Here is a 71,084-nt window from a genome sequence, read left to right on the forward strand (position 1 = left end):
TCTTCCCCTGTACTCTGTCTCCCTGGTTCGTGCGTCTACCTGTCATGAGTCATGTCTGCGTGGTTATGTTTAGTTCATGTCATGTCTAATCTCCATGTTTCCTGTTTTACTTTGAAAGTCTGTATTCAATGTCAGTGTATTTAGTTTCACCTCTCCTGTCCTGTCGTTAGGTTCATGTGTGTCAGCTGTCCTCCCATGTGTGGCCACTTCCCCTGATCATCCTTCATGTGTATTTAGTCTCGGTGTTTCATGCAGTCTGTGTCGCGTCGTCTGTGTTCCCACCCTCCATGTTTCCATGCCCAGTCTTTGGTATCCCCAGCCATAGCATAGTTTGTTCCCAGTTTAGGTTTGTTTAGTTACTGCTCTTGTGCTGCCCTCATTCTTGTTTGTTTCTTTCCTGATCATCAGCCACAATAAAAGGCTCGCTTTTGTTTAAGTGCACTCCCGTATCCTCACTTGTGTTCGCACCTGGGTCCTCAACACACTCTCCACACCGTCTGCCACTGCGACCGTGACACCGGATAGGTTACAAGGAAGTCTGGCGCTGAACAGAAATTGTTGCGCTATGCTCCTTTATTTATTGTGCATAAATAGTGAATTGTCCTGACACAATATTACGTTTCGCTTCTGTTATTACCATGGTACATTGACAAAAACATATACTTTTATTCACAGGAGAAAACAGTTGTTTTGTATCACTAATTGTCCAGTGCGATTACAACAACATACAATATTATTGTCACTGCTACATTTCTGTAATGAACCAGAAATTATTTCCACTACTAATTAATTACCGTTGAGCGCAAAGGTCCTATTAATAAACGGTTAACGAATGTGTATTTATGACGACGATTTGTGAGACTGGTAAACTTACCTTTCGTACGATGGTCTTTCGTTCTACACGGTGCATTTCAAGGTGCATTTCAAGGTCCTGTACCCATCCGTCGGTAAACTGTACCTGGGCTTGTTGCAGTGACCTGAAGTTACTAAACTTCATGAGTGTATGCACTCACTCCAAGAACCTTATAATTATAAATCTGAGCGTGGTGAAAGTTGGGCAGCACGCTAACGTCTTTTGTCCACTCTGTGTGCTCGTAAGGGTCTGACCCTTTCACTCCTTTGATTTTTTCCTCGTATCTTTTCTTTGTCTTTTCGTCGAGTCTGTCTTTGTACGGACCGGCATTGTTCTCCTTTTGTTTTGTACATTCCTTTTTTGTGCGGCAAAGAAAAAACAAGAAGGTATTGGAACCGGAGAATGAACGTTTTGCGGTGCTGCAAATGCTTGCATTTGATGCGGTACTTGGATTGTTTTGCCACTAGTTCCCGGCATGCAATGCGCGAAAATCACGTGATTGCTAAACAAGGGGGAGGGTGCATCCGGCCTCCTCGGCTGTAATTGGTCCAGCCCAGAGTCGATCATGACCAATTGGCCAATCCAACACCTTTCATTATATATACCCTTCCTAAAAAAAAAAAAAAAAAATCCATCGGCCCATAAAAACAAAAAATCGCCAGCGGCCCACCGGGCAAATGCCCGGTATGCCCGATGGCCAGTCCAGCTATGTCTGTGGATTATAATGTTGCAGATGACATGGTGATCTGTAGTGAGAGTAGGGAACAGGGTGAAGAGAGTGTTAACAGCACTCTGATCATTTTAACTGCAAACTCCTGAAGTTTGGCTGTTAGTGAGCCGAAACGCTCATGTTTTCTGTGTACCGCACGAAGACAACAATTAACCTTTGGTAAACGGTAACATGAGCAGCTCTGTGGTCACTACGTTTCCTGTTTTGAGAACTAAACTCAGCAGAGGTGTAAAAGTCGCTCTAAGTTAATGTGCTGTGGCCTCATGTTTGAATGCTTGCAGTTCTTTTCTCATGTTTACGTCCTGACAGCTAAACTTCTTTATTCTGTGTTTGTGTTCAGATGTTTCATTAGAGACAACAGTCATCTACTCCTCACTGAAGCTGACCCACACACCTTCACCACAGCTCAGATTCAGAAAGTAAGATTGTTTCCTCACTTGAAGAAGACGAAGAAGAAGAAGAAGACGTCTTTGAAACCAGCTGCAGTCGCAGTCTTACACATATTAATAGAGAAATGGCAATGGCTGCATTTTATTTATATTTTAATATTTTATGCTGAGGGTATAATCTGAAAGAGATTGCAAGGTGGTGTCAGGGGGAAGGTAGCTAGGCAACAATTGGAGGAAGTGAGTGAGAGCAAAGGCAAGGGTTAAATGGTGGAAGCTGAAGGTTTGATGTAAATTTGGTGTAAAATTTTGTGACAAATAAAAAAAAACATACACACCTTGAAGGGAACCACCACTGAATTTAATGTTTCCCTGATACAGACACAGAATGTCTGTTACAGTTAAGTGAAAGTTTACTTGTTCTTTTTTGTAATGTTAAATGTGACATATAATTGAATAAACAATGTTAAAGTGTTTGTCATTCATTCTGATGCCTGCAGCTCTGTCACATGCATGAGAGACACACATTATAAATAATTACAAAAGGCAAAGTAATATTTATATTTGCTGTTGCATCACTCATGTTATGCACTGTTACAGGCACAAAGCAATTTCAGCTTCACATATACATTATAAATTATTACAGTCCAGTGATCTTCATGCATATGTGGCCCAAATAACCCATTCATGTAAGTATTTAAATATTTAGATGATAATATATTCAGATAATAACATTTTCTCATTAATTACAAGCCCTTAAAGATTATAAACAAAAATCTAAATGCTCAATAAATGAATAAATTAACATTGACTTATGAAAAATAAATCTCACAAACGTAGTGAAACAGTCAATGATGGAGAGGATTGAAGAACTGGAACATATAAATAAAAAGGATGAGTTATTTAAAGAGTCGTCCTCCCTCCATGATTTATATGTTCCAGCTGTGGCCACGCCTCCTTCACATTTTGTAATATACACCTATATACATATACCGAAATATACACATTTGTGTGGAAAAACCAAGCAACAACAGTTTGGGTGGGGAAGGCACATGATCAGACCAACAGACCATAGAGGTCCGCCACCTACTTGACTCTAAATTGTGCTACTGAGAGGAAGGAGGCGGTTTTAACTGAAAGATCTCACACCTCTGTGTGGTACGATGGGAAAAGCACCTCATCTGTGGCTGCTCCGTAAGTACCTCATGCTCTTTTAAAATCTTAATATGTGCATTTAGCTTTACCGTTTACCATTTCAGCTGGTTCTGTCATTAGCAGAAGGTTTTAACAGGTTCAGAGTTTTCTTTCACTAAATTCATTCAAAATTCTGAGTAAACCACCTCAGTCTTAAACTGCATCTTCACATCCTGTTCAAAGGAATTGTTTTGTGTTCATCAGTCTGAGACTCAGTTTGTGGTCACTGCTCCTGTAAGCAAAAACTCACTAAAAGACACTGAATACTTATGATCTTGTGCTTTCTTTTCAGTTCTAATGTTTCTATTCTGCTACACAACAAATCAAGGTTAGTGAACCTGTTTATTACAGAATAACACAAAGAACAATTAAGCAGACCCAAAGAGCATCTCTGACCAATAAAATACAGATTAGTCCCAGATGTGTGTGTTAGGGGAAGCTCAGAATTAAAAACAACAAAAATTAAAAATCCAGTAAAACTTCAATCATTAAAAAAATGTGGTTCAGTTTAATATTTGAGTGAAAATAGTGCAATCAGTGGTTTAGATCGGTTAAACATAACAGCAGTAAAATACAGTCATTTCCTTATGTTATGTTTGCGTACAGAGAACCAACACCAGAAGGTTCAAACCAAAGAAACGTTCATGCTGCTGTTCATACTGTCTGTCTGTTTCAGAAGGGCAGCCAATCAGAAGAAGAGTGCGGAGGAGATAGTTTTAAACAAATAATGAACTTAGCAGCTACGTAAAGGCAGCAAAATCAACCAACCAGCTTTATTTTATGCAGTGTTCTGGCATGATCTGTTGAATAAACTTCAGGTCACCTCAAACAATAATTTTATTTTTACTTTTTTGTTCAAGTTACAATAAATTCTCCCACAGCTCGTCTGACTGTGAGTCCCAGCAGCTCTCAGTTCTTTGAAGGAGACTTTGTGTCTCTGAGCTGTGAGGAGGACGACAGCTCTGCTGGATGGACTCTGAGGAGAAACACAAGCAGAGACACCAGAGCTGAGTGTGAGGAGTGGGGAACACCAGCTGGTTCTTCTTGTAACATCAGTGGCATCCTCCCATGGGACAGTGGAGTTTACTGGTGTGAGTCCAGAGAGGGTCCCATCAGTAACATGGTTAACCTGACAGTCACTGGTAAGCTGAGTGTGTGGAGTTAGTGTTGATGAAGCTGTGTGTAAATGGATGAAATGCTGTAGTTTGTCTCTGTGTTGAGGTGGATCAGTGATCCTGCAGAGTCCTGTCCTCCCTGTGATGGAGGGAGATGACGTCACTCTGCTCTGTAAAACAAAGACCACTCCCTCCAACCTCCCAGCTGCTTTCTATAAAGATGGCTCCCTCATCAGGAAGCAGCCTACGGGTCACATGACCATCCAGCATGTTTCCAGGTCTGATGAAGGCCTCTACAAGTGTGACATCAGCGGTCATGGAGAGTCTCCATCCAGCTGGATCACTGTCACATGTGAGGCTTCTGTTTCTTTTACAGACCTTAGATCCAAAGCGACACAAATTGACCACAAAGATTCATTTTTCTCTTTAATTCCAGGGTCTTCCACCTCTCCTCCTCCATCAGCTTCCACTGCCTCCCTCTCCTCCTCATTTTCCTTTCCTCCTCCTCCTTCTCAGCACTCCTCTCCTCCTCTCTCTGTGATGGTGTCTGTTCTCTCCATATTTGGGCTGCTGCTGCTCGTACTGGTTGTACTGGTGAAAAGATGTGTCCGAAGGAAACCTGAAGGTGAGACACACATTCTGCTCAAACTTAATGTGAACATATTGAAGACTTAAAGGGACAGTTCACCTGAAAAATGAATCAGATATCTTCAACTGTGACCAGTTCACATTAATCTAAGCGGACAAACAGCACTACAGACCAAACACATGTAGGTGTGATTATGGGGTGAACTGTTCCTTTAAAAACAGTCACATGACACACACGACTTTGTGGTCAAATAATGTTGATGTGAACAGAAGCTTTCTGTTTTATGACTCACAATCTTTATTTCATTTATGTTGATAGAAAATCATACATGGATATTCTTAGAAAGATTAATAACACAAATCATGAAACAGCAACAGTTCTGTTATATTTAGGAAACATTTACATTTGATTTTGCAGACAGAGATCCTGCAGCAGCTGCCACCTCCTCATCAGTGAGAAGAACATCAGCAGACGGCCGAGACGGATCAATCAGGAGAAGAGGTACGACAAGTTTCCTGTTAGAAAGTCTCTAAAGTTCTTAAAGCTCCTCTGCTGTTTCCACTGATAAGTTTTACCATGAAGCTAAGGCAAAGAGTCACTGAAGCAAGGTTACAAAGAGAAGTGACGATCAGTGAGCAGCAGTGTGGCTTCTTGCAGAGAAAGAGCTCTTCAGATGTGATGTTTTCTTTAAGAGTGTTGATGGAGAAGTGCAACCAAGTGCAGAGAACTTCAGCAGCAGCTTCACTGTGTCTTTGTGTATCTGGAGAAAACAGATGATAGTCCTGAGAGAGGAACTGTGGTGCAGTGCAGTGGTGATGGACAGGTTGACAAATGAGCTCAGGCAGCAGTCTCTGTGGATTATAATGTTGCAGATGACATGGTGATCTGTAGTGAGAGTAGGGAACAGGGTGAAGAGAGTGTTAACAGCACTCTGATCATTTTAACTGCAAACTCCTGAAGTTTGGCTGTTAGTGAGCCGAAACGTTCATGTTTTCTGTGTACCGCACGAAGACAACAATTAACCTTTGGTAAACGGTAACATGAGCAGCTCTGTGGTCACTACGTTTCCTGTTTTGAGAACTAAACTCAGCAGAGGTGTAAAAGTCGCTCCAAGTTAATGTGCTGTGGCCTCATGTTTGAATGCTTGCAGTTCTTTTCTCATGTTTACGTCCTGACAGCTAAACTTCTTTATTCTGTGTTTGTGTTCAGATGTTTCATTAGAGACAACAGTCATCTACTCCTCACTGAAGCTGACCCACACACCTTCACCACAGCTCAGATTCAGAAAGTAAGATTGTTTCCTCACTTGAAGAAGACAAAGAAGAAGAAGACGTCTTTGAAACCAGCTGCAGTCGCAGTCTTACACATGTTAATAGAGAAATGGCAATGGCTGCATTTTATTTTATATTTTAATATTTTATGCTGAGGGTATAATCTGAAAGAGATTGCAAGGTGGTGTCAGGGGGAAGTAGCTAGGCAACAACTGGAGGAAGTGAGTGAGAGCAAAGGCAAGGGTTAAATGGTGGAAGCTGAAGGTTTGATGTAAATTTGGTGTAAAATTTTGTGATTAATAAAAAGAGATGCAGAGCTTTGAAGGGAACCACCACTGAATTTAATGTTTCCCTGATACAGACACAGAATGTCTGTTACAGTTAAGTGAAAGTTTACTCATAGTTTACTTGTTCTTTTTTGTAATGTTAAATGTGACATATAATTGAATAAACAATGTTAAAGTGTTTGTCATTCATTCTGATGCCTGCAGCTCTGTCACATGCATGAGAGACACACATTATAAATAATTACAAAAGGCAAAGTAATATTTATATTTGCTGCTGCATCACTCATGTTATGCACTGTTACAGGCACAAAGCAATTTCAGCTTCACATATACATTATAAATTATTACAGTCCAGTGATCTTCATGCATATGTGGCCCAAATAACCCATTCATGTAAGTATTTAAATATTTAGATGATAATATATTCAGATAATAACATTTTCTCATTAATTACAAGCCCTTAAAGATTATAAACAAAAATCTAAATGCTCAATAAATGAATAAATTAACATTGACTTATGAAAAATAAATCTCACAAACATAGTGAAACAGTCAATGATGGAGAGGATTGAAGAACTGGAACATATAAATAAAAAGGATGAGTTATTTAATGCTAATCCAGTTTGGCGTCACACAGGAGATTCCTTCTAGAAGCAGATCCGATCACTCTGCAGCCATCATGAAATGCTGCACTGGTAAATATTTATGAAGCATTATCTGCTCTGTCTTTTATTTGAATGGTCACCAGGACATAAACACTGCATGTACAGGATCAGCAGTCAAATCTGACATCAAGCATTTTTTAACGTTTGCTGACTTAATAAAAAAATCAGAAACCTCTGGACTGTTTTAGGTGCAGCTGCTGTTTTTAGACCTGCCACCAGTCTTTGAATGTCTTCATCAGAAAACTGCTCAGGAATGAAATTCAAGTCAGTTTTAAACACAAATTGTAGGAGGTGTCTGACCCGCTCTGTACATTAAAGTCTACTGAGTGAAATCTTTGATCACCACCCTATTCACCACACTAGCCTCCCCGTGACGTTGTCCACTTCCCAAAAGTGAAAATGATTTGAAAGGTCCGAGTTCTGACTCTGACGATTGATCACAGAGACACAAGTACAAGAGGACATAACAGGATGTCTGCTGAGATCTTAAAACTGCAGCTGTGCTGAAAACAGTCCAGGGATGCCTGAGCCAGTGATCTTAAATGTGAGGTCATCTGAATGGAAACCACTGATACGGTCTCAGCAAAAAGGAGGAAAGTGCCTGCAGTTGGTTAAAAAACAAATATTTTTTTAAAGTGCAAAATAAAGTGCTTAAAGAAGGTAATAAGGAGCTTATTCAGCAGTATACTTTGGATTTAACATGTTCCAAGTCTTGCTACAATAGATGCACTGCATGCCTCCACCTCTGCCCACATGCGCTGGGATATATAGCTTATATTACATGTTAATGCTGATTCTGTTGGTCTTTCTCAAAACAGCCCCCCCACCCAAACAAAAACAACACCTACTCGTTTCCTTTTTTCCACTGAGAGGAGGCTCCAGGACAACATGGAGGAAGTGGCTGGTGAGAAGGAGGTCTAGCCTTCTCTGCTCAGGCTGGGGCTCCCATAACCCACTCCAGATAAGCTAAAGAAAAAGGATAGATTGATTTTTTCTTTTGGAAAGACTCAACCAGCATACCAGCTGCTCCTCCACCTGCTGCCTGTTCCCAGAGAAAAGCCAAGCTCTGCTGTAGACTTCAAACAATAAAGCTACAAGTACATAAAACCCAGGGTTAAACTCAAAGCTTTTTACAGCCACAATGGGACAGCACTGATCTAACATTAACTGATTTAACTGTAATGATTGGTGAGGTTGTCAATGCGCTGCATGAAGCTCTAACAGAATCAGATCCTATTGAAAGATTCGTCTTTGTTGAAGAGCAGAACTCACTGTCAGTAAAGAGATCGGACACATTTTTCAGGTTCTGTGGGCAATTACATAATATCAGTGTAATAAGCAAAAACTGACAGGACAGGGATGATGACAGACAGACACGTATCCCTCTCTCCTCCATCCTTGGACTCAGCCTGGGACTCCTTGGTGTGTTTATCTGTAAAACCAGCAGAGCAGAAACAGGTGTGAGAACTGAGCTACCAGGAAAACCATTCCTGTTTTCAGCAGAAGTGATGTCACACCTTTCAGCAGTCACCCGGATGTCAGAAAAGCAGTAATGACATTGTGTGCAGGCATTTGGTTAAGAACTAGAATCTCAGCGTTTCACACCATTTTCACCCATAAACACATCCAGCAGAAGAAGAAGAGAAATAAAGAATTAATTAGGGTTAGAGCGCACTCACTGCAGAGGTTATCATTTCTATTTTCTCTCTCAGACTCCTGCATCGGCATTAATTAATGACTGACGCCACTTTTCATCTCATACATTCGTTTTTGGTAACAAAGACAAACATGAGCCTAAAGACAAACAAACCAACGGACTTTGCCCTGAATGAAAGAACCTTTGATGCTCAGACATCCCACAGTGAGAAGACTTATAAACACCAAGTTCCACCTCTACAAACTTACCTGAGGTTGTGACTTTGAGGCTGATGGAGCACTCATGGACGACACTTTCTGTTTCCTTGGTTGTAATCTGACCCTTGTACGTTCCTGTATCGGTGAGCTTGACGTTCCTCAGCGTCACTGAAACATTTCCATCCTTCATGGACGGATCCATCAGGTTCACTCGGCCTTTGAAGGACTCATGTTGGTAGTTTTCATATGGGCGCTGGTTTCTGTACAAGAAGACATAATCATCTGATTTGAGGTCAGCTCTGTTCCACTCCAACAGGGTGATCTCTGCATCTCTGGGACCCTGACACTGAAGAGGGGCATCTTGTCCAGGATTCACAATGAGCTCTGTGTGATAGAAACACAAAGATAAAAGACAACAAAATTAGTCATGTTTAAGACTGCACATCTGTCAGACATGCTATGCTGAAGAACTGGTTGGACTTCCTCTCTATAGTTTGCTCTTCCAGAAGACGAGCCCATCCAGAGACTTCTGACAGGAACCGTTTGGACTGCAGGGAGTACTGAAATGAAGAAATCTAAAAGAGCATCAGTGTGTTTTAGTATTAATGTAATGATCACCTGCTCCTCTGCAAGTCTCAAAATTTTTGCGACTTGTGCCAGCATGTTGTTTGAATGTCCACAGAGTACATCAAAGAACATGGGACAGAATTTGTTTTTGTCTGTTAAACTCTGAATTTTACTCCAGTTGTTATAAAACATTGTGAAACAATGATAGACACAGCTCATGTATAGATTTAGCTTTTTTCCCCCCCACTGTAAACATAGAAATCACCGCCAATTCCGACTTATTCAGGAAAGCACCCCACACGGAGCAGGGCCCACAATGTGCCTGGCAGATGTCAGAGCGCAGGTGTTTACCAGAACAGACTAACCCTCTATTGTTAAATAAAACTAGAGATAGATAAGATAAGCTAAGCTAAGCTAAAGCATCGATGCCAGATCAGTACCACCCCCAACCAAAAACCCGATGATTGTCTGACTGGGTTGTACGTGTCGTCATGTTAAATAGCGCAAAATAACCCTATGTTGTGCAACACTCCCAAATGAAACTGTAACTACGACATCTGCATCACATGTCCTCTAGGCCGCTGCAAAGACAGGGGAGTAACTGTTTAGCTTCCCGTTTTCACAACGGACTTACTTCCTCTAATAACTCGCTGAAAAGTTTCCCGTTTAGACCAAAACACACCAGCAGTTCGTTTTAACTTGTAAACACACGATGACGCTAATGTTTACATTTTTTTCCTCTTCCTGTCTCCAAGAACCGTGACTCACCTTTTAATCCGGAAACCAGGATGACCAGCAAACACAGGAAAACCGCAACGGACAGCATTTGTGAGGAAAAACTGAACAGCTGATGTTTATTTTGGAAACGAATAAGTGTTTTTGTTTTCCTTTTTTGGGTGGGGGTGGGTGACGTGTTCGACACGTGACAGATTATGAGCCATTAAATGCGCTGCTTGATCGGCGCTGTCGTTTTTGCGGCTGAGCACTACAGGGCCCTGTTTCAGGAAGCCGGTTTAGTGCAAACTCTGAGTAAGTATACCCTGAGTTAACGAAAACTCTGGGTTTTCAGTTTCACAAAGCGAGTTTAGATTAATCCTGAGTGAGTTACTATGACGACACACTCCGTGAAGCTAACCTGCCCCCTAGCAGGTTTACTCCAACTAACCCTGACGTTCTCCGCCTCTTTGTCGGAAACCTGACTGTAGGAAGTGTCGGACATGGCGTGCCCCTTCCTTGAAGAGCCAGTAGATGTTGAAGCCCAAATTCTCCGCAGAGCTCTCCGCCGGGAGAGAGTGATTAGAGCGCGTTCGGACATTTTATCATTTCCTGATGATTTCCTGTGTGAACGTTACAGTTTTTCAGCACAATCTATAATTCATTTGAATAACATCCTCAGGCCTAATATTGCTCATGTGACACATCGCGGACATCCTCTCAGTCCATTACATATTATTTGTATTGCACTTCGGTTTTTTGCAAACGGGAGCTTTCTGTATAATATTGGTGATGCTGAGCACGTTTCCAAGGCTACCGTCTGTCGGGCAGTCAGGAATGTTACAGTTGCACTGAAACGTCTCCTGTACTCGTCTGTGGTGTTCCCCGGTCATAGACCCACAAGATTTATCAAAGAGGGATTCCACAAAATTGCAGGTATCAGGATGAACGAAACTTAATTCATGATGTGGTGATACTTGAACTACTACTTAAATTTTACATTTATTTTCAGGGTTCCCAGGCGTGATTGGCTGTATAGATGGCACTCACATTCCAATCATTGCTCCTTCAGTAAATGAAGGAGACTATGTGAACAGGAAGTCTTTCCACAGCATTAATGTACAGGTACATAGTTCCCTGTAGCATTTCAAACTAACATATTATTTCATTATAGTAATGGATGCTACTTTGGGTTCTCTGCACTGTGAAGATCATATGTGATGCTGCCAACATTATCACAAATGTGGAAGCCAACTGCTCAGCCTCTGTGAGTGGTGGTGGTGGAGGACCCCCACCTGTTTTTCGGGCCTCCGCTTTTTTTCTGTTGGCTATAACGGGTCACATTTGAGCATACAGAGTAAGCAAATATGTACTTGTAATGTGCTCAGATAATTTCAATAAGTGCTTACAGAGGGGAAATTAATGTAGCCTCTAACTGCAATTGATTTACATCGGACAAACAGACCAAGCACTATGGCTCATAATACAATTACACCTTACCTGTTTGGACTATATTTTTATATTTCATTTTTACTTGCTGCCAGGAACGTTTGGGGCCTGTTGGGTTGCACCTGCGCTCACATCACATCACAAAATAAAATGTACAAATTAAAAAATAAAATAAAATATAATAAAATAACGTGTTAAATGGGTGGAAATCTCTAGATCAATGTTTAAATTAACACTCACGCATTGACTCTGTCGGCTATGTTTTGCCATGCATGCTTCCTTTCTTTCGCAGCTGAGGCTGTGTTACTTTTTTTTCCGCGGAATTTGCATGTTATCGGCATATGCTGCCATCAGAATTTCGGCCTCAAGCGCTGCAAAATACATTGACCGCGCCTTCTTTCCCTCCGTCTCCATGGTGACTCGCTTAATCTGTGCTCCACTAATCAGGGCTTTATGTATCCTCGTGCACGGCTTAACTTGGGGTTAAAGCAACTCAGCATTGACTGAACTAACTGTTATCAGCCTTTCTGAAACGGAATATTCCGAGTTGGACAGTTCGGGGTTACTCAACCCTGAGTATCGTTTTTCACTCTGAGTTTTCTAAACCGGCTTCCTGAAATAGGGCCCTGCACTGAAACTGCAAACATCAAGGTTACTCGCTGCCCCACAGTCCGAATTACGCGAAGATCAGACAGGAGGAATGGACTTCGGTCACAACCCGAGCTGTGAGGGTCAAACAAAATGAGAACCAAACTTAAAACATGTTTCAGATGTTCTGACATCGGGAAGTTCCTGCAGACATTTTGGCCACTGGAACTCTGCGTCTGCGGTTTCAGTCAACAAGACAAATAACGGATGTAACGGCGACTCTCCCAGATTCGTGTTAACCCGAAACTCTTGAACACACCACATAAACAGAACCTCCCACTCTGAATAGACTCTCTGACAGTCCTGATCATCAGTCGTTACAGCAGGCTTTACCTACAGTGAACAACGCGTTGGCTCACAGTAGAAAAGCTACAGCTGTTTTAAACTGGAAACAGAGCGAAATAACAAACACGCAACATGCTGCTGCCATGATGTGGTGCTGCATACAGGTGCACGTAAAAAAAGGAAATTTTGATTCTGGAAGCAGCTGAAAGTAGCCCGTGTCTGAAGCATTAAACTAAGTTACACTCATCCAGTCACTTTCTTTGGGGGATCCGCTCCTTTCAGGTCATGTTTTCGGGATTTCCCTCGAGCAGCAGCTCAGCTCTTCCTCTCAAGTCGCCAGAATAGAAACTCCACAGAGAAAAAACCCCTCAAAGCTCATCTTCAGCGGAAAAACAAACAAACAAGAAGCTGTGAGCCAAGACCGACAGCATCAGACTCCTCCAGGACTCCAGTCCAGTCGCCAGCTGTATGAATGAAATGCAGCCTCTTCTGCTTTTGGCAGCTTAGAGGTGGATTACCGCCACCTAATGGACTGGAGCATAGATCGGACATGCGTATGCTCACTCATTTCAATTAAACTTTATTAACACAATAACGTTCTCAGGGGGTTAAAACTATATTTTATTTGTGATATGGAACTAAAAAGGGAGGCATATACCCAAGAAAGTACGGGTATAACTAAAAATAAATGTTACAAAGAAAAAATAATTAAATTTAAAAGTGTTTTATAACTCTGATTATTTGTGTTTGTGTCTCAGAAATCCAAAGAAACAGGAGATTTCCTCCATAAGAAACATTTTAAGATTAAAACGTGATTTTAATTGGAAGGATCCTTTGTGTGACCCTTAGTTTAAATAATCTTATTTAATCATTGTCTGTGAAGGTTCTCGGTCATCCAGGTCATCGTAGTCTAAGGAGCTTGCAAAGAAAAGCGTCTGGACTTCTTTGAGTTGCTTGAAGACGTTTCACCTCTCATCCGAGAAGCTTCTTCAGTTCTAAGGTCAAATGGTGGAGAGTCCCAGATGTAAACTCAGTGGGCGTTTCCCCCCAAAGAGGGACAAAGGACCTGTAGTGGCAATTCCTTTACTTTTGAAAGATCAAACGTCCCACAACTTAAAGTCCACAAGCCACTGCTGCACTGAGGTAATATTTCGTACGCAGGCAAAAGAAGTCCACTGTCCAAACCTTTTAGTTGAAAGTTTTGGTTTATTTATCCATCTTGGCAAGCAATAACAAGATCCTTCCTGCTGCTTCTCCTGCTCTGGTAAAAAACTATAGGCCCACCCCAATGCATGCTGGTCCTATACCAGTCTCTTTATTTATAGAAACAAAATGGCCCTACAGCTCTTACTGACTAATTTAACAAAATAACAACAAACAAAACAAATCATTTAAAACAAAATATTTACCGACAAATAAACCCCAAAATATAAGCAAGCTAACAACAAACTTTAACTAATTTCACAAAAAAAAGAAAAAAAAAAGAACAAATGGCTCCAACAGGACCCCCTGATGATCCTCTACCTAATCACATGAGCCAAGGTGTGAAAATGGATGTGGGTCACAATTAGCCAGGGTTTCATGAAAACTGGATTATAGATGGCAGAGAGTTGGTGTCGTAAACCCCCGCCTCTGTTCAAAGATGGTCGCTCACAGTGGACATAGATGGCTTCTTTCACTCCTCTTTCAAACCATCTGTCCTCTCTGTCCAAAATGTGAACATTGGCATCCTCGAAAGAGTGTCCTTTATCCTTAAGATGCAGATGGACTGCTGAGTCTTGTCCTGTGGAGGTGGCTCTTCTGTGTTGTGCCATGCGCTTGTGAAGTGGCTGTTTGGTCTCTCCAATGTAGAGGTCTGGGCATTCCTCTGTACAGTGTCGCGAGGAATGCCCAGACCTCTACATCTGTATTTGAAATCCCTTCCCAGATGCCTTAACGCCTACTCACATCCTGGGCCATCTGACCTCAGGAAATCACATGATAGGGTGGGGCCAGGTTTCACAATGAGCTCACCGGAAACCCTGGCTGATTGGGACCCACACCCGTTTTCACACCTTGGCTCATGTGATTAGGTAGAAGATCATCAGGGGGTCCTTTTGTCCCTCTGTGGGGGGAAACTCCCACTGGGTTTAAATCTGGGACTCCCCACCAATTGGACCCTTACAACTGAAGAAGCTTCTCGGATGAGAGGTGAAACATCTTCAAGCAACTTAAAGAAGTCCAGACGCTTTTCTTTCCAAGCTCCTTAGAATATTTAATCATTATTTAAATATAACAGACGGACCCTCAACATCACTTTTCTATGATTAAAAAATAATCAGGTTACCAACCCTACTGATGTTTTTCATTGTTTCTTGTTCGTAGCTTTATTAAATTTCACAATTCACGTCTCATTTATAAAAAAAAAGATTATAACCCCTTGTTTTTTTCTGACCTGCTACAAATAAACCACAGACTCTAAATTGTGCTGCTAAGAGGAAGGAGGCGGGTTTAACTGCCTGGGGGGAAACAGAAAGATCTCACACCTCTGTGTGGTACGATGGGAAAAGTACCTCTTCTGTGGCTGCTCCGTAAGTACCTCATGCTTTTTAAAAAAAAATTAAAAATCTTAATATGTGCATTGAAGGGATTCTGGATGGGAACAGCAGTGAGATAAAGCAGATATATTTGCATTTACTTAAGTATAGAAGTTAATGACCATGAGGGAAAGAGTGACAAAACTCTTAAAAAGAAAATGAAACTTTAAGTACAATGAAAAAAGAAATACTAGTGACTATCTGAGGTGTTTTAATTCAGCTGGTTCTGTCATTAGCAGGAGGTTTTAACAGGTTCAGAGGTTTCTTTCCTTAAATTCATTGAAATTCTGAGTAATATCGAATGCCAGGACTGCCATAATGAATTAATTAAATACACCATTAAATAATTAATTAAATGTGTCAATAATTAATTAAAATTGGAATTAATTAATTAAATAAATAGTTATGACACATGTAATTAATTAATTATTGACACATTTAATTAATTATTTATGTATTTCACATTTTAATTAATTGTTGACACATTTAATTAATTATTGACACATTTAATTAATTATTTAATGATATATTTATTTATTTCATTTTGGCAGACATGACGCCTGGCTCTCATCATGAAATAATTTTATCTGTCAGTCTCACCCATCAAACCCAGGGGGCGGGGTTAACACTGCCCATGCAGCTTCTCTAACATTTGATTGGTTACCGTGCAAAGTAAGTCAAAACAGGTCGATCCTAGATAATCGATTGCTTGTGTAGTCTTGGGGCAGCCAGGTATCCCAGAATGCAGATCAAATCACAGGCAGCAATGGTGGTGGTGTAGTTTTAAAATACCCCCGTTTTTCTGTCACCAGCTACACTTTTAACAGTGTTTTAGCCGCGAATGTCGCGCCGTATGTCTGGTCAGGTTGTCAACATAGAACATGTTTGCAAAAGTGCTCAGATGTTTTCAGAGATTTCACTAGCTCTGCTAACAGTTAGCATGCAGAGTGCACCGAGGGGGTTACGTTAACCGGTTTGTTTACATATTCCACTCTCCGTGTTCACATGTTGCATTCACAGATTCTCATTTTCACCGAACGATCGTCTCTTTCCGCCTGGTCTTGTGTCTCTGTGCTTCTGTAACATAAATAACGAGCTGACATTTTTCTCACGAAACCAGCGATCAGCTCAACAGACCCTCAGTTTACCTGCATGCATCCTCCTCCTCATCTGTCAGCTGTTTAACACCTGCTGCTAATTCAAGAAACACGCCTACGTTACCTGGTGATAGTCACAGTTTAACCGGGCAGCCGGTGCTCGATATAAAGCAATGTCAGCGCATTTTTCTGCACAAGATAAGTAAATATAGTGTTTTCCCCGAGCGCAGAGCTGCTGGAGCTTGTTTCCTTACAGAGCACTTTATAGGCGAAGCAGCTTCATCAGCGGCTGATGTCCAATCACCGGCACACAGCTTTGAAACCTCAGCTGAGTTTTAGCTCTCAGTGGTTAAACGCTGGACTTCATTCACTCAGGTTCTGTCTGTCGGGTCACGTTTACTTCGCTGTTTTATTTACAACTGAGCAAATCGGTTTGGCTGAGGTTAAAGTTACGTTTCATAACTGCATAGTTTCACAGACGTTTAATGGTTCACTGGCACATGTGTTAGACTGAACTATCATCTAAATATCATCTGTTTTTTAATAGTTATTCAACTGTATTCTAAGCACCAGCTGTCTGTTAGAATGTGATTTTTTTCTCTCTCTGTTGGCAGAGGTATAAAAATGCGCAGGAAAATCTGACGTGCATGGCAAACTTCACCGACGATATTTAGGGAGGAATAAACACACATCAGACATAAATGAACCATTTGCCTGTCTCCATAATTGAGAGCATTTTCTCTTCTTATGTCAACACTCTCTCTCTCTTTTTTTTTTTTTTTTTTTTTTTTTTGTCTTTTTCGGTCATGTTATGTTTAGCTGTCAAAGGCTTGTTACAAACTATGAAACACATGGTGCAGACTTCTGGATGTTAGAAGAAAACTAATACTGCTCATGAATGAGACTAAAGGCAGGAAGGTGTCCTTTAAAACTAAACATGTTAATAGGACCTCCCTATTTATATCATAGTTTATGATATAGCACGTGTATTTCAGTAATAGCCTGCTGATTTCAGGTGAACAGTCGCACAGCTCACGTAGGCGTTATCTGTGAAACTCCTTAACTATAATTTATCCAAGTTAACTTCAGTTAACCATTCAGACAGTTCTTTTGCAATGACAAACATAAACACCCATGCTGCCGGGAGGTTTCCTCAGTGCCAGCTGTTAACATTATAGCTGCTTATGCAGTAACCATGGTAACCACGGACTGAGCGGCTGGATCGACGGAGGTCAGACAACAATTTTACATGTATGATCTTAAAACAGGACACAGCCACTATACGTGCTGGCCTCATATCAAATGTGAAGGCAGACTGAGTCTGTGTTTGACGTTTTTTATATCTAATCTTCCTTTTCAAACATTTAAACAGCAGCGAGTCTGCAGCTGAGGGAATACAAACTCAAATTGTCGGAACAGGTTTGCTCGTTTCTTGGATTCATTTGGTGATTTATTAAATGTATAACTGTTATTCTAATCTGCTGCTGAGTCTCTTACACTTTTCTTTATGCTGTATATTTTCACGTCTCTGGAATAGTTGGCAGTTAGATAGTCAGCTGGGAAACTTTGTGTTAACTCATGGAGCTGAGGATATCGTGGATATGCTGACCTCGCTGCGTGGTGTACAGAGCGAGGTCAGCATGATTAATATTCACAATAAAAATATTAGCCGAACATCATGAAGTCTGTATGTGTTTCATAGTGTCGAACAACCTTTGTACAGTTAAAGCCAGCAGTTACTACATGACGGAAACACCAACGTTATCTCTTTTATGCGTCTATACACAGGTCACGCTGATTACTGAACAAAAACCCAAAGATCAGATGTTAAACAGATTTATTTGCTCTCTCTCCTCCTTAAACATGTTTTTAATGTTAGTTATAATTCAGAATTGGCGACTGAAACACGTAGGACACATAAGAACATCAGGAAATAAAACCCCGATAAATATAACCTCAGTAAAAGAAGTCAGCGGGGGTTACTACAGCTGTGTACCGGGGCCTGCGCTTTGTCGGTGGAATTGCTTGCGAGGCGAGCGGGTCTATCCCACGCTTTGCCGTGAGACTGGGCAGACATCTCCGAAATCATCGAAGCACTTTTGCAAAGAGGCTGTATCTTGCAAACCGACCAGACACATGAAGATTAAACCACTACATTCTCGGCTAAAAAAATATTAAAACGGTATTTGGTGACACACAAACAGGGTTTTTCAAAGCTCAGTTCTGTTAGCTTCCACATGCCAGTTGTTGTGTGCTAGAAACAATGGCCACCAGGCCAAAGCAATGGTTTTGACTCGATCAGCGTTAACCCCGCCCCCTGAGTTTGATGGGTGAGACTGACAGATAAAATTATTTCATGATGAGAGCCAGGTGCCATGACTGCCAAAATGAAATAAATAAATATATCATTAAATAATTAATTAAATATGTCAATAATTAATTAAATGTGTCAATAATTAATTAAATGTGTCAATAATTAATTAAAATGTGAAATACATAAATAATTAATTAAATGTGTCAATAATTAATTAATTACATGTGTCAATAATTAATTAAAATGTGAAATACATAAATAATTAATTAAATGTGTCAATAATTAATTAATTACATGTGTCATAAATATTTATTTAATTAATTAATTCCAATTTTAATTAATTATTGACACATTTAATTAATTATTTAATGGTGTATTTAATTAATTCATTATGGCCGTCCTGGCACTCCATAGAGTAAACCACCACGGTGTTAAATGGTAAAATGGTAAATGGCCTGTATTTGTATAGCGCTTTACTAGTCCCTAAGGACCCCAAAGCACATCCAGTTCACGCACACATTCACACACTGGTGATGGCAAGCTACATTGTAGCCACAGCCACCCTGGGGCGCACTGACAGAGGTGAGGCTGCCGGACACTGGCGCCACCGAGCCCTCTGACCACCACCAGTAGGCAATGGGTGAAGTGTCTTGAGGCACGACTAAAGTAGATGATGACAGAATTATTTCAATTGTTTTTAAAAAAGAAAAAAAAAGCCTTGGCACGTCTCTCAAGGGGAGACAGCAATCTCAATGTCAAGTTCTGCAATGAAGGCACACTGGGGCGCACTGACAGAGGTGTTAAACTGCATCTTCACATCCTGTTCAAAGGAATTGTTTTGTGTTCATCAGTCTGAGACTCAGTTTGTGGTCACTGCTCCTGTAAGCAAAAACTCACTAAAATACACTGCATGATCTTGTGCTTTCTTTTCAGTTCTAATGTCATTGCTCTGCCACACAACAAATCAAGGTTAGTGAACCTGTTTTTATGACAGAATAACACAAAGAACAATTAAGCAGACCCAAAGAGCCTCTCTGACCAATAAAATACAGATTAGTCCCAGATGTGTGTGTTAGGGGAAGCTCAGAATTAAAAACAACAAAAATTTAAAAATCCAGTAAAACTCCAATCATTAAAAAAATGTGGTTCAGTTTAATATTTGAGTGAAAATCAGTGGTTTAGACCAGTTAAAGATAACATCACTAAAATACAGTCAGTTCCTTATTTTGTGTGTGTGTACGTAGAGAACCATCACCAGAAGGTTCAAGCCAAAGAAAGGTCCATGCTGCTGTTCATACTGTCTGTTTAGGACAGGCAGCCAATCAGAAAAAAGAGCAGAGGAGATCATTTGTGATATTTCAAACAGATGATGAACTAGGAGCTACATCAAGGCAGCAAAATCAACCAACCAGCTTTAGTTTATGACATGCGTGCAGTGTTCTGGCACGATCTGTTGAATAAACTTCAGTTCACCTCAAACACTAATTTTTTTGTAACTTTTTTGTTCAAGATACAATAAATTCTCCCACAGCTCGTCTGACTGTGAGGCCCAGCAGCTCTCAGTTCTTTGAAGGAGCCTTTTTGTCTCTGAGCTGTGAGGAGGACGACAGCTCTGCTGGATGGACTCTGAGGAGAAACACAAGCAGAGACACCAGAGCTGAGTGTGAGGAGTGGGGACAACCAGCTGGTTCTTCCTGTAACATCACTGGCATCCTCCCATTGGACAGTGGAGTTTACTGGTGTGAGTCCAGAGAGGGTCCCATCAATAACATGGTTAACCTGACAGTCACTGGTAAGCTGAGTGTGTGGAGTTAGTGTTGATGAAGCTGTGTGTAAATGGATGAAATGCTGTAGTTTGTCTCTGTGTTGAGGTGGATCAGTGATCCTGCAGAGTCCTGTCCTCCCTGTGATGGAGGGAGATGACGTCACTCTGCTCTGTAAAACAAAGACCACTCCCTCCAACCTCCCAGCTGCTTTCTATAAAGATGGCTCCCTCATCAGGAAGCAGCCTACAGGTCACATGACCATCCAGCATGTTTCCAGGTCTGATGAAGGCCTCTACAAGTGTGACATCAGCGGTCATGGAGAGTCTCCATCCAGCTGGATCACTGTCACAGGTGAGGAGCTTCTGTTTATTTTACAGATTTTAGACCAAAATTGACTCAAATTGACCACAAAGATTTATTTTTCAAATTAATTCCAGGTTCTTCCACCTCTCCTCCTCCATCAGCTTCCACTGCCTCCCTCTCCTCCTCATTTTCCTCTACTCCTCAGCACTCCTCTGTTCCTCTCGCCGTGCTGGCCCTTGTTCCCTCCATAATTGGAGTGCTGCTGCTGGTTGTACTGGTTGTACAGGTGAGACGATGTGTCCAGAGGAAACCTGAAGGTGAGACACACATTCTGCCCTCACTTAACATGTAAAGGGACAGTTCACTTGAAAGGTGACTGAAAGTTAGTTTCATTTTATTGAATTAGATCAATGTGTTAGTCATACTAATCTAAGCAGAAGCAGCACTGCAAACCAAACGTATGTAGGTGTGATTATGGGGTGAATTGTTCCTTAAATACATACAAAAACACATGATTCAACGGAAGTGTAGCACTTCTATTTTTGTGAGGACCGATTTGAGCCACAGACCTTCACATTACTACCTGAGGGTTAAATTAAAGATAAACTACAGGCTGTATTTGTGCATCATTTTCTCCTCATGCATATGATAATAATTTTTTGATTTTTTTTTTTTTGTAAATATACTTTTACATTTGGATAGTTAGTTTAGTTAGTTTATGTTTCCTGTGTTGATTGCAATGATGTACTTTGATGTACTCAATGATGAGACTTTGTGGTCAAACAGTTTTGATGTGAGTAGCTCTGCTGGCGTCCAGTTTCCTGTATTATGACTAAAAAAAAGAAAAGCTTTTTTTTCCTTTTACCGCAGCTTTCAGGAAGAATTAGTTTTTTTTCTTCCAGCTTTACTGACTAAAATGTTTCATTCACTTTCCATTATTCTTATAAATATTCATATTCCAGCTGTCAAACCAGCAGCAACAATAATTATTGTGTTATCAGAGGGAAATCTGTGGTATTTGCAGACAGAGACCCTGCAGCAGCTGCTACCTCCTCATCAGTGAGAAGAACTTCAGCAGATGGCCGAGACGAGTCAAACAGAAAAAGAGGTACGACAAGTTTCCTGTTAGAAATGCTTTAAAAGTCCTCTGCTCTTTCCACAAGAGGCTCCATGACGTCGATGGCTGAGATTTTTAAACATGTGCTGATTTTTCATCAGGCCAACATTTATCATTTTAAATACTTTCTATACTTTTGCTTAATACTAAATATCATATGTTAGCATACTGTGTGAGTAATCATACTGCTGGATTACAAAGCTGCTTGCACAAAGTCCACTGCACATGCTTAGAACACTGAGAAAACCTCTGTGCTCACCTTTCTTGGTGCTCAGGCAGGTGTCCAAACACAAAAACTAAAAAACAAATTATATAAGAGGGAAAACTGAACTTATTTCTATTTAGAGATGACTTCTCAACTGTCATGCAGATCCCCAGTCTTCTTTAAAATGGAGTTTATTTTGTTGTAACACTGGCAGTGGCATTTTCCCATTCTTTTTGATCAGCATGCTTGATTTGGAAGTAGCACTTTGAGGAGAGGAACTATAGAACATTGCAGACCGAAGAGGGTGGATGGTTAGTGAATCAGGAGGTGCAGAGGAAATGAAGGAGTGGAAATGCTGTTAGTCCAGATGACATACATGTGGAGATGTGTAGGAGAGAGATCAGTAGAGGTGTCGATCAACAAGCAGCGGTACGGCTTCACGCTTCCACAGAATCTTTCTTGACACAGTGTTGATGGAGAAGACAGAGGAGGTTAGACGGAGCTGGGCTGTGTTGTTGTGGCTCTAGAGAAAACATGTGATAGGGCGCCAAGAGAGGAACTGTGGTACTGCATGAGCAGGTCAATATTGGCAGATAAGTATGTGAGGGTGGAGCAGGACATGTATGAGATCTGCTCTGAGGCCCTTCTTGTTTGTGATGTCACAGACAGGCTGAGGTCAGGCAGGAGTCTCTATGTGATGTTTGCAGATGGGATTGTGATTTATAGTGAGAGCACGGTGCAGGAAGAAGACAGGCTGGAGAGGTGGAGGTGTGCTCTGGAGAGAAGATGAGTGAAAGTCAGCAGAAGCAAGACAGAATACATGTGTGTGAATGACAGGGAGGCATGAATGAGGCAGTGGCATGAACAAAAAGACATGAGGCAGAACTGAAGATGTTAATTGATGATGTTAACAGCAATATAATCCCTTTAACTGCAGATAAGGTTAAAAAGTTAAAAAAAACCTCTTAGTTTGTCCATTTGACTGTCACAGTGAACAGAAGCTTTTATGTTTTCTGTGTACCACATGAGCACAGGGCAGCTCTATGGTGATGCTGTGCCAGTCAGGTAAAATCATTTATTTTAAATCATTTACAAAAGGGTTTCCTTTCCAAGAGGTGTAAACAGTTGCATCGTTTTAACACATGAGCAGCTCTGCGGTCATTAAGTTTCCTGTTTTGAGAGCTAAACTGAGCAGAGGTGTTAAAGTGGCTTCAGGTTAAACAGAGAATGTGTTGTGAAGAATGTGCCTCAGGTTTGCAGCTCTAAATCATGAAAAGTCCACCTTTATCTCACCCTAGCACAAAGTACTGTATCTCTCACATGACTTTGTCTTGTTTTGCAGAGAGCGATTCAGCTGCAGTGCAGAGAACAGCTGACATCACTTATGGAGACATCACCATCAGGACAAACAGCAGACACAGAGGTACAGCTGCTCCTCTTCAAAGGTCCAACCCTAAATCAAATTTTAAAAAGTTTAAATCTCAGCCTGCAGCAGCAGACACTGGGAAAACCACATTGAAAACATTACAGCGCTTTGGTCTTTCTGCAGTGTAGAGAGAGTAATGAAGGTGTTATCAGCTCCACAAGGAAGAGAAGTGTGTTACGGCCCTAGCAGGGCCTCCTCCTGAAGGTGCCTGTGTGGGAGTGTCCTTCAATTGCTTCTGCTTGAGGTGCCACCTTTCCCTTTTACACAGCTGACTCTCGTCAGTAATTAAAGGTATTTAACCCCAGGGAAAGGCTAGCTCTGGGCCAGAGTGCCATGTGAGTGGTTACAGTTAGTGAGCTGGGCCTTATTTCAGGAAGCCGGTTTAGAAAACTCAGAGTGAAAAACGATACTCAGGGTTGAGTAACCCCGAACTGTCCAACTCGGAATATTCGGTTTCAGAAAGGCTGATAACAATTAGTTCAGTCAACGCGGAGTTGCTTTAACCCCAAGTTACGCACGCGCACGAGGATACATAAAGCCCTGATTAGTGGAGCACAGATTAAGCGAGTCACCATGGAGACATAGGGAAAGAAGGTGCGGTCAATGTATTTTACAGCGCTTGAGGCCGAAATTCTGATGGCAGTATATGCCGATAACATGCAAATTTTGCAGAAAAAAAGTAACACAGCCTCAGCTGCAAAAGAAAGGGAGCATGCATGGCAAAACATAGCCGACAGAGTCAATGCGTGAGTGTTAATTTAAACATTGATCTAGGGATTTCCACCCATTTAACACGTTATTTTATTATATTTTATTTTATTTTTTATTTTATACATTTTATTTTGTGATGTGATGTGAGCGCAGGTGCAACCCAACAGGCCCCAAACGTGCCTGGCAGCAAGTAAAAATGAAATATAAAAATATAGTCCAAACAGGTGTAATTGTATTATGAGCCATAGTGCTTGGTCTGTTTGTCCGATGTAAATCAATTGCAGTTAGAGGCTACATTAATTTTCTTTCTGTAAGCACTTATTGAAATTATCTGAGCACATTACAAGTACATATTTGCTTACTCTGTATGCTCAAATGTGACCCGTTATAGCCAACAGAAAAAAAGCGGAGGCCCGAAAAACAGGTGGGGGTCCTCCACCACCACCACTTCATTTACTGAAGGAGCAATGATTGGAATGTGAGTGCCATCTATACAGCCAAACACGCCTGGGAACCGTGATAATAAATGTAAAATTTAAGTAGTAGTTCAAATATCACCACATCATGAATTAAGTTTTGTTCATCCTGATACCTGCAATTTTGTGGAATCCCTCTTTGATAAATGTTGTGGGTCTGTGACCGGGGAACACCACAAACGAGTGCAGGAGACGTTTCAGTGCAACTGTAACATTCCTGACTGCCCGACAGACGGTAGCCTTGGAAACGTGCTCAGCGTCACCAATATTATACAGAAAGCTCCCGTTTGCAAAAAACCGAAGTGCAATACAAATAATATGTACAGAACTGAGAGGATGTCCACGATGTGTCACATGAGCAATATTAGGCCTGAGGATGTTATTCAAATAAATTATAGATTGTGCTGAAAAACGGTAACGTTCACACAGGAAATCATCAGGAAATGATAAAATGATAAAATGATAAAATGTCCAAACGCGCTGTAATCACTCTCTCCCGGCGGAGAGCTCTGCGGAGAATTTGGGCTTCAACATCTACTGGCTCTTCAAGGAAGGAGCACGCCATGTCTGACACTTCCTACAGGTTTCTGACAAAGAGGCGGAGAAAGTCAGGGTTAGTTGAAGTAAACCTGCTAGGGGGCAGGTTAGCTTCACGGAGTGTGTCGTCATAGTAACTCACTCAGAATTAATTTAAACTCGCTTTGTGAAACTGAAAACCCAGAGTTTTCGTTAACTCAGGTTATACTTACTCAGAGTTTGCACTAAACCGGCTTCCTGAAACAGGGCCCTGCTCTCTTTCTTTTTGGCTCACGTTTTACTTTATTGACCAACACCTGAGTTTTGTTTGTTTTCTTAAATGGTGATAGCGGCTTGTCCGTCTCTTTTAGTTGAGCTACTTTAATAAAACTCTTTAATGTAACCCTTATGCCTTGTCTCCTTTTTCTGAACAGGACACTTTTTGTTATTTCCCTCTCACCGCCTAGACCCCTCAGGGAACGTAACAAAGTGTTAACCTGCTCCTGCTCACATCAGTCAGTGAATATCTCTGCTGTCATAAACAGAGCTGATGCAGGCCTTTTTCATGTTTATCTAAACTTTCTGTAATCTGTGTGTTTGTGTTCAGATCTTCCACCAGAGCCAGCGGTCATCTACTCCTCACTGAAGCCGAGCCACACACCTTCACCACAGCTTAACCAGTCTAACCAGTGACGTCCAGCTGGCTTCCAAACACATCCCTGCACTCCTCTCTGTATTATTTATTCAATCATGTGTGTTTACAGTTGTACAGCTGCACTGGAACAGTTTGAATGTAGAGCTCAGGATGAAGTGGAAAGTTTGTCTTTAATAAAACATTTTAAAGCTAATCCAGTTTGGCGTCACACAGGAGATTCCTTCTAGAAGCAGATCCGATCACTCTGCAGCCATCATGAAATGCTGCACTGGTAAATCTTTATGAAGCATTATCTGCTCTGTCTTTTATTTGAATGGTCACCAGGACATAAACACTGCATGTACAGGATCAGCAGTCAAATCTGACATCAAGCATTTTTTAACGTTTGCTGACTTTGCCCCAAAATAAGGTTTTCAAAACACCTTTTTCACACATGGGATTTCAGCCTCTGCAACCATCTTTACTGTTGCTGTCTGCCATAGATTTGAATTCAGGGTTTTCTGAGTGCCACGTGTCTCTCTTAGACTGACCCCCTCCTGCCAGTTAACATTATAGCCGCTAATCAGACCTGTGATGCCGAGGTGTTACAGTCACTTCAGGTTAAAGAGTGGATGAGCTGTGGCCACAAGGTTCTAATCTATAAAGCCCAACATTTTATCCTAAAACAAAAGTTTTGTATCAGTCACATGACTTGGTATGACTGAGAGCGATCCAGCTGCAGGTTATTCTTCAGTGCACAGAACAGTTAATAACTGCACAGATCTCCATCAGGACAAACTGCAGACACAGAGGCACAGCTGCTCCCTTTTCACACTTACTGCAAAACAGCACACAAGTGAACTACATCTTATGCAGAGGGTATAATCTGAAAGCGATTGCAAGGTGGTGTCAGGGAGAAGGTAGCTAGGCAACATGAGATGGTGGAGTATGTGATGACTTTGGACAACAGCAGGAGGGAGCGAGCAAAAGCAAAGAGTAGAATTAAATGGCGGAAGCTGAAGTCCGCGGTTTGATTAAATTGGTGTAAGTATTTGTGATTAATAAAAAAACAAAACAAAACGATGCAGAGCTTTGAAGGGAATCACAACTGAATTTAATGAATTTATTTTCCCTGTTACAGACACAGAACGGTTGTTACAAAAACGTTAAGTGAAAATTTACCCTTGATTTATTTATTCTATTAAGATGTAATTGTAATTTTTAATTTCATGTAATTTAAAATGTAACATAAAATTGAGTAAAACCTATCAAATTGTTTCACATTCATGTATCAAATAAACAATTCCTGTTTATGATTACCACCGTCACCACAGTCTACAGGGAGAAGGTCCAGAGTCTGAATCCAGTTTGGGACCGTTCTGTGTGGAGTTTGCATGTTCACGCTTCTGTGTGGCTTCTCTGCAGGTATTTTCTGTATGTTTGCCCTGTGACAGTCTGGGAAGCAGGAAAAGCTGTGATGAGAAGTAAAATAATTTCTTTCTCATCATATAAAAAGAAAAAGAAAACAAAAATATTGAGGCATTAAAAAAAAAAATCAAACCATCAAATCCTTAGAAGAAACTTACGTGTCCCACCAAGAACAGGAGCAAAATACTCAAAAAAAAAAAAAAGGTCAAAGAGTCCTCCTCCCTCCATGCTTCGTATATTCTAGCTATGGCCACGCCTCTTTTAGATGTTGAAAGATGCAGCATTACAGCTCCTCCTGGAGCCTCCTTTCTCATCACCATTGATTAGAATAATGCATTTTAAGAATCAAGACATCTTCCAGCATTAATGTGCTTCATGCTTCATTTATTGCAACAGTTGCATGAGTTTAATAACGCTTAGAATTTCTGTGTTCTTCCCCTGAACTTTAAAATATGAGCAAAAAGAAACCATAAAGTGTCAAGTGATAGTGGAGGTGTGGCTGTGATACTGAGGAAAAAGGAGTTTGAGTGGGGGTGGAGGTTAGTGGTTAGTTCAATACAGGCCCCCACATGCATGTATAATTCGTCATTGTTTTTGCTAGTGATTATGAAGACTAATGTACCCTCCCATTAACCACCAAGAACTTTTAGGTGGGGGTGATCCAGTGTGAAAACATAAATTAAAATGCAGAAAAAAATCATTAATTACATTATTTGTTAAAACAAATTATCATGTATCTATTTTTTAATTCCCACTGACATTTGGTGTAAATAACTCATAAACATGAGGAGAAAAGTATGCAGCTTCACTGTAGCCAGCGACTCAGAATCAGGCAAGCATCATGTCAGCCACAGAAGAAGTTTTGCAACTGTGGCCCTCAGAGTCTGGAGCTACTGGACTCTTTCAGAAAGCAGCTTTTTAAACTTTGAAGCTTTGGTTTTCAAAACATGTTTTCATGTTTTAGGATTTTTGTTTTAAAGTACTTTGTGATGTGTCTCAAAAAGTGCTATATAAATCATTTTTACTTTAATTTACTTTCACAGTGACTCAAAAAGTTGTAAATTTAATCTGGTTGCACCAGGTTGCAGCACATTTAAATACACACAGGTTAAATGCCATCCGAACAAACATCAGAAACACGTGACAATAGATTTAGACAACACACCTTACACACAATATGTTAAAAAAATGAAATTCAGGAAAGTTTCTTCATCCTACGCTCAGCAACTTGTGAATGGCAGATTTAAAATGATCTTGGTCAGTGTTAAAAGGGCTGTTCCAATCAGTCAGAAAGGGCCTGGAATAACTTTAAAATTGAAAAAGAAAACACTTTTAAAAAATGTATTCATGTATTAAGTTTTTTAATTAATTGAAGGTCAAATCTAAAACTCTCTGTTTGAGAGAGAGTTGAATCTCTCAGAAAGTTTAGAAGTCATTCAGGACAATCAAAATGTTGGGGATTTTTTCTTCTTCTTCAATAAACACAGCATTCCTTTGTCAAATATATTTAATTTTATCAAGTGGTTGTTGCCATTGTTTCACAGAGTAGTGTTATCAAGATGTAACGATAGCCAAAGTGGCCAATAGATGTTGCTGTGGAAATAGGTGTTTGAAAACTTCAATGCAGTTCCAGCACAGTTGGTTGAAGTGTTTTGGTTCACAAAGCCTCATTTTTCCATCATTTCTCTCTCCTCGTGTCCCTTCCTGAGTTCCTTGGTTTGCATCTCTGGTTGGGACTAAGATGCAATAAGAGCAATTAATAGTGTGCAATTTAGGGGATCTGAACATGTAGCTATTCATGGTGATCAGTGCTGTAGTATAAATGATTGATCGTTGACTTTTTCAACTTCTTTAAACTGCATTGTTTCCTCTCTTTCAGTTCAGATAAATGTCCTTCTGCCATGTCGAGCTCCAAACATTAACAGCAATCCCAGAGCACTTGTAGAGTGGAGCAGAGCTGACCTTGGACGCAATTATGTTATTTTATACCAGGATAAGCAGTTTGATCCAGACATCCAGCATTCATCTTTTTTGAACCAGGTGGATCTGCAGGACAGACAGATGAAGGATGGAGACGTGTCTTTGATTCTGAAGGACGTGACGATGATGCTGGAACATACGAGTGTCATGTCGGCCAGAAATCGGGAGAATTGATGAGGCTGATCACCATCATCTCCCTGAGTGTTGTTGATCCTCCAGGTGAGTGAGTAGAGTTGAGTGTGTGTGTGATCAGAGGTGAAGCTGCTTCCTGGTTGTTGGTGTTTGTTTCTAAAGATGTTGTTGATGAGACTTTGTAGAAAGCAGCTGGTCTGAGTGATGTGATCAGAGTGCAGTAGATAATGTCTGACAGCAGTTTGAAGAGGAAATGGATTCTGTTCTGTTCTTCACTCATCACCTAAAGAGGTTAAAAAAGAGGAAATTTCTTTGTCAAATTTATAATTTGCAAATCTGCTTCCGTTGCCTCATTTTATGCTTATACACCTGCCCATATTTTGTTTACATTTTTAGATATAGCTTACATTAACTGTCAGTTTCAAATCTTAATACTTATTCTGTGGTTACTTTTAAAAGACTTCCACATGTCTTATGAACCATACATCTGTACTGATGGCAAAAACTGAGTTACAGGCAGAGCCTAGAGAGAACGTAGAGGAAAAGACAAGCCAGGAGAAAAAGACTAGAGTGAGTAAGAGCCCAGAGAGGAGGAGAGTGAAGCCATAGAGAGGACATTCTCAAACTTACTTGGACTTGCACACCCAACTGATCCTGCCCATGTCATGTAATTCCACACACAGTATGATGAGGCCTTTATTCAAATGTGTGATAATATTGGACCCTGCCGCCAACCAGTACTGTCATCATATCCAAAGAATGAAGAGGGATGATCTTTTCAAAAGAAGTGGTATGAGAAAAATCCATGGCTAGAGTATTCTCCAAACCGATCTGATGCCACGTTTGGTTTCAGCTGCCAAGTCGCAAAACCTGGAAAACGGAAGGGTTCAGTCGGTGGAGAAGGGATTTAGAAAGGATTAAAGAGCACAGTGCATCAGAGTCTCACGTGTGTGGTATGGTGAGGTGGAACTCATTAAAAAAAAACAACAACTCATCATCTACTTTTGAAGTAGATGACCAAGTGTCACAGGCTGCAAAAGACAAAGAAAGAGAGAGAAACAGAGAAAGTTTGTCTCGTTTGATAGACATCACTCTTTACCTGGCAAGACAGGGTTTGCCTTTAAGGGGAGATGATGAGACCTTGTCAAGCCAAAATCGAGGAAATTTCTTAGAGTTAGTTGAGTTGTTCAGCAAGTATGACAGTGTAATTAAATTACACCTTGATGCCATAAAAGAGCGACAGGGACCTGGAAAAAGACCTCTCGTCTCGCTCCTCTCAAACAGAAGTCAGAACGACATAATCAAAGCTTTGGCCACATCAGTAAGACACGTCATCCAAGCAGAAATTCAAGAGTGTGAAACCTTTTCTATCATGATGGATGAAACCACAGATGTGTCGCACACAGAGCAGGTTTCCTTTGTTGTCAGATATGTGCACAACGTGGAAATCAAGGAGCGCTTCCTTCAGGTGTGTAATGTGGAGTCAACAACTGGAGATGCTCTTGAAAAGCTAGTAATAGCTCTACTGAAAGAAAATAATCTGAAGATTGATAACATCCGGGGTCAAGGTTATGATGGGGCTGCAAACATGAGTGGGCGCTTTAAGGGACTTCAGTCAAGAATACAAAAAAAAAATCCAAAGGCCTTATATGTCCACTGTCAGGCACACTGCCTTAATCTGGTTTTAGTAGAGAGCGCAAAGTCAAACATGTGTTTTGTCAGCTTTTTCAACGTAATTGAAAAGCTTTTCACTTTTGTGGCCAACTCATCTAAACGACACTCTGCATGTATAAAAATGCAGGAGAAGTTGTACCCCGAGCAGCGCCCACTGGAGCTGCAGAAGCTGTCAGACACTAGGTGGGCCTGCAGAGAAGCTGCCCTCAAGACAGTGAGTCATCCAGTTTCTGGAGGAAATACTACAGCAAGATCCTCCAGACTCTTCAGCAGGTGATGCAATGATCCTTCTCAAAAGCATCAATTTTGAATTCATCCTGTGTCTGGAGATCAACTGTCCCAACTTCCAAATGAATGCTACTGCATCTGATACATTGCAGAAGAAAGACATTAACCTGGCTACAGCATACAAGATTGTTGATGGTGTTTTGCAGAGCCTGGACCACAGCAGAACAGAGGAAGAGTTTGAGAAAATTTATGAACAGGCTAGAGAGAAGGCTGCATCAGTGGGCCTGGACCCCCATCTGAGGTCCCTGGATAAGCTCGGAGGAGGAAAGTGCCAGCAAAGTTTAAGTTTGCTGCCACAACAGCTACTGCTGATGACCATGCTTTCACAACTCCCCAAGAATATCACCGTGTTAAAGTGTTCTATGTTTTTGTTGACACAATGACACAGGAGCTTCTGAGACGCTTTAAAGGAGGAGATAATCCCACATGGGAAATCTTGAATGCCTTACATACCCTGACAGTCCCAGAGAACTGTAAAATCATCTCAACAGAGGCACACCAAGCTGTGAAGAAACTCTGCCAGTTCTATGACATTGAGGAGGAATACAAATTACAGACAGAACTTAAGGTCTTTCATGCTTCATACTCATGCTCCCCACCAGTCAGTGTGGCATCCATTCTTTCAGTTGTCAAAGAAAACAATGCACATCTGATCTTCCCCAACATGAGCTGCTGAAGACATATGGAAGACTCCCGGTGTGCACAGCAACTGTGGAGCGATCCTTCTCAAAACTAAAACTAGTTAAAAACAAACTTCGCACCCTTTGCTCACAGGAGAGGTTGTCAGACCTTCTTTTATTGGCAGTTGAGAAGCCAATAAAAACCAGCCAACCACAGTGATGTCATTGACATTTTTCGGGACATGGCAAACAGAAAGTTACTGTTATAATTTGGGACAGGACATGAAGAGCATCTTATTCCTTCCTGCTCTTTCCAAAACATACCCTGTGTTGTTTTTGTTTTCTGATTAATAAAGTGTTTGATTCATCCTCCCAATGGTTTATTTTTTTACTGTTGTATTTTAATATTTGAAAGAAAGAAAGAAGATTTTACAGTTCTACAATCTAATCCCTCCCATGTAAAGTTGATGCTGTGATGTTCTGTGCTCTGTGATGTTTCAAAAGCGCTAACAGGACACACACACTGTCTGTATAGATTTTTTTTAACACATTCTCACCCCACCATGACCCCTGTCTTTTGTACTACTAATATCCTGGTTTCAGTTTATTTCCCAGTTTTTTTTTAATCTGTTGCCTTATGGTTCCAAGCGCTGTCACCAATCTTTTTACATTTTATTTTTATTTCAAAGCACTTGTTTAATCAGCTACCTATGGACTTTTTAATGTCTACAGTCTCAAAACAACACAGCCCTGCCCTCCAGCACTATCAGCAGCAGGAACAGCAGTAATCCCTCAACAGCAACATTGTACGCCATCAGGTAAAACAAAGGCTACATTTGCTTTGCATTGTCCCCTCTGTCCGCCGATCAACGGACCCTAACCCTTTAATAAACGCTAAGCAGAATTGATATTGTCCTTGCAACATTGGAATTTCATAAATGCATGAATGGCTTGGCGCACCAAAGAATAACGTCACAAGAATGTGATTGGTCACTTGCAATGTGAAACAAACAAACAACACCAACACGACGATATCAGATCATCCAATGAAGGAATGGCCAAAAGGAAAATCACACATGGTGTGTTAGTGGCCAGAAAGGCAGTTTAATGACCAAATAACCCCTGAAATGACCAGTAAAATGATCAAAATTTATATTCCCGTATGTGCTTCTGTGAGCATCCTCATTAGCAGCAGGATGTACTAACCACATTAGAGTGTTTTTTGTAGGCACACTTTCTACACCTGGTGCAAGGGGCTGCTGTTCCAGTCCTGGAGGTGCACCTTTTGCACCTTCTTCTCATTTCGTTGGTGGGGTGTGGGTCACACTCTGGTTCAGACTACTGTATCTTGAGATCAATGGCAGAAGTGGCTGAGAATTAAGGAGAAGGGTGTCTTGCAGTTGTTGAGGTCACCAGCATGTGTCCCAGCTCTCCTAGGATCACTCTTCATTTGTAGGTTGTAGAGGACTCCCCCACTTCAGTGAAGTTGTTTCCGGCGGGACAAAGGCATCGTATCCCAAGACATCCAGGAGATTGGAGAAAAGAGCCAGCAGCCATCAGTTTTCCTTCAACAACCTGGGGTGCCAACATCCTCTCTAAGTTATCCAAGCTGTATTTGTGCCTATTGTAGTCCAGGATTGCTTCTTGCTTTCACGCATCCTTTATTCCCCATCACTGACTGCTGGTTCCTTGTGTGTTGCTGTCAAAAGAAGTACATTCCTCCGTTGCTTTGGCATGTGGGATATCGCTGTGGTAGTTTTGGTGAAGCCAAAGACAGAAAACAAAATCTTCCTCTGTTGCAGCTGGAGGAGCTGGGGAGGAAGCTCTGGTTTGTTTCCCCTGTGCCAGTTTTCATCTGAGGAGTTCCTCTGCCAAGGCGACCAAAGGAAAGACGCTGTCCTCGGAGCTCCTCCGTCAGTTGGAATCTGAACCCCTTTCCCTTTTTTACTTCCTGAGAACTTCCAGTGTTGTCATCCAACATGCTATGTATTGCTTTATTCTGATGTAGGCTTTATCTCCACTTCATCTACATGTCTTTGCTTCAGGGGCAGAGCACTGCTTGCTGTCCTTGCTCTCTCACCAGATCATACAGACAGTGTTTGAAGCAGTGATGACCTTCTTGCCAAATAGCCAGAATAAATGATGTGGAAGCTGTTAGGCTGACTTACAGCAGTAGCTCTGTCTGCACCTGCATAAACTCCAGGACACGTTTACAAACAGTGTTTGTTGTTGTTTGCGCTGCAGCTGCAGGTTTGAACTCTGCAAAATGTCCTGTGATTGGGGTTTTTTTGTTTTTGTTTTTATTTCTAGAGTTAATATTTTGGGTATGGTCTCTTTTTATGAAAAATACAAGAGTAAAAGTGCTTTTAACAGGTGCTTCAAAGCTAAATTTGACTGGGAACCTCAAAGCTCAATAGCCTGCATCCACAGAAATTCACTGCAGCCTATGTAGTATTTTATGCATCATTATTTATTCCAGTCTATCTTGCAAATACATGTTTGTGCTGCAATGTCATGCACAAACACAAACTATTAGATCCTTAAGATCAAACCTATGTCAAAATTGTTTCATTATTTTGGTCCATTGGAGTGTGGTAGGCCATCAAAGGCCACTACTAGAAACTCGGAATATTACATGAAATTGCTTGCTTGGCCAAAAATGGGTAAATGATGTAATTTGGTAAAAAACATTAAAAACTACAATTTTCATGTGTTGACTTTAGAATGAAAGCAATTTTACCTAAATCGCATGATATAGTACTGTCAGTAACAAGGAATCAAAAAAGGTGGTTATAATGGGTTTCAATTGGCCACAAATGGTATAGTGTATATCATTGACATTATCAAGGAGCTGATGTTGAAAATTAAAAAATTAAAAAGATTAAAAAATCTGAAAAAAATACACACCTTTGGGAAGTTTCATTCCATTTGCATTAACAGAACGAAAATGGTTGAAAAAAGAAAAGTGAAGTGGCCACAAATGGCCAGGGTAGAGCCCAGAGGGTTAAGGCTGCAGACCCTGAATTGGGATACAGCCAGAGAGTGACGGAATACTAGAAAGCACAGGGGCGGTCGGAGGGAAGACGAGCCCTGTGTGGATGCTCTTCAAGACCTCCAGCTGGGGCCTGAGAACCCCAGGGCCCGAACCTGGAACCCAGGAGCAGACTGAGGAGAGGAAGCGTAGCTCACCAAGCCGCACATCGGGGACCGTGCTAACCATGCAACCTACAACATGCGGGCAATACCCCAGACAGGGAGCTAGTGCTGCAGGACGGAGAAGACTCACCCGCTGGCTGACATATCAGACACAGCGAGTTCCGACTGGTGCGTAAACCTGCGAACCGCAGGCAATATGCCAGGGGCACACAGCCTGCAGGAGCAGAGACCAGTGAGACCTACTCCAGACTGCTGGGCACTGTGGTGGCTGTGATCAAGAAGGAAAAAAATTTAAGTAAATAAATGAATGAATTTACTTGGAAAAATTCAACTGAAGTTATAAGCAAGTGAATAAAGTTTTTTTTTTTTTAAGTATATTGATGACATTTGTCATCAAATATCAGTGCAGAACAGGGTGAATCTTGGATTTGAATTTTGACTTTGTGATATTATTTGAATTTAATGTTTTTCAGCAGCAAAAGAATAAGAAGACTGACAAACAGGTGGAGGAAGAGAATGCCACAGAGGAGGCTCATCAGCTGTCTCATCAAAGACAGCTCCCATCCCATTTAAAAGGAATAAAAGTCTCATTTCATCAACTAGACTTTCGCCTTTGCTTCCGACATGAACATCAGACCATTTTCTTTCAATCCTCTGTGAATAAAGGTCTCTGGATTTCTTCATTTGTGTGTGAGCGGTTTGTTCTTTAACACTCCTCCACGATTACAGCAAGTGATGATCAAAGGTAAATGTCCATCCATCCATTCTCTTTCACTTAGCCTTATCAGAGTTGTGAGGGGGGCTGGAGGCAATCCCAGCTACTAATGTAAATATATTTTAATGTATCCAAAGCTACAGCTCACACTCAAAATCAGATAAAACTTTCAACACTTTTCATGATATTATTCAGTTTATAAAACAGGAAAAATAAGATAGAAAATAAAAAGATAGAACACAATTTATTGTAACAACTTTTTTATTATTTTTATTTAGTATTTCCCAGTGAAGGAAGCTGCAGATAATGGTTAATGTTAGTGCTACGTTAATCTGACACCTCGAGTTACAGGATACCTTTGCATTTCACTGAGAAAACGCTTCCTCCGCTTACAAAAGACAAACATCAAATAATTAACTTTTTCTTTAGAGTGTAAATCTAATATAAGCGGCAGCCAAGAAGGTGCTTAAGGAGAATAACATCGCTTCCAGTCAACTTTCCCGGCCAGGCTGAGAGTGTACTGCAATGATGGAGCAGTGACGCAAGAAGCGACTACGGATATGGTGAAGAGAGGAGTATCGGTAGACGTTGTGAAAGACAGGGCTACACTCTTGGATCAAATAAAACAGTGCGAACTGGTGCGAAGAAGAAACTGGGAAACACGTTTTTAAAAGCAGAGCTTCAAGGAGCGTCTCCAGGCATTTAGGCACCGGGATGACTGTGGGTAAATAGGCTGCTGCATCATGAGCTGGACTCTACTGACCACTCTGCTTTTGGCCTCTGGGCCGAAGAGGGTACTCTTCCACAAGTTGAGTGAGGAGCTTTTCCCTCACCAACTACAGCTAACATAGCGTTTATGCTTTCGGAAGTCAGCATGATTGCATGTCTTTGTTGTATTTCCTACACATGTTGTCCCCCCCCTGGTGTACTTTTTGATTTCTTGGTATGTACAGAGGTTAAAATCGTATAATGTTGTACAATACTGCCATAAGTAGGGCTGCTACAAACTATTATTTTGATAATCAACTAGTCACCGATTATTTTTGCGATTAGTCGAGTAATCAGATCATGCATCCATTGGCCATAAAACGTGCAGCTTTTTGCATCAGCATGCATCTGCACTTATTAACTATCATTAGCTTACAGCTTGAAGTGTTTAAGGTGTGTGCTAACCGAAAACAAAGAGAAGATAGTTTATTAAACTTTTAATGAAATTTGCAGATTGTCTCAGTAAACTCAGCCATCTGCTCCTTGCTATCGACAACATAACAGGACATTGGAGTAAACTCTCGAGCATCTCACACTTCTGTTTAATCAGTTTTCTGTTTGATGTTTATTCAGCTGTGTGAAAACTGTAACTTTAATCTCAACCAAACCGATTTACTGAGGAACAAATAAAACACTGAAAAAAGCCAAATAAAAGCACTTTTAAGTTATCTGAGTGACTTATATATCATGATTAACCTGAGTAGCGAAAGACCGCACTGGGTTTAAAAACGATTTGCCGGGAGTCCGGTGTTCCCCCCGGCTCTAGTGACTGTAATGTAAACAGCCTACAAATGCGGCCTCCGAAGGATGCTGCCCCTGAATTTGGACAAAGCTATGATACTGGAGACAACTTCTTCTTTGGCGTTTAACGGCAGCTGGCATCCTTGTAGATGCATTGCTGCCATCTTCTGTTTCAGTCTATTATTACACTCTTAAATCCTAATTCTTGCGTCTTAAAGCTTCAAATGACTTGCCGACTATTAAATATGTTGTCGACGATTTTAATAGTCGACGTAATTGTGACTAGTCGACTAATCGTGGCAGCCCTACTCGTAAGTTAACTAAAGTAGTATCATATAATGTAAATGGATTAGGGAATCATTTTAAAAGAAGTAAAATTATGTCAAAATTAAAAAGGAATAGAAGTTTCCCTTCTACAGGAATCTCACCTACCACAGTTTGGGCATGAAAAACTTAGGAAATGGAAATTTAATCAGTATTCATCTTCTTGTACTCAGGTTTTCAAAGGAGGTGTTGTAATTCTAATATTAGGTAGGCTGAATTTTGAATGCATTCAAGAAATAAGGGATAAGGAGGTGAGGTTTGTGCTAGTAAACAAACTTCCCCTTGGAGGGATACTTGGAGGGTATACTGACTACTCTTATTAGTATATTTTTGTTTTTGGTCAATTCTAAATAAAAAATGGAGTGTAAAATCACAACATCCGTCAGTTCAGAACATTTCAGAGTAATCAGAGGATCATAGTCTGAATGTTCTGTCACATGACCTAAGGAGCATCTGCATGCCCATAACAAAACCATCCACTGTGACGAGAGTGAAGCGGACACGTTGACCAGCCTTACAGTTTTTCTTCATCACTCCATCCATAACAGAGAGAAAAGTCATTCTCACCGCTTTTGATGCAGTTCTTAAATCAGTTTGAGCATTTCCTCAAACATTAGACGGTCTCATTGTTTTATAGACACTGCTTTTGTTTAGATCCATACTCGTGGTATTTGTTGCTGTGTTAATGCACTTCTCACTTGAATCTGACTTTTTTCAGTCAGGGCTCTAGATCTCTCACTTCTCAGATTACTTTTTTTCAGTCTTTCAATTTAATGTTTTCAGCAAGTTTGTCTGTGTGAAATATTGCCCCAGTTTCATGTTGTTAGCTGACAGGTGTGGCCCCCAGTGTGCTCGCCTGTAACTGTATCCCATCATCATCATCATCATCATCATCAAGGTCAGACATTTTTGCGCAACTTTTCCAAAGTAAGGAAGATTGAGAAAAAAAAAAAAAACTGATGATGATTTCTTTAAAGGGATGCAAAAGGTTTTTGCACAAATGATTCAGACCAAAAGACTAAACTTTGCTCTACAAGGGTGTGATGTCCACTTACGAGGACATTATGCCACTGCTCTATTGAAATTTAAAACGCATGTCCTCATGTGGATCTCATTTTTCTCTGAAACAAAAATCAGGTTAAAAAATAAATAAATAAAAAATACAAAAAAACCCATCTGGTAACTTTTTTTTTTTTATAGTTTTTAAATATGTATCAGGTCCCAATCAGCCCAAATATCAAAGAGAAATTAAAAATGCATGCCATGGAAGAGTTCGGTCCTTAGGAGGTTAATGTCAGAATGAGCCAACTGTGGTTTATCTGCAGACAGAAAAAAAAGACATACAAACTGTTTTGCTTCAAACTGGCTGAGGAGGTTTTAGTTTTATAAAGATCGCCAAAGCAGCAATCACAGCAAAGAGTGACAAAGCCGCCACCAGTCCAGCATGTCCTCTGCTGACTCCTGTCTGACCTGCAGGTGAGAAACAGGTGTGAGGTGTCAGCTGTCAGGTAGGTGATGAGTGAAGAACAGAACAGAATCCATTTCCTCTTCAAACTGCTGTCAGACATTATCTACTGCACTCTGATCACATCACTCAGACCAGCTGCTTTCTACAAAGTCTCATCAACAACATCTTTAGAAACAAACATCAACAACCAGGAAGCAGCTTCACCTCTGATCACACACACACACTCAACTCTACTCACTCACCTGGAGGAACAACAACACTCAGGCTGATGACACTGATAGGGTCAGTCTCCAGATGAGCTCTCTTCCTGCGGTTTGTTCTTCTCCTGAAGACACGACACTCGTATGTTCCTCTATCAGCAGTCGTGACACCCTTCAGAATCAGAGACACGTCTCCATCCTTCATCTCTCTGTCCTGCAGGTCCACCCGGTTCTTAAAAGATGGATGCTGCTCTCCTGGATCAGGCTGCTCATCGCGATACAAAAGAACATAATCTTTTCCAAGGTCAGCTCTGCTCCACTCTACAACTGCCTTGGAATTGCTGTCGATGTTTGGAGCTCGACATGGCAGAATGACGTTCTGTCCAGCTGTGATGTTTATCTGAACTGAAAGAGGAAACAGAGCGGTCAAAAACAAAGTGCAATCATTCATTTCTGCAGCATTGATCACCACGAAGAGCTACAAATACAGATTTCTCCCCCTGAACACTTTCCTCTTACTCCCACTAGAGATGCAAACCAAGGAGCTCAGGAAGAAAAACAAGACGACAGGAGTGATGGGATGGCCAGCTGAGGCTTTTTGTACTTATGCCAGAATTATAATAAAGTTTCACATAAATCTCAAATCCACCTCCACAGTGACAAATACTTTTGTCATAGCCACATGTTGATAACGCCACTCTGTGAAACGACGAGGTGCAAAATTGTTGGACGATTCTAAACAAGGTTATTTTCTTATATACTCAACTATCAAAAATTAGGATCAACACATGTTTTAGAGAAATCCCTGTACAATCTGCACCAACTCTGTTTGCCAGATGTCACTTTGTCTACTCACTAGAGAAGATCGTGCACCATCATAGAGGAACGACTTCCTGTGGACACAACAGGATGTTTGCTGAGATCTAAAAACAGCAACTGCAGTGAAAACAATCCAGAGTTTAATGACCTTTAATGTGAGATCAGCTGACCTGAAATCACTGATAAGGTTTTTTTTTTTTTTTTTTTTTACTTACAGCTCGTACAACGATGCAATATATACCATTTTCATAAATATCTGTATTTTTTATTTATATATAAAGTATGAAGATATTGTATAATCACATATTAACATTCTATTATTCATGCCATGATTTATCTTAGTCTAATGGAGGAAGAGGTAGCAGGAAGGTTGCTGATTGGCTGTAGTTGATCCAAAGGCAACAGAAATGTTGAGAACATTTCTTTTTTTTCCCTCTCTTTTTGTTTTTTTAACTTTAAAACATCGTTAACAGTCAGCAGAGGTCGCAGCTGCTGGCATTGAGCTGGTTGTCAGAAAAGTAATGAAACTATCTGCAAGGATTTGGTTAACAACTACTGACTAGCATCACTGTGGTCAAGATTCACATCAGCTTTAGCTGCTAACAGAAGCAGAAAAAAGCCCACCATTCAGCTGGGTCAGATCACACTGACTGCACACAGCAGTCAGTGTGATCTGCTTACTTTCTTTCCCAAACTGCGATATGCTTATTAAGTAATGACCTTTCCAAAACAAAAGCTGCAATAGTGCTTCACATTAAAAGTGTAACACAAACAGCGGAACTAAGAAATAATACAATAACGTCACAGAAACAAGTGGAGCCTATCCAAAGAGGGCAGAGCAGGTCACAGTGTCACTGCCTGAAAAATGAAGCCTAAGTTTCTCCTGACTGGTTCTTGGTCCCTTGTGCCAGCACATGGACTTGTGAAATGCACTCAGCTGGTTTCACCGTGCAAAAACTGATAAGCAATAAGAGCTCAGAGCAGTGTAGCTGCTTGACTGAGTATTTTGAGCTCTCTCTCTCTCTCGGCCAATAATAACTGCTGCATGCTTTGCCTTTGTTTGAGCTCAGTGAGGCAGACGCACAACTACAGCTGTTTGTCAGCATGAAAATAAACATGCAAAGACAACTCACAAACCATAGCATGCAAAAAAATATAAAGAAAGACCAATAAATATAACTGCGAGGAAGTCAACACCCACCAAAACAGGAAGCTTCTCATTTGATCAAAATATTAACACATCAGATAGAAAACAAGCACAGTGCCTCTGTACAAACATGTAATGAAGATTTTATGAGCCAAACTAAAGTCTGAGCTAATGTCTTATTTAATTAATCATATTTATTTTCTGTATAAAGACTCATGCCTCAAACCAAAGGGAAAACATTTAAAATCTTCTGCAGTGTTTTTAAGTTTCCAGTTACACAAAAACAAAACTCTCCTTCACCAAACAAGGATTGATAAAACTGCCTCCAGAGACTCATCTGAGCTGGAATGAAATGGCACACTTCAGATATCCATAGCACTCTTTCATAAACACTCGTGCTGTAAACATGGTGCAGAGCTTCAGCAGTAAGCTGAGCCTCTGCAGACTCACCAGACTCTGTGACTGTGAGGTTGATGGAGTGCTGGAACTCTCTGATGACTCTCTCGCCATTTCTGGTGCTGCTGGTTGTAATCTGACAATCGTATGTTCCTGTATCGCTGATGCTGACGTTCCTCAAAATCACAGAAACGTCTCCATCCATCATGGATGAGTCTCTCAGCTGCACTCGGCCTTTAAAGGACTCGTGCTGGTAGTTCTCGTACGAGCGCTGGTCTTGGAAGAAGAACACATAACCCTGTGAGATGAGCTCCGGCCTGCTCCACTCCAGCAGGGTGATGTGTGCATCTCTGGGACCCCAACACTGAAGAGTGGCATCTTGTCCAGGCCTCACACAAACCTCTGTATGAATGAAAAACAAAGAGGAGAAAAAACCCAAACATTAATAGCATGTTATACTGCACGTGTTGGAAATCTGTGGACAGCGAGGAAGTACTGAGCAGAGGAAGTCTAAAACACATCAGTGGATTACTCAAAGTAATGGATACCTGCAGCTCTCCAACATGATACTCATGTGTCTCATGTCTCTATAAATGAACATGCATTTTACTCTGAACTGTTCTTCAGTTATGAGTGTTGCAACAAACCCCAGCAGTGAATCTGCACTGACAAACCTCAAGACCAGAGAGGAATCCTCTTCACGACCTGCTGCAAGTGTGTTTGTCAGTAATTAAACTCTGACGTTAAGCAGAGGCTTTTACTGCAAAGCAGGAGAAATGTACATGTAAATGTACACCGTGTTGTTAATAATGAGTTCATTCCTTTAATGTTGCAGCTGGAGAAAATGTACTCACTTGCATACTGCTTGGTAGCTTAAAGTATAATGACATACATTAGATTTATTTTTTAAAACCTGCACAATTTTAAATTGACATTTTAAAATAAACGATATCGAGCACAAATTACATCTAATATATAGTGGAGTAGTTTGGAAAACTAAAATATAGAAACACTTTAGTAAATTTGCAATACTGTCACTGTGTTCATCAAGATTTGCAGTGTCACACACCACTAGTTTGTCTTTTTGGCTTAGATGTTGTTTAAGAAATCCTGACACAGCCAAACAGGACCGCCACCGCCTGGCACCATGTTAGTATCACATCCATTCTTTTTGTTGCCACATTCTTTCTGAACTCGCTCACATTTTCTTCCATCTACGGTATCAGACGAGCTGCAGCAGCTGTTTGCATTCCCGGAAGCGTGAAAATGCTGCAGTGCGTAGTTTCACTGTTTACATCCTTGATGGATGAGTCATTTCTTTTGGCAGCCTGTCAGTTCATGTTACCCCAAAACACAAGAAACTCACCTTTCAACGCAGAAGCCACCAAAATCGGGAGGGAGAAGAAAACTACAACCGACGACATTTCTGCAGGTCGCCCAACGGTCGGCCCGCTGTTTGGTAGTGGTGGGCGGATCGATCCAAATATAGATGGCACATACAACCCCAGTACTGGTAGCGAATCTATACTAATGTGACAGGATCAGTGGTTTACTTTGCTCTGTAAACTCTGTAAGGATATGCGTCTCTGCAGGGACGTCCTTCCTCCAGTTGTTGTTTTCCTAATGTCACGTGACTCAGTGAGGACGGGCGAGAGGAGGAAGGAAATCCCTCACAAAGACCCCCCAGCAAAAAAAGTACAGAGTAACCGGGCAGCTTATGTCGTTGTTTTTATTTTCCTTCTTTACCTCACTCTGTGACTAAATTTAATATAGTCTGTGACTACAACACAAGCATATAGGCCAATTTTAATAGCATCTGTTTCAACATCTGCCTGTCCCCACCCTCTTTGTCAGGGTGGGGACAGGCGGAGGATTTAAAGATCGAAGTTCAAAATAATTTAAAATCAGGACACAGACCCTGGTGCGAGTAATCCTCGCTGGCTTTTAAAATGACCGCAGCAGTTATAATAAGCAGCGATCCTGCTGAACCCTTATCAGTGAGGATTAAATGAGCTGCAGGACCTCTGAGTTAGACTGACTCTGTGTGAGCTTGGTGTTCCTAACATACTGGACGCTGAGTGTAAATCTGCTATACTTCAGGTGATGCTGTTTGTTTGTGTAGCAGTACTCTGATCATAACGCTCTCACATGCTTATCATTTGCTGCTCGTTGCTCTTCTACAGTGACAGCTGCACATTACAGCTCCGAGACATAAAACTGCATGCACTGTTTGTTAGTTTATTGCTCCACCAAGTGAATACACGTAGAGCCCTGCACACAGTGTAACTTCAGTACTTCCTTTTTTCTCAACTGTGGGCAGGCTGCGCGTACAAATGCTAAAAGAAACAGCGAAGCTCAACTGACTTGAAACCAAAGCTGGTCACTGACGCCCTCTGCTGCTGCTGCTGCTGATCGGCTCTTAAAGCCAGGGGTGCAGTTTTTACCCAACGGATAAAATGTTGACTGACACTACACGATAAAACTATGAGATACCAGCATGTGATGGTCACATGAATATAAGGAAAGGTCGCTATTATATCTGAAACTGTGTTCCCAGAGTCAAGAAGTTCACTTTACGCGCACAAGCTGACTGTAATTCAGCTTCATTACCGCGAGAAGAAGCAGCTGAGCTGATACAGCACATCTCCCACAAACACGGTTTACAGTTTAAAGTGGAGAGAAAAATCATGCAGTTCACAGCAGCCACATGAAAAGCGCAACACGTTAACCCTCCCTCACAAAATGAAGCCGCTGCTTCTTCAAATCGACGTCCGTCCACTACCAGAGGAAGCACGGAATAGAGCCCACAGCTTCACCAAGGTCATCCACAGACACGTGTAGCGCATGTGTGATGGTAAAGGATGAAGGCTGTTATAAGAAGTTGGAGCAGATACAAATGCCAGGAAGTCAACGTGGGATTTTCGGGGATTTGGTGTTGGTGCCATTGCGCCGAATAAAGAAATAAAAACTCACCTGTTCATTGTTTTTGGGCTTCAGGTGTGAGCCGCTCCGTTCTCACACCACTGTCGAGTTTATCTCCCGCTGTCCCGAGGCGGAGCTGAACTTTCCCCTTGTCGACCGGCTCGCCTTGGAGCCAGATCACACCAGCGCCAGCATGCCACACCATCTCCAGGTAGCCCGGTCAGGCGCCTCCGCAACCAGATAAGAAACTCCGAAGAAGGAAAACAACAAAAGAACAAATCCGTTCAGTTTAAAAAACAGAAGCTGTGATCCAAGACTAGAACGTCCTCTGAGAGACCGTTTTCACCAGGTTGCACAGGAGTACCAACCTGCTCAGACCGGTAGCAGCAGCCTACAGCGGAAGATCCGCTGTAGCCCCTCCTCCAGCATCGACGACGATGGCACTTATAGATACATGTTATCCAGCCTCTGTCTCATGTATGAAATATTTTGACTTGTATTTTTATTTTTAAAGCGTACAGTGGCTGTTTTACTGCTGTATGTGTATGTTTTAATGACACCCAGCATACGACCCACGCTAAAGTTCGACAGTTTGAACAATGAGAATCTGTCGTTTACAGGATGCGGGGATTTTCCATTTTTTTTAAACATCAGCACTTTTGCTTCACGCGTGACTCCGCTTACTATCATGAACTGAGTGAAGGAGCACGTAGCAGCGATGCATTTATACAGTTTATATTTTGCATATTACTGACAGACGGAGGAAGAAAGTAGTTCCTACCAATCGTTTAGACACTTTCCACTGTGTCCCGTAAATCATAAACTAACAATTTACCCCAACGTTACTAAAACATCGATATTTTAATATGAGAATCAGACCTAGAACATAAATATCTCTTAGAATCGATATTTCAGTATTGATCCACACAACAGCTGCTCTCAAACCCTTTAACAGCACCAAGGCTGTAGCTGAGAGGATAGAAAAGAAAATTTTCAATTCAATTTATTTATACAGCGCCAATTCACAACAGACACCTCAAGGCACTTTATATTGTAAGGTAGACCATACAAAAAGCCAACAATCATATAACCCCCTATGGGCAAGCGCAACAGTGGGAAGGAAAAACTGCCTTTTAACATGAAGATCCCCCTGGCAGATTCAGTGTTATGAAGGAAGGAAGGCTCAGAGTTTAAGTAGTCATCATCATGGGCTCATCCGATTAGAATGTGAATAAGCAGTCATCACTCATAGGCTTCTCCTTTTATTCTCAAAATCAATAAGGAAAGACACATGAATTGCCAACGCTGAAAGAAAACAGATTTAAGTTACTCATCACCTTAAACAATGCATGAAATCAAAAATCCAAACAGAACCTCACCTCCACTGCCGCCCAGTGTGGGAGTGAAGAAAGAGTGAGCCAACAGTGAATGCAGTCCTTATATAACACGTGACAGGTGAGTTGTTACGGATTCAAATATTGGGGATGGATACGAGAGGAAAAACCACAATAACAACACTGGTCCGGCCGGGTTGAGTCAAACGATGATTTTAATGATCACACACGTGGGAGATGGACACCGTACGCAGACAGCATCAGATCTCAAAATAGTGGAGCATTGATCAAACTCTTATAGCCTCTGGTGCCCCCACCTTATCATAAAAGCCTAAACATTCACATGCTTTTCTCTCACACAGCGCCTAAGCTACGACCTTGGCTCCCTGTTTATCTGCTCCTGCTGAGATGGGGCAGAAAACTCCAGCATGTTCTGTTCTCTTCTAATCAGACAAATAAGGCGATGACTTTCTGCGAACAGTATTTCTTATAACTCAGCAGTATAATGCATCATAAAACAATATCATGCATCCACAATAAATCAGCAGTCTAATGTAATGCAAATCAGTTTAACAAATGCAATAGTTATCAGCTTCTTCTAATTCAGGAGAATAATGCAAACTAGAACTACATAATAATTCACAATCTTTAATTAGGGGTCTAACATGGCAATTAAGGACAAGCACCACACCCAATCAAAGGTGAGAGAACTAAACAAGGTGCATCTGGTGAAGTGAGTGGGTTTGCTAGGATGTGCTAAAAGGTGGGTCTTTACAACAACCAGGATCGGGAATAGGGCTCAGGACAGGATATAAGACACGCTGTAAAGGTCTTTTATCTTTCAGAAGACAAAGGAAATTTGGGAAGGTTTAAACATATAAATTACATAACATAATAAGATATCATAGATGGATGGATGTTTATATCAGGGTTTACAAATGAGAATTCTGGGCTTTCTTCCAGACACTAATGCGGATGAGAAAGCCTGCAGACAGTCTTCTCTCTTATTCATTCCAGAGGTGTTCTATCCATTTAACATCAGGCCAGTCAAGCTGTAGTGTTCGACTTCAAATGTTTGTAGGACTCCTAAATGTGAGCTGTGAAGATCAGCTGACTCTGGGTTGGGAGGTGGTGAACCCCTGTTGCAGGGTTGAGGGGACAGTGCTAATATAAATTCCTTAGGAAATAATAAAGTATTCTGACTCTGATACCCACAGCACCTCTGTTAGTATCCTTGCTTGCTAACTTGACATTTACATTTTTAAAGTGTTTACACTTTCCATCATGTTGGCATTTTGATTTCTTTTTTTTTCTGTAGATATTTACAGCTACAGTAGCAATAACAACAACAACAAGTCCGCATAAAAGAACTAATATAACAGGAAAAGATGTATCCTTGTCTCCTCCATCCTTGTGTCCTCTTTCTTTGGAGTCTTCTTCTGTGAAACATGCAGAGCAAAAAAAGTGTCAAGACTCAGCTACCAGGCAGGCTAAAAATAGTTCTTGTTTTACACTTTCAAATATCTGTAACAGAGGTGATGTCAAAGCTGCTGGCAGCGAGCTGGATGTCAGAAGAGTAAGTAATGAATGTATCTGCAGCCGTTTGGTTAATAACTGCAGGGTAGCATCGCTGTGCTCATGTTTCATACAACAAGCAGAAAAAGACCATTCAGCACCTTTAGACAGAGAGTGTGTCACTTTTGTTTTCTTTTTCAAACTGTCGGATGTCTATCAAGTGCAGAACCTTTCAAAATAAATGCATAAACCAAGCAGAAATATTCAATTAAATTCAGATTTAAATTACAACCGTCAAGGTGCTTTAAGGTGAACAAGTGTGGTATAAGAATCCACCCACCACAACAGGAAGCTTCTTATTGGATGAAACTATTTCCACATCACATACAAGCAGAAGGAAAATGAGCCCACTGTTGGAGCCTGCTGTGAGGATTTCATGAGGCACTGCTTTTACCATACACAGAGGACCACTCTACGCATGGAACAGCAACCCTTATAAACAGCTGTGCTGTTAAGGCAGTCAGCTCAACCTACGAACTCACCTGTGTCTGTGACTGTGGGGTTGATGGAGTGCTCGAACTCGCTGACGACTCTCTTGCCACTGCTTGTCCTGCTGGTTGTAATCTCACACTTGTATATACCCGTATCGCTGATGCTGACTCAACAGTTTCAGAACACTCTGCTGTGCAAGTCTGCAGTTTGTGTTGTAATACAAACCTCATTTTGTTTCTGTTTTATCAACACAAAGACCTCTGAAGGGTTCAGGGGAGATGGGATCCCTGTAAAATTTGAAGAAAACATGATCAGCTCTGACTTCCTGTACAAGTAAAGATGTGCTGATCTGTAAGTTTCAGCAAAAGCTTTTTGTTGTTGACACAAAGAGTTGATGAGCTGCAGCCGTGTCTTCGGATCCAGACAGTGAGCTGTCGGCTGCTTTTATTTAAGAAGCAAAGGACATAACATGAATAACAAGAGCTGCAAATTTCCCACTTCCACTCTGCTTTAAAATAGCAGCTACTGTTATAAAACAAATGTTTAGGGACATTTTTAAAAAGTGGGGATTGCAAAGAGCTCTTAGTGCGCAGCTGGGTTATGCAGCATGGGTGTGAGGAGGAAGTGTTATAGGTGGTGGAAATGATCACAATTGAGCACGAAAAGTCACCATAACCAGATGTTATCACTCTAAAACGATTAGTTTTTACCTTTACAAATTTCTAAAGTAGTCCTGTAAATCTGTGTTCTCATCCAGACTGAGATTTGATCTGTTTTGGAGACAACAAAGCAAAACTAAGCTGTCCACAGGATGGACTTTAGGAACTGACATTTAGGAACACTTCAGTCACTGTTAAAGGAAATATTTCAAATACTTTCTGTTAGCAGCACCACCCATGAAAATTAATTTCTATTGAAAATGAACAGAACAGATTCTTAGACTGCAGAACTGAGATAAAGATCGAGGGGAAGGAAGTCCACAAATGCAGAGAAAATCACTCATGTGGAAACCACCAAACACACCTCCTCCCTGTTCAAATCTAGATGTGCCTTCATGCACTCATTTTCATACTATGATGAAATCGGATGTGTCTCAACACACTCAAAAAACATTTCAGTTTAATTCATTTTTTTCTGTAGAATTTAAACATCGCCAAACAGTTGCTTCAAGTCACCTTTTAAACACATTTGAGATGAATGAACAGTTCAATTCAATTTTATTTATACAACGGCAAATCACAACAACAGCCGCTTCGAGGTGCTTTATATTGTAAGTTAGACACTACAATAATACATACAGAGGAAAATTCCTTAGGCGTTAATAAAGTATTGTGACTCTGATATCCACAGCAAGGCTGTTAGTATCATCGCTTGCTAACATGACATTGTTGTAAGTTGTAACTGTGATTACAGGATCAGAGAAGAGAAATGCTACACAAAGTAATAATTAAACAGTTTAATTAACATCAACAACGACACTGAAGTAAAGCGAATTACAGTAATCCAGTTGAGATAAGATGAACGCATGGATTGCTCATTTGAGGTTTTAAAGGATAAAAATGACGTCACGTTGGATAGAAGCCTTAATTTTAAAAAGGACCACTGAACAGCTGAAATTATTTGTTTTTCTCAAAACAGATCTGGGACAGATCTGACACATTTCATGCCAGCTGTTCACTTTCCATCATGTTGGTATGATTTGGGTTTTTGATGATTGATTTTTTTTCCCTGTAGATATTTACAGCTACAGCTACAGTAACAATAACCATAACAACAAGTCCGCACGTCAGAATTAAACATAATAACAAAAAAAGATATATCCTTGTCTCCTCCATCCTTGTGTCCTCTTTCTTTGGATTGTCCTTCTGTGAAACCTGCAGAGAAAAAATAAAACAAAGGTTTGAGGACTCTGGTACCAGGCAGACTGAAAATAGCTCTTGTTTTACATTTTGAAATATCTGTAACATTCGGTAGAGGTGATGTCAAAGCTGCTGGCAGTGAGCTGGATGCCAGAAAAGTAAGTAGTGAATGTGTCTGCAGCCGTTTGGTTAATAACTGCAGGGTAGCATCTCTGTGCTCATGTTTCATATCATGTTTCTAACACAAACGGAAAAATACAATTCAGCAGCTTTAGACTGACTTTTTCAAACTGCTGCATCACATACAAGCAGAAGGAAAATGAGGCCACTGTTGGAGCCTGCTGTAAGGATTTCATGAGGCACTGCTTTCACCATACACAGACGACCACTCTGAGCATGGAAAAAGCCAACATCATACCTCTGAGGTGTGAAGAATGCCCTTATAAACAGCTGTGCAGTAAGCTCAACCTCTACAAACTCACCTGTGTCTGTGACTGTGAGGTTGATGGAGTGCTTGAACTCTTTGACGACTCTCTCGCCATTTCTGATGCTGCTGGTTGTAATCTCACACTCATATGTTCCTGTATCGCTGACCCTGACGTTCCTCAAAATCACAGAAACGTCTCCATCCTTCATGGATGAGTCTCTCAGCTGCACTCGGCCTTTAAAGGACTCGTGCTGGTAGTTCTCGTACGAGCGCTGGTCTTGGAAGAAGAACACATAACCCTGTGAGATGAGCTCCGGCCTGCTCCACTCCAGCAGGGTGACGTGTGCATCTCTGGGACCCCAACACTGAAGAGTGGCATCTTGTCCAGGCCCCACTCGGAGCTCTGTGTCCAGAAAAAAGAAAGAGGAGAAAAAACCCAAAACATTAATAGTGTGTTATATTGCACATCATGGACATGCATTATGCAGAAGAACACGTTGGACTCCATTTCTACCACCTATACTTCAGCAGACAGTCACAACCTGAGACCTCTGACAGCAGCACTATGGATCACAGCAAGTACTGAACTGTTCTTGAGTTGTAGCAAGTATAAGGGCAGAGTTTACAGTGTCACAATAATGGCTCTCATCTTGTGAGGTCACCATGGTAACCTGGTATGAAGCAGCAAAAACAATACTTGAATAAATATTTAAGTGACAGTTGCAATCCAACTTCAAAAACAAAACTTGGAGCTTAAAGTGCCTAAAGTAATAAAACTATTAAGTATTAACAAATAGTATACATGTTTCATTAATGTGTCTATTGCTTTAATGTTACAGCGGGAGAGGACTGTACTGACTCACATACTGCTTGGCAGCTTGATCTATAACAGTAAAGAGTCATATTTAATCATTTTTGTTTTAAATTTGCAAAATATTAAGTCAAACAAGCTTTAAAATAAATTGTGTTAAGAAAAGTACAATATTTGCATTCAAACATGTGAGAGCAGCAGCTGCTACACAGACAGCTGGGTCTCCTCTTCTATGTAACCGCAGCATTATATAAACAGGAGAGGAACAGAAACTAAGGTGTCATCTCAATATCAGTACAAACATTGGTATCAACATTGTCGATATTTGGATTTGTACACCTTTCATGCCACTGTTGTGAGATTTCCACTAACCTGTATTGATGTCCTCTTCATTGCAAATTGTGTCTGTCTGAAATGTGCTTTATAAGCTAATCATTTCTGTTTGTGGTGATGACGCCCAGTACAGTCAAACCGTGAAGTAAAAGTAACATTTTATTCCATCTTTGGCATCAGATCAATTACTCATACACCAGCTCCTAACATTTTTATCGATGCAACTGTGCAGTGCATGCACACACTGCAACATAACAACATCATGTATGCACTGCACGGTATTATTATTCATGCATTGTTTACTATCATCAAGCAGTGCCCACTTTCTTTATCAAAGGTTGAGTCATTTGCTCCACTGCTAGTTCGTCCTGTCTCTAAACGCATGAACTCACCTTTCAATCCAGAAGCCAGTAAGACGTGAAGGGAGAAGAAGACCACAACTGACGACATTTTTGCAGACATTAAACGAGAAGAGGCGCGCACTGTTAGATGAAGGTTGTTTTGTTTTGAAAGGGAAGTACTTTTGGTTTCATTTTTGACATGTCGCTTATACATAAGCTTGTACAGCTTAATCACATTCTCTTAGTTCCTGGATCAAACTCCTGTTTATCACCACAGTCACTCTTTATATAACTAATTTTTGGAAATGATGCTTTCTTACTGCTAGCCTATTAAGGTTAGCTGATTGCATGCAGGTCCCTGAACAAAGAGTGTAACTTCGGGACTTCCTGATTTTTTTGTTTACTGCCTGTGAGCAGTGTTTGGCGCCATCACTCTAAAGGAAAAAAACACATAAAGAAAGTACTACAAACTCTCATAACAAACTACTTTAAATAACCTCAAATACAAGTTTTACAAAAAAGAACAGAAAAGTCGTGATCTTTGGAGATCTTTGGAGCAAGCTCCCTTCCCTCACAGAGGGAAACAAAACAACCGTTTAGGGTCAAGCAAGGCCCCAATGCAGTAAAGCTACTTTTGTTGTGATTTGGTGCTATATAAATAAAATTGAATTAAATTGAATTGAATTCTGTTCAGGACGCCTCAACACCCAGATTTTGTTTTAAAAAAAAAAATCCACCCAGAAAAAAATAAAAGTGTGGTTTTTTTTTATCCCTCTCCTACAAGAAACAACACTGAAGCGTTATTATTATTATTATTATTATTATTATTATTATTATTATTATTATCATCATCGTTCTTATTTTAATTAGAAAGAGCTGTGCTGATTTTTAATGCAAATAAATTCCTCAAAGAATACAAGACAGATATAACCCCCCCCCCCCCCCCCCCCCCCCCCCCCCAAAAAAAAACAAAAAAAAAACCAACCCAAAAACTAAAAACTGGCTTTTATTCTTTCAGTTTCAGTGTGTTGCTTTAATAAACCTCATGATTCATGTCTCAGGTTAAAACTGAAAGGTGAAAGGACTTTTTTCCATTAGAATGGAATGGGAATTGCTGATTTGCTGCCGGTGCCGTTGCGCCAAGTAAAGGGATAAAAGAACCAAATAGAAACTAACCCATTCACTGTTTTTGGGCTCCAGTTTGCTCTCATGTGTCTCAGACAAGTGTCTGGTTTCTCTCGCTCCCCCGGGATGTGGCTGAACGTTTTCCCTGTCAAGCTGCTCGCTGCCTCTGATCGCAGAGGAGTTTTGTCCATTCATTCTGCTCGGGACGCCTCGACAGCAAGGTTGAAAACTCCATCCACAAAAAAATAAAAGTGTAAATCCATCTTAAGTGGCAACAAACACAAACTTTGATCCATGACCGAAACATGACTGTTTTTTCAGAGAAGTGCGTCTGTAAGTACCAAGTCTGTAAAAGCGCTTCAGTGACTCTTTTGCTACAGAGCTCCCCTACTGGCTGTGACGATGAAGACATCCAGGCTTCGTTCAGACCACAAACGACAGGAAGTCGCATTTATTGTGACAACAACAAAATATCTGATTAACCTTCCAGGACCTGGCGTCCTTATATGTGGGCATCACATTTTGGGTTATTTAGACCAAAACACTCAGTTTTGCTCTACAACCATATCCACTTACAAGGACATTATATTGCTATTGTTCTATCGCAATTTTAAACGAATATCCTCATATGTGGCTCTCATTTCTCTTAGAAACGAAAGATCAGGTAAAAAAAAATCTAGTAATTCTTTGTTTTTACATTCATCGAGCCCCAATGTGCCCAAATATCAAAGATAAATTAAAATGCATGCTGTGGAAGAGTTCGGGTCTTAGGAAGTTAAAAACACCAAACACTGAAAATAAGGATGTTTTTTTAGAAAGAAATAAAATTCCAGCTCTCACAGCTGTGTAGCCTACATGTGGTGTTTATACTACAAAGAAACACGTGTTTCTGTGTGGATCTCTTTCCGCTTTGCTTAACTTTGAAAAATAGTTTTTAGACAAGCAGGTGACACAATTGTGCCGTGGGGCCGTATTAAAAAAAAGATTATTATTATCAGTCTTATTTTAACTAGAGAGAGCCTTCATGTCATGATGTTTAATGCAAATACAACCCTCAAAGAATGCAGGATAGATGTAAATGCAATAAATAAATAAACTAAACAAAATAAAACTGTCACTTTCAGTTCGTTGCTGTAATAAATCTCATGATTTACATCTTATCTTAAAACTAAAAGGTCAAAGGAGTTTTTTTCCCCTAGAAGTGCTGCAGAGAAACCACAGACCCCCCCAAACTTTACTACCGAGAGGAAGGAGGAGGGTTCAAGGGCTGCAGTGGAACGAAACGATCTCAGATCTGGGTGACACAATGGGACGAACACCTCTGTTGTGGCTGCTCTGTAAGTACCGTATGCTCTTTTTTGAAACCTTAGTATGTGATGTGTATATTTAAGATATTTTGGCTCCAGTGGGTTGAAGCCACAGGTATTTGCTTTTACTTAAGACTTCAAACCTGTGTTAATAACAAAAGGGAAAAGGGTGTAACAGTAAATGTAGTTACACAGTATAAAAGGAAGTACAGGTGGATGCTGCAGGTGCTTTAATCCAGCTGGGTTTTTTGTGTTTAAGGTGAAATTTTAACAGCTTCACGCTTTCACGTCACTAAATTAGTTAAAAACTTAGATTTAGTGGTCGATGGTGCAGATAAACTACAGCGGTGTTAAACTGCATCCTCACCTCCCCCTACAAAGCACATCCTGTTTATCGGTCTGACATTCAGCTTTAGGTCACTGCCCCACAGGTCGAGTGGATATTTAGTATTTGAACCAAAAACACGTGGAAATCTATTGACTCTTTATCTCTTGGATTTCCTTTCAGTGTCGCTGCTCAGCTGGGCAACAAACCACGGTGAGGGAACTTTTTTTATGACAAATAAAAGACAATAAAACACCAACTCCCAAAAAGTACCACAAAGTAGCACAACAGTGGAGACAGATCAGGTTTAATGTGTGTCTCTGAGAAATGAAACAGGCCTACAAAGCTGTGATGATGCTTTAAAAATGTCCTGCTTTATTTATGTATGATTAAAAATTCTGCCCCTGTGTTATCAGCAGGGGAGCGGACAACTAAATGGTAGTGTTTGCACAAACACAACAGTAAAGAAGAACAAATCACTGTGCAATAGACATTTGGCTGCTACATCTCATTAATGGGAATATTTCATTGCTTATTTATATATATTTATATATCCATCCATTCGCTTCAGCCTATTCTTTTTCAGGGTTGCAGGGGGCTGGAGCCTATCCCAGCTGTCTTAGGGCTTATATAGATATCTATCTATCTATCTATATCTATATATATATATATATATAGATATAGATATATATATATATATATATATATATATAGATATATATATATAAAAACTCTCTCTATATTCTATTTTCTAATTCTAATTTCTACTATGCAAGTTTCTGTCGGTGTTCTGCCACTTTTTGGAGTTTCACCAAACTTTATAACTTTTCAGTAAAAAAGAAGGAAGAGGTTAGTAATGTGTTTTCTATAGACTAGTCCCTAAATACTAGTTTAATGATTTTAAAATGAGCAGAAAGGAACAGATTCTTAAACATAAAGTGATTTAAATGTTTAAATCATAATAAAAACCTACTTAAAAATAAGAGGATTAAAGGGTGGATGATATAAAACGCGACCATCAATGTTTGCTTTTTGAGGCTTTCTTGGTCCTGTGACACACGATGAGCACACGGCTACCAGCAGCTCAATTTCTCGAAGGAAGGAATGAAAATAAATAATGTAAAAAGTAAATGAATCTGTTAAGTTTTTACCTGCAGACAGATTGCAAATCTCTGTTTAACTTGGAGAGAAGATGTTGTTCGTTTCCTGATATCCTGTCTTTAATGGTTAATATTCATAATAGATACCATGAGGTCAGTGTATGCACAAGTAATCCCTGTGAGATTAAAGCTCAGAATGCAGACTGACATGTTTAGACTTTTGTATCTGTATGATATCATAGAATGAGATCTCTAAAGAGTTATTTCATGATACCTGGGCAGGATTTTAGAAGATTATCTTTTGCATGAGCTAAACTCCTGGATCATTTTCTGCCCTCATTTGAAAAACACCAACAAAGATTCTGCTGGTTTCTTTGTGAAAAAGCTTTTCCTCACGTTTTGCTTTATTTTAATCATCTCTCCTCACAGCTCGTCTGACTGTGAGTCCCAGCAGCTCTCAGTTCTTTGAAAAAGACTTTGTGTCTCTGAGCTGTGAGGAGGACGACAGCTCTGTTGGATGGACTCTGAGGAGAAACACAAGCAAAGAAACCAGGACTCAGTGTGGAGCTGAGTTTGGAAGATTAGACGGTATTTTATGCATCATGAACCACATTGTCCCATTGGACAGTGGAGTTTACTGGTGTGAGTCCAGAGAGGGTCCCATCAGTAACATGGTTAACCTGACAGTCACTGGTAAGCTGAGTGTGTGGAGTTAGTGTTGATGAAGCTGTGTGTAAATGGATGAAATGCTGTAGTTTGTCTCTGTGTTGAGGTGGATCAGTGATCCTGCAGAGTCCTGTCCTCCCTGTGATGGAGGGAGATGACGTCACTCTGCTCTGTAAAACAAAGACCACTCCCTCCAACCTCCCAGCTGCTTTCTATAAAGATGGCTCCCTCATCAGGAAGCAGCCTACAGGTCACATGACCATCCAGCATGTTTCCAGGTCTGATGAAGGCCTCTACAAGTGTGACATCAGCGGTCATGGAGAGTCTCCATCCAGCTGGATCACTGTCACAGGTGAGGCTTCTGTTTCTTTTACAGACTTTAGACCCAAAGTGAGTCAAACTGACCACATCGATTTGTATTTCTTAGTAGATGCAGGTTCTCCCACCTCTCCTCCTCCATCAGCCTCCACTGCCTCCTTCTACTCCTCGTTTTCCTCTCCTCCTCTCTCTGTGATGGTGTCTGTTCCCTCCATAACTGGGTTGCTCCTGCTGGTCATACTGCTTCTAGTGCTGAGACGATGCATCCAGGGAAAAGCTGGAGGTGAGACACATTCTGCGCTTTATGATGACACATCAAACCACTGTTTTTTTTAAAACAAATCACCTAAAAAAAATCAATAAATTATAATCTCCATTTCTGTGTTTCTGGCACTTTGAGCCTCACTTCCACAGCCCACATCTCCAACAGTCAGAGCTCACACTAACATCATCTAAGTGGAAACAGCAAACACAATCGCTTTCTTTAAAAGCTGCAACATGCTGCACGTGTTATTTCCACACATCTGTCTCTGTGAGGACCAGTTTGAGCCACAGACCATTTACATTATTAACTGAGGCTTAAATAAGGCTTATTATGACTAAGCTACAGGCACTTCTTGTGCATCGATTTCTACAATAGAATTTTATGATTAATGTCATGAACATTTGCACACTGTACACAGTTTGGTTATTTTTGTCTTGTGTGTGTGAAATTAGATATTGTATGTGAGACTTGTTGTAAAACAAAATAAAACAATTTAGATTTTTTTTATATTTCATCTTCACCCAACTTTATTCTGACTGCAGTCTTCTCTTCAGTTTTCATTTTAAACACATTCGCCTTCTTATAAATATTAATCGTGATTAATTAAATTGTGCATCAGTTTGTACAATAGCATTTTATGATTAATGTCATATTTGAATATATACATTTGTACACTGTACACAGTTTGGTTAGTTTTTCCAGTGTGTGTGAAGTGAGAAGTTGTGGTCAAAGAAACCTGATGCGAGCAGTTCAGTCCAGTTTCCTGTTTTTTGAAAGAAAAGACAGAAACACTTTTTTAAAAAAATTAACTTTATTCTGACCGCAGTCTTTTCTTCACTTTGCATTTTAAACACATTTCGCCTTCTTTCAAATATTAATCTTGCTGAATCAGCAGCATTTACAGTTCTGCTATTAATGGAAAATCTTTGCATTTGATTTTGCAGAGAGAGCAACAGCTGCCACCTCTTCATCAGTGGGAAGAACATCTGCAGATGATCGAAATGGGTCAAAGATGATGAGAGGTAAAGGACAGCATTAATCCTCTCGTGTTTCGACATGAGGCTCTGTGAAGTATCTTGTGCTTCTCACATTAAAGCAGGCTTATTATTCTTATTTCTAGCTCCATGTTGTCATTTTTGGATTACACTAGTGTAGTTTGGAATATTTACAGGTTATAATGATCTTTGGTGCAGCACTTCTGTAACTACTGCCACATGCTAGGTCAGGTTTAATTTGAAGAAAAAAAAAAGACTTTCACACTTTTGCAAAGTGTTTACTTTACATGATGCATTGTGTAAGACTTACATCATTGTGCCAAGCGAGCGGCTCTGTGGTCATTAGGTTTCCTGTTTTGAGAGCTAAACCGAGCAGAGGTGTTAAAGTTGCTGCATGTTAAAGACAGGCTGTGCTGTGGCCTCACATTTGCCGCTGTTGTTCCTGGAATGTCAAACTTTTTCTCACCGTAAAACACAGGTTCTGGGTCAGTCACCTGACTTTGTCATGTTTTGCAGAGAGCGATCCAGCAGCAGTTTACTCTTCAGTGCACAGAACACCTGAGATCAGCTACGCACAGATCCCCATCAAGACGAACTGCAGACAGAGAGGTACAGCTGTGAAATTCTCTGAGTGGTCAGTAACACTGGAACAGCTCTTTAGTTAATGCCTCTTATTTAATATTTTATTTTATTGCAAATCAGAGATGGTCCAGCTGAAGGTTGATGATGACGTGCGATGGAAACAGGGGCGACATATAATTCAGCAAAGCATCAGTTCTGTCATTCAAAAACAAAAGATCTGGCTACTACTAAGACATATTTATATATTTCAATATTAATTATTAGAATTCTGAGATTCATTTATCTATATTTGTGTAAAACAGTTTTGTGAATATCCTCTTTGTAATAAACAGAGGTGGTGTGTGTTTTTTTGTCATGTTTATCTAAACTTTCTGTAATCTGTGTGTTTGTGTTCAGATCTTCCACCAGAGCCAGCGGTCATCTACTCCTCACTGAAGCAGACCCGCACACCTTCACCACAGCTTAACCAGTCTAACCAGTGACGTCCAGCTGGCTGCCAAACACATCCCTGCACTCCTCTCTATATTATATATTATTTATTCAATCATATTCTGTGTGTGTTTACAGTTGTACAGCTGCACTGGACCAGTTTGAATGTAGAGGTCAGGATGAAATGGAAAGTTTAATTTTCACTTTAATAAAACATCTTACAAAGCAGTTTCCTGGTCATTGAACACACCTGTGCAACATCAGCCAATCACAGATTCAAAAAGGGAAATTGTTTCTTCACGTGAATCCAGAGTCACAGACTCTGGAAACAGCTGCAGCACATCAGCAGGCATCATTTCATTTTATTCTTCAAAGAGAAGAAACTCGCCTAGAATCATTTTAAGGAGTGGCATCATCCTCAGAGGTCTCTTGAAGTCTCGCTTAAAGGACACTTTACTCTTTGTTTTGTGTGTCTCAAATAAACTGAGAGCAGTTCAGCTCTGTGGAGATGCTGTGCTAGAGGGTGAACGTGGGAATGTCATCAAGACGTAAACGGTTGTCTTTGAAACTGGCTTCACAGGTTGTTGTGAAAGTGATGCACTGTGTAAACGTTTTGAGTGAGTGAGCAGCTCTTTGGTCATTTAGTTTCCTGTTTTGAAAACTAAACTGTTCAGCAGAGGTGTCGAAGTCGCTTTTCAAATCCACATTTTCCATCACGTGACTTTGTCATGTTTTGCAGGGAGCGATCCAGCTGCAGTTTATTCTTCAGGGCACAGAACTAGTGAGGTGAGTTATGGATGAACTGTAGATGCACAAATGAAAAAGGCTCCGATCTCAGCCTGCAGCAGCAGAAACAATGAACAGACATGAAAACAGGAGACAGTTACAGCAGTCAGTGAGGTCATAAGGAGGTGACTTCTATGTTTTGTTTAGTTTTTTTTACATTATCATACATAAATGTTTCAGGCCATAAAGCACATTTTAATATTAGACTAAGAAAACCAGATTGAATGCAGACGATTTCATTTATTAAGGATTGAAAGCTGTCCAACCCTACAGGCCCCTGTGTGAGACTGACTGCAACCTGGTGTTAAATTGTGAATTAACTGTTATTAACCACATTTTATTTTGGAAAGCTGAGTTTAATTTCACTACATCCACACTCAGGCCTGACTACAGCCAGACCTGCTGGATCAGGAAATCATTTAAACAAAACTCGTCTGACAAAGTAAAGCAGGCTGCAGACATGATGATGATCTAATGAAATAGCCGAGAAACCAAATCACTGACAACTATCAGTCTGGAAAGTGTTAGAAAGGCATCTCTAAGGTTTTGGGACCAATATGTGAGCCGTCGTCCACAAATGGAGGAAGCCTGTGGAAACAGGAGTGACACATCCACGGCTCATTCAGCAGGTCACAAAAGAACCCAGAACAACATTTAAAGAATTGCTGCAAAGCCGCTCAGAGCTCAGGATCAAGTGGAAACATCCTTTATTCCTTTAATAAAACATCTTAAATGCAGTTCCTCAGTCATTGAACGCACACATTCAGCTTTTATTTAGTTGTGTTCTCGCCTTGAGCAGAATCGAAAGACTTCCACCTGCATGTCTGAGCCTGCAGAGCTCAGGTCTTGTTTTTCATCCTTTAAAAACACAGAACCGTTTAAAGGTGTGGCAGTGTGTATTTGTATAATCCAGCTGCTTCTCCACACCTCTCTCATACACTGAAGGTAACAGCACATCTATGAATGACACAGTGCAGAGAAGCCAAACTGCAATGACTCAATCATTTACCTTAAAAGTTTTAAAGGTATTTTAATGTATTTGATGTGGATCACACAGCTTTTTTTCAGTGATGGGCAGTGACTAAAAGCAGCCAGCAGGTGGCGGTCCTGGCCCTGCAATTACAGTCAGCTGACACGAGCACAATAACTTCTTTTATTTGTTTATTGCCAGAGTTAAATCATTAATCCTCAGGAGAAGAAAAAATATTTGGGGGATTCCAGCTGTTCTTCTTCTTGCATATTCAAACTGTGGAGCTGAATTCATCGTTTCCAGATGCTGGAAAAAAGCCAACGCCACAACGACTTTGTTCCACAACACAGCGTTTCCAGGCCACACCTGCAGAGTAATCTGATTACCCATTCTGCTCCGACACAAGGAAGAACGAAAGCTCTTCCAGCACAGACTTCCTGCTGTGTTATTGTGCAGCTGTTTGCATTCCTGTTTCAGACACACAGCGATCCTGCCCTCCCCCAGCACCGCCCACAGCAACAAACATTCATTCTCTGACCAGTTTTAGTTATTTCACGTTGTACCGACGCCTTTTATCATCATGAAACAAACTCCGTCCAAACAAACCAGCTGATTGAAGTGTTTTATTAACATCAGAACATAATGCTGTACACGTAGGGGTTAAATCTGTGGCCATTGCCAAGAAACAAAAGTGAAAGATCAACATGAACATGAGAAAGCTACAGAAAATGTTCACATTACAAGAGAACTCTTATTAAAAGTCAGTGTTACACAGGTCATTAGTATTAAAAGGGAGATGTGTACATATGTACATATATCTGAGTTATATATATATATATGTACATATAAGATCTCTGGCTTAGACCTAAACACAAGACACGCTAAACCACAAATCCCCATGTTCACGTGCCGCAGTCATGGTTATTGACATGTGATCAAATTCCCACAAACCCATGGAAGTCTAACCTCCAGTCTCCACAGTTTAAAGAGGTTTCATTCTCAATCAACACAAAAATAAAACTTGCTCTGTCATTGTTAAATTGATTAGTGGTCAGTTTCACAGGAATAAAGTGCTTCATGCTACATATTTGTGGACAGTCTCATGACCTGCATCTGCTTTTTTAGTTTCTCAAAGCAGAGAAATAGTCATGGTCCCCTTTTCTGAGAAGTGGAATCACACTGTTATATACACGTAGCCAGGATTCTCAGTGTTTCATATTCAGGTTTTCAAATCATCTCTTCTGATCCCCTTTTCTTTTTCGGGGCTTCGTTGCAAGTCGGTGAGGATGGCCGTTTTCTTTTATACATCAACAAACAAACAACAACAGCAAGAACAAGGACACAAAATCCAATCCGACTCCAACTCCGACTGCGACACTCTGTCCACCTTGATGATTCTCGTTTCTCTGAAATGCTTTCCCGACGCGTCCGACGGGCTCGCTGACTTCGTCCGTGTGTTCTGCAGATCACAAGCATCAGACATTACACGCTGCACTCAGACCAAGTTTCTATTCCAGGAATCCTGTTCAACAAACTCTGAGATAAAAACAACAACAACAAAAAAGTCTGAGTTTATCTGAGATCAGCAACTCTCAGTGTCCTGCTCAAACAGCTCTGAGTTTGTTCACCCCGAGTTAAATGCGTCCGTGAGTAGAGAAAGAAAGTGAAATTAGTGGGGCTCAGAATTAGTTGTTTGTTTGTTTCTTATACTTTCGATGGCCGTGATTTACCCAAGTTACATTATCATTATATGCATCCTGATTTTACAGCTGTTTTTTTTAACTGAAACTGAAGCTGAAAACCCAGTGAAACAGATCGGACACAGTTTACTGACGCGCCCGTCATACTAACGTTTCCAATTTAACCTTTTCTAACCAGCCTTCACTGATAGTCGATGGCTCTCCAGCAGCTACAGCAGGGATGTTCTACTGAGTCTTATTTTACTTTTGAGAGTCATTAAAATATGGAAAACAGATCATGTCAGGACAAAATAAGACACTATGAATGGATCCAAAACAGATCCAGACGGGATGAGCTGTGAAACGACCAGAAGAAACTCAAGCCTGGGTCTGATCTGGTCTCTGTCCATGATCATGATCTGCTTTGCATCCTGCAGTGTAAGCAGACTCCAACATGGAGCTGATACTGATTCACACAAGATCCTGTGATACGTTAGATGGATCTGGGTCACTGACACAGAGTGTGAACTTCAGACTCTGTTCCTTTAAAAATGCTCTTTGAATAATGTCTCAATCGAAAATGCGAACAAAACTCAACGTGAAATGTAATCAGATTACTGTAAGACTGACTACAGCCGGTTCACATAATCTCCAAGATCCAAGTGTGACAGACATGTTTCCATGAGTGTGGCTGAACACGACACATGAGCGTGTCATGTATCTGAAGCTCATCCTTCCCTGCAGAGAAACTGGCCGACAGCTGCAGATTTTATTTTGAGCTGATAATAAATCTGTGAATGACTGAAAAAGCACTCATTTGCACGAAAACTATTTTAAAAAGCACAAAAAATAGAAAAGTGATGTCCAAGTGGGACAAAGTAGGTTTCACTGCACAAACAAACTGCTCTGAACTTTGATAAGAACAAATAAGGGGAAATAAAACTAGTCGGCTGGTGAACCACGACGGGAAGTGAGAGGGACACTCAGACTTTGTTGAAGAAATCCCGCCAGGATTTTAAGCTCAGTCTGTTACCGTGGTAACTGAATCAGAGTTGAAGCTGGTTCTCTTCCAGGAGCAGAAAACCTGAGTTTCCTTCATCTCAGGGTTTATAAACTCACATGCTTCCTGGAATCAAACCCTGCAGCTTTCTAACAAGTCTCATCAAAAACAAACTCAACCTCACCTGCTTCTGTGACACTGAGGGATCTTTCCTCACTTAAGACTCTCTCGCTGCTTGCTGCGTTGCTCATTATAATTCTGCACTTGTATCTTCCAGCATCGCTGACGGTGACGTTCTTCAGGACGATGGAAACGTCTCCGTCCTTCATGAAGGCCTCTCGCAGCGTGACTCGACCCCTAAAAGACGAATGCTGGTACTTCTCGTATGAGCGTTCGTTGCGGTAGAAGAAGACGTAATCGTCCACACTCAGGTCAGGTTTGCTCCACTCCAGCACGGTGACGACTGCATCTCTGGGAGCCCGACACTGAAGAGTGACATCCTCTCCAATCGTCGCTGCGTATTGGCCTAAAAGCAGAAAACAAAATTCAGATATAATTCAACTAACCCTTAATAGATTGTTTCTTTCTTTATAAGAACTCTACATGGGGTGATTTTTAATTTTGAATAAATTGGGGTCTCTGTACTGGAGCCTCTGGACCACATCTGTCCTACTGGAGCCTTTAGAAGCATTTTTAATGCAATTATCAGACTAATAATTTGTTTACTGTGCGCGTAAATGTGCTCACAGACTGTCCAAGATGTCTGTGCTTCAGTGTTGGTGAGTGAAGTTGGAGTGTTTCCTAAGTCAGTTATTTAATTCAGCATTTAGAAGATATCAGTGTGCAACACACCCACACACACATGCAGATATCACCAACTGAAAAAGGGAGGACTGTACTCTCTTGTTCAAATATTTGCCTCAGGGGGAAAAAAAGAAAGAATTTTAGCTGCTGTACAGTTTCTTTTCTAACACTGACTGAATGTGCGGAGTCCAAAACCAATCTGTGACGTCAAGTGTTCAGTCCATCTTTTAAATACAGTCTATGATGAAACCTGAGCCCACCTGGGTCAGGAACATTTACAGTTAGCAGAAGCATCATGTAGCCTGGCTGTAGTGGAGACTAAGCTGTGAGGTTTTTTTTAACCAAATTCTCTCTTTAGGAAAATTCTTGTTGTGTCATGTCAGGGACAGAAACCCAACACATGTGACAGATCTGATGATGCGGTCAGTCAGTCATGACTGGACTGATCTTCCAGGCGCTCCTTTCATGGGTCGCCACAGCAGATCACCTGCCTCCCTCTCACCTCATCCCAAGATCTTCCTCCGTCACACCAACCCCCTGCATGTCCTCCTTCACTACATCCATTAACCTCCTCTGAGGTCCAAAATGTCTTAGCCTCACTTCTCCAACTTTGTCTCCTAACCTGCTGGATATGAGCGGTCCCTCAGATGCACTCGTTTCTAATCCTGTACATTCTGGTCACTTCCGTCTGGATCACAAAAATGACATTCCCATGCTGGATTGATCGATAATGTGGGCTGCTCTGCTATCAGGCCCAGAGACAGTGCTGTGATTTCTCCCAGTGTCTCGATTCCAAACACTAACAACACAGCTGGACCGCAGCCAGCTATATGCACTTTTAATTACCAGCCTATCTTTTGGCAGGTTCGGCAGCTGATCAGCAGAAATTAGACAGTTTCTGCAGGAACATCTGGATCTCCTCACACAAACACTGACATCAGTGGTCTCAGTTTGGACCCAACAATTCTGTGGCGCTGCTGAATCCCAGACATTGTAATTAGTCTGGAACATATTTCACATTTTCAGCACACACACACACACACACACACACACACACACACACACACACACACACACACGTTTACAGTAAGCTCTGCTCTACAGATCTGTCATAACACAAACATTTTCGGTTGCATTTTTACATGAATGCCGAGCTCAGTTTGAAAAACAAAAACCCAAGAACAAAACACACTGCATAAAATCAGACTGTAAAAAAATTCTCAAACACAGGCGACTGAAGATTAGAATTATATTTTTATTACATGCAGTGGTCAGGTTTATCTATAAAATCACATGCACAGACAACAGCTTGACCAAAGGTCTATTTAGCACAGTGAGAACGAAACTACAAAACAGTATCAGCTCAATAAAGCTTAATGTGGGGTTTGTTTGACTTTCCAAAGGTTCTCAATGACACAAGTCCAAAGGTGATTTGTGCGCCCCGCTGGACTTCCGACAAAAATGCGTTAATATCCTGTAGGCACTTCTAACTTATTAATACTGCCAGCTCACAGAAAACTGAGTGTGGTAACAGCATAGGTTGCACCACAGCCTGGGATTTTGCAAATTCAAACACATATTAGGGCAGGAGGAAAAAAGAAAGAAAGAAAGAAAGAAAGGCTTAAAAATATCCTGCAGCCCGCCTGCAGCGCAGCGCCTGCAGTTACCAGGCAGATAATGCCACTGAGGCCTTTGTACGGAATGCTACTGACCAGCAGGATCACGGAAACCAACTCCCATTTCTTCCATATGCTGTTTGTAACGCACACACACACACACAACGACAGACCCACAAAACTCACCTTCAGAAGCAAAAGCGCGATGGAAGAGCAGCAAATGTGCAAAAAACCACAGAAAACCCATGTCTGCCGTTAAATACATGACAGCTTTATGCACGGCGACAAGCTGTTTACCAGAGCAGAGGAAGGACGAGCAGGGCGGAGTTGAAAGACTTGAAAGTTTTCGAATAACGCCTGCCCAAACCTGTTGCGTCATCACAACAAGCGACTGCGCAATCTACTGATCATCTACTTATTTTCTGACATTTACCGTTTGTTTTTTGTTTGTTTTTTGTTTTGTTTTTTGTTTTTTGGGGGGGGGGGCGGTTGTAAAGAAAGAAATTCCAAGTATGTGAGAGGAATATGAATGTGGAAGAAGAATGCAGCGAACAGTATTTCTGAATGGCGTTATATAGGGAGCAAATAAACTGCTGGGTCTTACACTTGTTACATTTTATGTGCATTTTAACTGAAGATGTGTTAAAAAAAACGAAAACCCTGTAAATCAGTTCCCGCTTTTAAAACAAACAAAAAATAAACAATATTTCACTTCCTGTAATTACAGAAATCCCCCAGAAAATAAATCATAGTCACAGCTTTCACGTAGGCCTACATCCAGTTTTATTATTATTATTATTATTATTATTATTATTAGGTGAGATATTAATGCAGCTCCAGTTAGATTTCCTAACGATACAGTTAAATGAACAGAAGGCACAGGGATGATATATAAAGACTGTCGTTTCTGTAACTGGTGTCCTGTGCATTTTCGTGGCTAAGTGGATTTGGTACAACAGTTCTTTTTAAAAGTGCGATGTTTAACGCTTTATTTTTTTTATATATGGCGCCCTCTGCTGGAATAATACTTTCTGTGCAGTCGGATCACAGCGTGTCTGCAGGACTGAGGCTGTAATTATCAGGGAGGAAAAAGAAACATTAATTGTTTTAAGATGTAAGACAGAAGAAGGGAGAGGAAGACGAGGGCCATCTTGGCAGGTAAGTACTGATCAGAACTACAAATATAAAGAGTACCTGTAAGGTTCTAATTCATGTTGGATTTTCACTGGATCTGTTTTGGTGAGATCATTGTGACACGTCTCTTTATGCAGGTGCAGCTTCGATAAACATTGTGGGACAGCTGCACAGCTACACCACATCCTCTGGTGTTCACGGTCAGGGGACATCAGAGATCGCAGTGTTTTTCAAGAGAGATCTGATCATGAGGGCTGCGGAAATTATGACAAATATTTTCGATAAAGTTATTTTAAGTAACTAAAAAAGGAAAAGAGGACTGGTTTGATTATAATGTACAGTAACGCAGTAACCAAGATACGTGCAAAATTGGCCATTTCTTTATTTTATATACTAAACCTCGTAAACCTTGTTTTACATAGAAGGATTTTTTAAACCGATATAAGCAAATACATTACACATTACATTACACAGTAATGGCAGCCTCGAGCAGCCAGGATATTAGTTTACAGAGGCTGTTAAAATTATATGTCTAACGTTAAAATGTTGGTGACACAATAATTTCATCCTAATGGCACTGACATATTCATAGGGTTCATTTTTGAGTCTAAAATATCATGAGGTCACGATTTTGCAAATATCCACCTCGTAGTGCAGTTTGCACAAATTGTTTTAAAAATGCACTCATGCTACAAACATTACTGATGAGTCAAGATCTGCACAAACTGACAGAAACACTGAAGCAGCTCCACATTTTATTCTTATTGTCATGTTTGTCCTATTTGTCAGGTGACAGAAGAACCAACACAAAGCGCAGAGAGTAATGGTGACACAAGATCACAGGTGAAACTGGATGATGACTTGTTGGTTCATTACTGTATTTGATATGGCTGAAGTAAACTAAAGTCTAAAATACTTGTTTTAATATTAATTTAACATTATATAATCACATTTAAAACTATGAATTGTTATTTTAAATGGTTTAAAAGCATGTAGAATAGCACATGTAGGCAAGTATATTTCTCTGTTTGTTATCAAACGCACAAAGGAGAAAAAAAAGAAACGGGGCAGGGTTCGGTGGTTAAATCATCCGTCCTCACCAATGCCAAAACCAAATCTGCGCCCTTGGCTTATGGCACCAGTACCGAAGACGATTGGGGACAATAAAAAGAAGCAAATCAAAAAACAAAAAACAAAAAAACAAAAGCGGGGGCGTCTGTTTCTTTTAAAGAATTCTGGCATTAACCTCAGAATTCTGGGGAAACAAAAAGAATGACACCCCCCCCAAATCCACTTCCGTACACCAGCCGGTCTATCTAATGAATGAATGCGTTTACGCAGCAGCTTTTTGTTTGTTTGTTTGTTTTATTTCCAGGAAACCCCGAAATGCTTTGAAAGAAGCGGTTTTGACAGAAATATTAGAAACTTCCGATTTTCTATATTTGCTGTCAAATACGTCGGAAATGTCGATACTGCCTCTGCAGGAATGACGTGTATATAAGCATGTCACACATGCCATTACCCCCCCCCCCCCCCCTCTTCTTCTTTTAATTACTCACCGCTTCATTGTCGCATACGAACCAACAGTTGTGAAATTCCACTTTTTACGGGGTTTTAGGGGCATTGTCGGGTCTCCCTTGTTACCCCTCGGCGTACCTGGAATTTATTCCGATCCTTCAAGCGAGATATCCGGGTATTTCGGCCCATGTCTGTCGGTGCTGTCTGAACAGATAATCCAGAAACTCCGTGCTCAGTAAATCCAAACGGCGATCCAAAATTCCTTTGCTTACATCCATCTCCCGCGGGGAACAACTGATACATCCAAAAACGGGTACACCCAGCCGTGGAAAACTCCAGCTCAGAACACTGGCACTGTCGCGGCCCCTCCTCTTCCTCCTCCTCTTCACCTCCTTCTATGGGCATTAACGGTGATTGGCAAATCACATCTCTGAGACGGAGATGCAACATGCGGACAAGTGGAGAGCAACGTTGATCCTCTTCTTCCTTTTTTTCTCAGCAGCTGTCATCTAACTTTTTCACGCACCGCCGCCTACTTGTGTTAGTAAAAGGCTCTAATTTGAAAATTAACTGTAAGGGATGAGAGGAAGCCGTCCCACTAACCATCTGACCACAGATACATACAGTTTATAGTTCACCTCCTTCTCCCCTCAGCTGCTGCTGCTAAAATCCAGTAAATTCAGCTGTTGCACACACTTGTTTCTCTGTGTTAATTTAAAACTTCACCACACACAGTTTCCCCTCTTTGCATCCCTCACACCTCCTCTGATGTGCTCTCCAGCTCATAGCCACATTTAACCCTTTCTGCCCCGCTGCACTCCCTCCCTTCTCATTTTAAACGCCCCTCCGCTTTGCCCCAGTTCTTTTTTTTTTTGTCTTCATATGAGCCACCGGTTCAAAACCCGCCCTACTTTATACTTTCGACTCTAATGTTGCATTCATGTCACTTCAGGTGAATTTCTTAATTTTCTGTTATTTCTCTGACACTTGAAAGCATCTTGTGTGATTTAAAAACGTTTTTTTTTTACTATTTACTTGATATCTGCTATTCATCCCATGCAATATGTGCAGTAAAGCAGTTCTCATCCCAACCTGGTTAATGATAACATTCCCTCATTTTAAAAACATGCATGCAGGCTTTACTATGTAGATCCCTGAGTAGTGCAGATCTGTTTTTCTCTACTCTGCAGGGTTTGTGTGGTGTTAATCCCACTCAGTGTCTCTCTGTGATCTACCGAGGCCTTGTGTTCGTACCAAAGCTATAAAACTAAGAACTAAAAAACACTGAACGCCTTTTTCCTGGAACTGCAGAATAGAAACCACAGAGCCGCTGAAGTCAAGAGGAAGGAGGTGTGTTTAACTGCTGTGATGAAACAAAAAAACACCTTAATCACACAACACTGTGCAGAAGAATGGGACACGCATCGCTTCTGTGGCTGCTCTGTAAGTACCGCATGTACTGAATGTAAAACGTGTAAATGTTGATCTTGTTGGAGCGCAGTGGATCTGGGACACAGAGATGTTTGCAGCTACAGGGAGGAATGAATTGCACAGGATTCAGCTTTAATTATGTCAGTGGTTAATCCGTGCACTTTACTGAGCTCGAACAGCTGCTGCTTCTCTTTAACTGAAGGTTTCACCAGATTCAAGCTTTTACTTGTTTAAACTCTTAAAGTTCAGATTTTCAGGTTTTTGCTGCAGACAAACCACAGCAGGGTTTAAACGTCTACTTCACCGTCTCCTGCAAATCATGCTGTTATCTTATTCTTGTCCTTTTTTACCCATCTTACTGATGATTACCGGTCATACATGTGCTCTGTGGTCACAGGTCTTGGTAAGCATAATGTTGTGGGATAAGCTGCATTTTTAAGCAGAGGCTCCACTCGTGTATCCTTCAAATATATGAAATAATTTAATTGTCATTTGTTCAATGTTCAGTCCAGGTTTCATGTCCAGATTTTAGCTGCTAGTCACCAGTTTAAGTTTAGTGATTTGACTTTTTTGTTTTTCAAAATTTCAACCTAGCTTGTGGCCTATTTCTCTTCTCAGTGCTGAGCTGCGTAACCTATGGAGGTGAGTGGACTCATAATTTGGCATCCAAGATGTGTTAAATGGATTAAATATGAGCTTTTCTTCAAATAAAAAAGATTTGACATCAGTGTTTTTCCTTCTGTGTAATTTGTACGTAAAAAAGTCTGCAGTGGTCAGGAAGGCTGTGCGATTAAAAATAGCAGAAAATTTGGGGAAATACGATCTTCATGATTGCTAGGAAATGGATATTGAAACTGATACCATTACTCAAATAAAGAAATTGTCCAGTACTTAAATCACTACAGTTCAGTCAAACAATGTACACTGTTTTAGCTTCAACTTAACTTTTAGACTCAGGTATATGTTGCTTAAACTGGATCCAGAGGTTCTATCTAATCCTTTACTCTGCACCACAACAAAGACCGGGATGTTTAAAAATTATTTTTTCTTTTTATCTCAAAATCTATAATCTCTCACAGCTCGTCTGACTGTGAGTCCCAGCAGCTCTCAGTTCTTTGAAACAGACTTTGTGTCTCTGAGCTGTGAGGAGGACGACAGCTCTGCTGGATGGACTCTGAGGAGAAACACAAGCAAAGACACCAGAGCTGAGTGTGAGGAGTGGGGAAAACCAGCTGGTTCTTCTTGTAACATCACTAGTTTCTTAAAACTGGACAGTGGAGTTTACTGGTGTGAGTCCAATCAGAGTACCATCAGTAACATGGTTAACCTGACAGTCGCTGGTAAGCTGAGTGTGTGGAGTTAGTGTTGATGAAGCTGTGTGTAAATGGATGAAATG

General features: G+C 40.8%; 3 protein-coding genes and 2 long non-coding RNA genes across 16 annotated transcripts; 2 read left to right on the forward strand and 3 right to left on the reverse strand.

Annotated features, from left to right (window-relative positions):
- Positions 1-7,296: 7,296 nt before the first annotated feature.
- Positions 7,297-10,500, reverse strand: LOC120722476 (V-set domain-containing T-cell activation inhibitor 1-like). 6 transcript variants are annotated; one of them, XM_040013504.1, is made up of 4 exons: positions 10,280-10,498; positions 8,996-9,328; positions 8,441-8,522; positions 7,297-8,056 (listed from the first exon to the last, which is right to left on the reverse strand). In XM_040013504.1, the coding sequence occupies exons 1-4, from the start codon at positions 10,335-10,337 to the stop codon at positions 8,008-8,010; spliced, it is 522 nt and encodes a 173-aa protein (XP_039869438.1). In that variant the 5' UTR covers positions 10,338-10,498; the 3' UTR covers positions 7,297-8,007. The 6 variants fall into 6 exon arrangements, 1 of the variants encoding a protein (XP_039869438.1); XR_005693470.1 differs by having other exon boundaries at positions 7,297-8,522; positions 8,996-9,519; positions 10,146-10,500; XR_005693472.1 differs by having other exon boundaries at positions 7,297-8,522; positions 8,996-9,504; positions 10,280-10,499.
- Positions 10,501-12,304: 1,804 nt separating this feature from the next.
- On the forward strand, positions 12,305-20,085 carry LOC120722497. 2 transcript variants are annotated; one of them, XR_005693494.1, is made up of 3 exons: positions 12,305-13,161; positions 15,062-15,177; positions 19,528-20,085. It is a non-coding gene; the product is annotated as an uncharacterized LOC120722497 (long non-coding RNA). The 2 variants fall into 2 exon arrangements; XR_005693495.1 differs by lacking the exon at positions 19,528-20,085 and having other exon boundaries at positions 15,062-15,252.
- Positions 20,086-20,693: 608 nt separating this feature from the next.
- LOC120722483 lies at positions 20,694-26,941 on the forward strand. The gene is made up of 5 exons (XR_005693477.1): positions 20,694-20,711; positions 20,798-20,980; positions 21,688-21,771; positions 23,328-23,408; positions 25,722-26,941. It is a non-coding gene; the product is annotated as an uncharacterized LOC120722483 (long non-coding RNA).
- Positions 26,942-38,769: 11,828 nt separating this feature from the next.
- Positions 38,770-52,904, reverse strand: LOC120722463 (sodium channel subunit beta-2-like). Of its 5 annotated transcripts, none has more exons than XM_040013486.1 (4): positions 52,815-52,904; positions 50,209-50,556; positions 39,285-39,647; positions 38,770-39,044 (listed from the first exon to the last, which is right to left on the reverse strand). In XM_040013486.1, exons 1-4 carry the CDS (start codon positions 52,816-52,818, stop codon positions 38,932-38,934), a joined length of 828 nt encoding a protein of 275 aa, XP_039869420.1. In that variant the 5' UTR covers positions 52,819-52,904; the 3' UTR covers positions 38,770-38,931. The 5 variants fall into 5 exon arrangements, with proteins under 5 accessions (XP_039869420.1, XP_039869418.1, XP_039869419.1 ...); XM_040013484.1 differs by lacking the exon at positions 52,815-52,904 and adding an exon at positions 51,690-51,888; XM_040013485.1 differs by lacking the exons at positions 50,209-50,556; positions 52,815-52,904 and adding exons at positions 41,659-42,006; positions 42,971-44,538.
- On the reverse strand, positions 52,324-65,940 carry LOC120722466 (V-set domain-containing T-cell activation inhibitor 1-like). Of its 2 annotated transcripts, XM_040013493.1 has the most exons (5): positions 65,792-65,940; positions 63,370-63,711; positions 61,781-61,965; positions 59,967-59,970; positions 52,324-52,337 (listed from the first exon to the last, which is right to left on the reverse strand). In XM_040013493.1, exons 1-3 carry the CDS (start codon positions 65,868-65,870, stop codon positions 61,814-61,816), a joined length of 573 nt encoding a protein of 190 aa, XP_039869427.1. In that variant the 5' UTR covers positions 65,871-65,940; the 3' UTR covers positions 52,324-52,337; positions 59,967-59,970; positions 61,781-61,813. The 2 variants fall into 2 exon arrangements, with proteins under 2 accessions (XP_039869427.1, XP_039869426.1); XM_040013492.1 differs by lacking the exons at positions 52,324-52,337; positions 59,967-59,970 and having other exon boundaries at positions 61,115-61,965; positions 65,792-65,939.
- Between the last annotated feature and the right edge of the window lie 5,144 nt (positions 65,941-71,084).

This window comes from Simochromis diagramma, unplaced genomic scaffold, assembly GCF_900408965.1.
Source record: "Simochromis diagramma unplaced genomic scaffold, fSimDia1.1 OVJJ01000640.1, whole genome shotgun sequence".
NCBI lineage: Eukaryota > Metazoa > Chordata > Actinopteri > Cichliformes > Cichlidae > Simochromis > Simochromis diagramma.

Bases quoted from the DNA above. Each gene is read 5' to 3' on its own strand.
- LOC120722466 (XM_040013493.1), bottom strand. From the start codon at position 65,870: ATGTATTTAACGGCAGACATGGGTTTTCTGTGGTTTTTTGCACATTTG. The intron at 63,712-65,791 runs GTGAGTTTTGTG...TTCTGCTTTTAG, and splicing joins TCGCGCTTTTGCTTCTGAAG to GCCAATACGCAGCGACGATT. The intron at 61,966-63,369 runs GTGAGGTTGAGT...TGTGATCTGCAG, and splicing joins CCTCAGTGTCACAGAAGCAG to AACACACGGACGAAGTCAGC.
- LOC120722476 (XM_040013504.1), bottom strand. From the start codon at position 10,337: ATGCTGTCCGTTGCGGTTTTCCTGTGTTTGCTGGTCATCCTGGTTTCC. The intron at 8,523-8,995 runs GTAAGTTTGTAG...CTGGTTTTACAG, and splicing joins CCTCAAAGTCACAACCTCAG to ATAAACACACCAAGGAGTCC. The intron at 8,057-8,440 runs GTCAGTTTTTGC...CTTTTTCTTTAG, and splicing joins TCTGTCATCATCCCTGTCCT to CTTATCTGGAGTGGGTTATG.
- LOC120722463 (XM_040013484.1), bottom strand. From the start codon at position 51,852: ATGTATAAGCGACATGTCAAAAATGAAACCAAAAGTACTTCCCTTTCA. The intron at 50,557-51,689 runs GTGAGTTCATGC...TTCTGGACACAG, and splicing joins ACTGGCTTCTGGATTGAAAG to AGCTCCGAGTGGGGCCTGGA. The intron at 39,648-50,208 runs GTGAGTTTGTAG...TTCCTCTTTCAG, and splicing joins CCTCACAGTCACAGACACAG to TTCAGATAAACATCACAGCT.